At 40.5% G+C, this 72,089-nt stretch overlaps 1 protein-coding gene across 1 annotated transcript; it reads left to right on the top strand.

Moving 5' to 3' along the window:
- The first annotated feature begins 23,825 nt into the window (after positions 1–23,825).
- On the top strand, positions 23,826–49,242 carry LOC149780452 (uncharacterized). The gene is made up of 6 exons (XM_089936384.1): positions 23,826–23,939; positions 34,236–34,274; positions 35,035–35,073; positions 36,746–36,921; positions 38,323–38,394; positions 48,999–49,242. Exons 1-6 carry the CDS (start codon positions 23,891–23,893, stop codon positions 49,125–49,127), a joined length of 504 nt encoding a protein of 167 aa, XP_089792510.1. The 5' UTR covers positions 23,826–23,890; the 3' UTR covers positions 49,128–49,242.
- Positions 49,243–72,089: the final 22,847 nt, after the last annotated feature.

Genomic DNA, 72,089 nt, shown 5'->3' with positions numbered 1-72,089 from the left:
GTTTAGCATGGGATTCATATTCCACCCGTGGGAGTAGATGTGGCTTACTTGGTTTAGCATGGGATTCATATTCCACCCGTGGGAGTAGATGTGGCTTACATGGTTTAGCATGGGATTCATATTCCACCCGTGGGAGTAGATGTGGCTTACTTGGTTTAGTATGGGACTCATATTCCACCCGTGGAGTAGATGTGGCTTACTTGGTTTAGCATAGGATTCATTTTCCACCCGTGGAGTAGATGTGACTTACTTTGTTTAGCATGGGATTCATATTCCACCCGTGGGAATAGATGTGGCTTACTTGGTTTAGTATGGGATTCATATTCCACCCGTGGAGTAGATGTGGCTTACTTGGTTTAGCATGGGATTCATATTCCACCCGTGGAGTAGATGTGGCTTACTTGGTTTAGCATGGGATTCATATTCCACCCGTGGGAGTAGATGTGGCTTACTTGGTTTAGTATGGGATTCATATTCCACCCGTGGGAGTAGATGTGGCTTACTTGGTTTAGCATGGGCATCATATTCCACCCGTGGGAGTAGATGTGGCTTACTTGGTTTAGCATGGGATTCATATTACACCCGTGGGAGTAGATGTGGCTTACTTGGTTTAGCATGGGATTCATATTACAGAGGTTGCTAGTTCAATAACAGTGCCAAGGACATGCTGCATCCTTTGATATTGGAACTCAGTTCTCCTCTTTGATCCTGGAAAATCACAAGATATATCAACATGATAGCCACAAATCTACAGTATCACTTTTGTAAACTGTGTCAATTAGATGAAAGATATAAAGTGTACGGTGGGCTGAATAAACGAAAACCACAGAGGTACATTCTTTACTTTCATTAGCCACTTCTCTGACACATTTGTACTCTACATAGTTTTCCCTATTTAGAACCGAACTGAATCAACATATTTCTATAAACATTAACATGAAGTCCGTCGATGGAGCTTACCTGGGTTGTTGTTGTTGTTCTAGGGTTTAACGCCATTTTTCAGCACACGATAGCTATACATGGCGGACAGTATTAATGGTGGAGGAAAACCCGGGAAATCCCCAGAAAGAACCACCGACCCTCGAGAAGCTACTGGCAAGCTTTCACACCTACCCACATTGGCCGAATCCGAGACTCGAACCCACGCAGACAGAGGTGAGATGGCAGTGATCCGTAACTGAGAGCGCTTTAGACCACTCGGCCACTCGGGGCCCCGCGCACCTGGGTGTTTAGGAAGAAAAGCGTTTTACTACCATAACTTACAATGAAGACTGATCTCAACCAACATTAAACGTCTTATCAACCAAGGAAGCAAAGAAAGTCCACGTCCTGGTCATGTATAAACAATCGATTGTCTCCAACTTGTACGACCTTCGTAAGAGCGGAATAAACTCAGCCGTTCATTTTCATCGTGATGTTACATAATATCATAAAATGACAGTCATTCTTTCCATATTTAGCTCGTGTTATCACGTCATTTTGATAATGGAGTCGATTTATGACAGATACAGACGTCTGTAGTAGTGAATGGGGCCACCATAGCCTCAATGGGAATTAGCATTAAAAACACCCCCTGGGCCACTATAGCCTCAAGGGAAATTTAACATGGAGAAAAACCCTGGGCCACTATAGCCTCAAAGGGAATTGAACATGGGAAAAAGTCTTGGGCTACTCTAGCCTCAAGGGGAATTGAACATGGGAAAAAGTCTTGGGCCACTATAGCCTCAAGGGGAATTGAACATGGGGGAATAAAGTGTGGGTCTATTTAGGGACAAGGGGAATTGAACATGGGATTTTTTTTTTTTTAAAATTTTTTAAAAAAGGGGTAGGCAATGGAAAGTCATTCTCTTTTCGAGAAATATGGGTGGCCCTGAAAAGGCTCTTTGGGTTTCTTCTTCTTCTAACACTTCCACTTCTTCAACCATCTTCTCACTTTTGTCACTATTCCTGTTTTCTTTTTCTTCTTTTCTGGTATCCAGTCAGGATGGCCTAGAGCTCTAAACTTTTCCTGAACTTTTATCCAATTCTGATTCAGTCTCTTAAACTCTGCCTGTTTCTTTTTGTTTTCCTCATCCTTTCTTTCTTTACTCCATGTCTCCTTTATCTTCTTTACTTCTTCCACCATTACTTTTCTTATTAATTCTTCAGCTTTCTTCAGCTTTTCCAGACCTCTTTTGACAAAGGGCCAATCTAGCCATTTCACCATTCCTTCCAAAAAGCACCTTACTTATACAACATTATCCAAGGCCTCTTTTAACATTCCAATTTTGACATATGCAGGATTAATAAACCCTCTCAACTTCTTCACTTCTTCTTCTATTAACTCCTCTATCTTCTCCCTCGCTACTTTTAGTTTGTTAGCAAGGTCCAGACTGTTTTTTATCCTCCATTCTCTTTCAATTCTTTCCACTACATATTCACTGTCTATCATCCAATAGTATGCTTCCTTTAAGTTGTTGAACAGGTCAGATACAGCTACCATTTTCTTTCCGTTATTCCGTAGAATGGTGCGAACGACGAACACTGTGGGTTCTTATAGTGAAAGCGCGGACGTGAAGGAAAACATCCCCCTACTTTCTCATTTCATATAATAAAACCCAAACTATACTCTTCACATACGCTAAGAAACAATAAAGAAACCCATAATCTACTATTCACACAAACTTTACTTGATCAGTTACAAACACAAACACAAACACTCGCACTATGAAAAACGAGTTAGTGTTTATATTCACACTACTCTACCTACACACATTGGCAAATTGATGGTTATTTCTTTTCTTGAGTATTGGGTAGCCCTGAAAAGGGCTGGTTTTTTTTGGAACTTCATGGACACCTGGTTAATGGTGGCACCTTCCAGGCCTGGCACCACATACACATCTTGTTCCCCAGTTGCTTTTTACTTTTTTGGGGGAGAGAGCAGAGGCAGGATATGTGGCTTCAGAATCCCAATTTTCGGTTTCTGGGATTCTGAAATTTCTTCTTCTCTCCTTTTCCTCCTCCTCTTCTTTGTTTCTTCTCTCCTCCTCTTCTTTGTATCTTCTTTCCTCCTCTTCTTTGTATCTTCTCTCCTCCTCTTCTTTGTTTCTTCTTTCCTCCTCCTCTCTCATCCTTCCCTCTTCCACAATGGCTTCCGCGGCCAGTTCGTTCAACAGGCGCCTGGCATATTCCAAATGCACATGAAGTTCCAACAGTTTCGCCAGTCTCGTGTTCATTCTGGTGTTGATCAATCAACAAGGGTAGCTGGACTGCCGAACGAGTTTCAATTTATAGTAAAAGCGCGGACGTGATGGAAAACATCCCCCTAAAAAACATAAAATTGATCTTACCTAGATCATGACCAAAAAAACAACGCGCGGACCTAAAAGAAACACTCACTCACTTTTTTATGCTACCCATTCCTATTCTAAAATATTTTTTCATTAACTACTTTAATAGACTATCAAAAGCAAAGCAATCCAACCCCAAATCTACTCTCCCCACACCTCAAACAGCCAAAAAACAAACATCATATTAATCTACTATCCACACCAACATACTTGAGCTTTTACAAACACAAACACACAAACACATATCCTCACATTTTTTAAAAAAGAGTTAGTGTTTGTATTCACACTACTCTACCTACACACATTGGCAAATTGATGGTTATTTCTTTTCTAGAGTATTGGGTAGCCCTGAAAAGGGCTGTTTTTTTGTTTTTTTTTTTTTGTTTGCTATGGCAATCTTTTAGTTTCTAAGAATGCGATGTCCTCTGAGGATAGACTTTCTGGCGATAGGTCTGCTTCTTCGGAAAGAGAAGAAGAACTCTTTGGTGTCGATACGACAATCGACAAAGCCTCTGTCAGGTTCAGGTTGCTGCTGCTGCTGTTGTTGTTGTTGTTGCTGTTGCTGCTGTCTCTGAAGTCTGTACTTCTCTGTCCATTCTTCTTTCTCCCTGTTCACTTCTTCTCTGAAGAGGTCTTCTATCAGGTCTTCAGTGTCTTTTAGCATTCTCACATTCTCTATTTCTTCTGGCTTCGGTATCAGACTGTGTCTGACCCTATGCAAATTCACGTAGGCTTCGTTGAGCTTAGCTAGTTTGGAGCACATCTTCGTAGGAGGATGAGTCGACAATGGATGGTTAGACTGGAAACAACCCGGTTCTTAATGTCAAAGCGCGGACGTGAAGGAAAACATCCCCTACACGGTTTTCGAGCCGCAACGTTCAATGAGTGTCATGAGAGGGATAGAGAGAAGTCAAAGAGCATCAATCCAACATTCTTATAGCTAAACAAAAGACAAAGGCATTTTTTTCAAAACAACATTTTTTATTCAAAAACCACTTAACACTAACCAACAACAACTCTAACATTTTTAACAATAATCCAACATTGAAACATCAAACATTTTTTCAAATACCAAACATTTTTTTTTAATTTATAGTCTACCTTAAACAGGGCTGACAACGTTGTGAACGAAATTGTGATTTCCACTGTTGGAAATCATTAGGCCATTGATGGACACTACGTTTCCTAGCTTGAGACAAAAGATAAGCATAATGGTCACAAAACCATCGATCTACTTTCACATCGTTTCTTGAAGAAGAACGAGGATCAAAATGAGTCATTAAATGTTCTAAGGAATAGCCCAGGCTGCGATCATGCAGAAAATACACACAATATTGTCCACACACCAAGGAATCTGTGCCTTGTAATTTCACATTATTGAATCGGGTGGTTTGAGCATTTTTTCTCATAAAGTCGATGATATCATCTTCCAAAGGAGGCAATCCGTACGAATCGAAATATTCCACACATCCTTCTTGAGGAAAGTAGACGGCTACCCAGTGGGTTCCTGGGAGATGACTGTCGTCCGTGTTGATCACGTAAGCTTGATGGTCTTGAGGTTTGCGATGAGGGAGTTCATCTTTAGTACAGACGACAGGATTCCAAGAAGCCGTATACGAACTGTGGTTCAAAAGGTAATAAAGTTCCCAAGTTCCCAGGTATCCATGTTTTGTGTGTTTTTTTTTCTTCTTCTTCACAGGTAATAATAAGTCGTCAATTCGATCCTGACTTTTTGCTTGAAAATGTCTGACAAATAACCGTTTCTTCGTTTCGTCTCCTCACTCTGATTCAGGAGAGTTTCGATACGATGGATCTCTTGAGTGGTTAATGGTAGACAAGAATGTTCACGCAAGTCTTTATACCACTGGTGCCACACGTCTTCGTCCGAGATGAGACTCCAAGCTTCGTCCAGATACTCGTCCAATTTTTCTTCTTGACTTAACATCAGGCATTTATCGTGTTGAATTTGACTGGGATGATCGTTTTGACATCCATGGCAATTTTTCTTGATCAACTCCGTCATTTGTCGACCAAGTGTTTGGCAAAACAGAAGACTAAATGGGCTTCTTGTTCTGGCCATCTTGACTTCATCATGATCACTTCTTCTTTTTCCATGGTCTCCTCACATTTCATCTCCAAAGTTTCTCCACTAGGTAAAGAGGGATAACAGTCTTCCATAGCTTCTAATAGTCTAGAATGACTTCTCTCAAACTGTTGATTTCTATCGTATTATCGAATTCTGCATACAGGATGACGTTCACCGTTACATCAGGGACTCGGTCTTTAAACTGAATTTCCACACGAATCTGGCCAGATTTATAGGGTGGAAATGTCCCTCGTCGCTGCCTTGGTCTGGAGTGAAATCGAAAGCCCACAAAGCGTAGCCACCTGCATAATCCTCGTACGTAATACCGTGACTGGTGTTGGTTCCTAACTGACCAGTGGCTTCGTACAGGGACAAGTACGATCTCAAGTAATTCTTCTTGGTAAAGTCAGGTTCAAAAGGTCGGGTACACAGGTCTTGCCATCGCAACTGACTTCGATCTTGGACACGCCAAAAGTGTTGAAAGTAGAAAGGATTTTTAGCGATAGCTCCACTGAAGGCTTCATTCTCGACGATACCAACGATCAAACGTTTGGGTAACTGTCCTTGGAACAGATGATCTTCGATCATGGATCGCTGTCCCTTTGGAATGGTGAAGGTTTTCACTTCCACGCGTCATATGGGATACTTGGCGGTCGTTCTGATCAACGTCTGACTGATGTCGTTTCCCACTTTAGGTAACACTTCCACACGGCGTACGTAGAGTCTGGCTTCTTGGATTTTGGTTTTGTACTCGTCAGCATCAGCCAATAAATGGAAAGCGGTACTGCTACGATTCAGTCTCAGGCGGACATCCACCCCGTTTAGCAAATATTTCTCTTGCAACCACATGTCCAAATGCAAACGATCCATCAGTTCTAAACTTTTGTTGAGTCCTATGATTCTGTTTCTTCGTTCTACAAATCCCTCATTGTATTCTTTCTTTTTATCAGTTGTATCAGTTTCCAATAATTCAAGCTGTCCTGCTTCGTCAGCTTCCCATACCACACAGGCATTGAGATGAGTGTTCTTGGCGTCTATTCCGTACGTCAAGAGATTTTCCAGGTAGGCACGGTAAGGGTAAGTATCTATGCTGCTACTGACTAGTTTGTTATTCAAGTACAAGTCCACTCCACTGAACAAGGAATGCATGAAATTGTTGACGGGAGCTACTGCTTCAGTGTCTATATCACCTCCTGTCTTATCTAGAACTTTGACTTTCAGGTACAAGTAACTGCTATTCAGATCGATGTAATCTTCGGGTTGTCCTTTGATTTCAAACTCGATGGGAGCGGAATCGGTCAATGAGGAGACGGGGTGAAATTCCACCCACTGGGATTCTTGCATGGTCATCATGGTGGGTGGCATGGCAAACAGATCCAGTTCCGTCTTGGAACAAGCGCAAGACTCTCGGTGCATCATTTTTTTCTGTGTTTCAATAATCGAAAACGTCTAAGTCTCGAACGGTTCTTCTTTTCTTGGCCTTTCTAGCTTGAAGTCTGGTGAAAGGGTGTTTTCTTCGTCGTCTCTTTCTGCCTTGTCCTTGCTGAATACTTGTCTCGGTAGCGTGCAGGGCATTTATAGGTGTGTCTCGGCGACCCAAAAGGTCTTTACCCGTTTGCAGCAAGACATTTTTGCCTGCCCTCATGAAAGCTTCTTTGGGGTTTTGTTTGTCGATGATGACATTTTGGAGAAATTCTTTGCCTTGCGTCAGTGCCGCATCTTTCAAGGCGTGTAATCCGCGTGTCACCATCGGTTTCAACACCGGGGCCACCGAACGAAAGGCCGATTTTAACATATCTCCTAAACCGTGTCCTCGCTGTCGTGCAACCCCTCGGTACACTGGATACATGACTTACGAGTTGTGAGAGAACCGTTTTCGAAAATGGAGTTTCACCGTGACTTTTCCTTTGGTGAATGGAATATTTTGTCCCAGATCTCCTTTTATAGCAATGTTGACCGTGTCCAAATACGACTTGCTGACAGGCAAATAGTGAGGATGTACAAATTCGCGGTGGACGTGGTAAGTGTTTCCACCTTCCTGGTCACTGGTCGTGGTACTATCCACTTTGAAAGGAATGACACGCAGTAACTGCACAGAGGTGTGTCCCACCACGTTATACTCCACCACATCGGAGTACACGAACATCAAATTTAGTCCTTGGTTCAGTTCTACAGGGAATCGAAAAAACTTGTAAAATTCCGTATTGCTGTTGATCTTCGGTTTAAAATTTGGAGCCATTTTTGTGTCTCCACCTAAAATATCAAACAAGTCACGATTAAAGCTGATGGACAACGTTTGGGTGTCCTGAAATTTCATCAGTAAGCGACGAGCCACTTTATGGTACTCCAGGGTGACACTTTTTTTATTCTGTTCAGGGCTTTGCCAAAGGCTAACTCGAACCTGGAAGCAATGGCGTCCACTAAATGTTGGCCACTAAAATAAAACCCTGAAGGAATTTTTAAGGTGTAGATACTGAAGAGTGGATTGTTGTCTGGTTTTACGTCGCCTGAAAACCCGATTTCATTCATGGCTTCTTGTAATTGTTGGTTCAGGATTTCGACCTCAAAAGTGTTTTGCTTTTCAGTGATGTTTTGGATTTGTGTAGGGTGAATCATTTCTACCAAAGCCACTTCCCAATGGGCTTCGTGATCTAAGGGGATGGCCTGAGGTAATTTGGCCGTGTAACAGCACAACGTGTTGTGGGGAAACATCTCCATGGAACTGTCGCTGGATAAGGTTAAGTAAAATTGGTTTTGGTGACTCATAATTCCAGAGTTCTGTGGCTGTCCGAGGGGTTACTGGACGTCAGAGGCGTGTCTCCGCCCAAAATGGGGTTCTGGTTGTGGTTGTGGTTGGAGTGGTGACTGGCACTGGACACAAGGTTCCCGTGGTTCCCGTTCGAGGAGAATTTTAGGGAGGGATTGGGAAGCAGGTAACCGATGCAGCTGCTCAATAAAATGGTCCACAATTGTTTGTCTCCTTGTTGCAAACTTAAATTGGCGATGGCTGCCCCGATGACACAATACACCACGAAGATTTGGCAGAAAAAGTCGATTTGCGTTTTAGGCACACGTTCTCCACACCACACCCACAAGGGTTGTTTTTGTAAATCTTGCAGAGAAGAACTAGGTGAAGGAGTGGTCGACGTAGCTGCGTCTGTGTGAAAGGGCATGATTGTCACTTCTTTTTATAGTCGATGACATGCGAAGCGTCGATCCAAGAATCAAAACTGGGTGGATATCATTTCCAACGTACTTTGACTTCTTTGACACGTCGTTTGCCCACTTTACGGGTTCTGCGATCGAGAATACTTTCGATGTCGTACACGTCGTCTTCTTTTTTGGTGACACGTTGTAACTCGGGTAAGTAAAACGTTCCTTTGAGCACTTCTTCGTTCATGTCTTCCAATTTATAGACGGCAGGATGACGGCCATGCACTCGTCCAGTGACACGAAACAATTCGGTCGTCCAGTTAGGTAAGTAACCTTTGTCGAAGGTGCGTTTGGTTTTGCCAATGCGCACCCAATCTCCTACGGCCAACTCTCCACTTTTCTTGGGGACAGCCCTTTTCGGGGATGTACCAAACAGACGCTCAAACACCAGCACTTCGTTGTCGCGAGTCACTTCTTGCGGGGCACGTCCGATGCTTCGATGGTAAGATTGGTTGTACGCTTGCACCAGGTGCGGTAAGATGTCGATGTACTTCAGAGTGTGGTGATGCGTAAAATGCCTTTCTGCGTGGGGTCACCCTTGTGGTATTGTTGTGTCTTCGGAAAGTGACAAATTTCGTACACTTCTAACAGTTGATATCCCTTGTCCAGAGCTTTGAACAATTCTACGCTGACCCAGGTTAGAGTCAAGGCCCGTTCTTCCTGGGTGTGCTGACAAGGTTGGTCTTGGTTGCACGTTTCGGCACAAGTACGGCACAAAGGAAACATCAGTTTGCCTTGACAATGGTGAGGTGAGACGGGATGGTACAAGTCCTTGGGAGGCAAAACTTTGCACTTGATCAAGCCTTAGTATTGTCGAATGTTTTTCTGGTCGATGTGTTCCGTCAGCAATTGTGGGTGCCCTGCAGGAAAGCGACAATATTTGCATACGTAGGGATACAGCGAACACACGTCCAAGTATTTGATTTCTTCTCCTTTCTCTTCGTCGGCTTGGTACAGCAAACAGGTGGCATTGGTTCTTCCTCCGTACAAACTATCCCTCGGGTTCAGGGGGTCCATGAACTGGTAACTTTCCACGAGGCGTTTAAACTCGGGATCGGTTTTCATACGGTGATCGTATTCGTGTTCCCACATTTCCACCACTTGGTATCCTTCCTGTTCTAACTTTAGGCGTCGCTGACAAGTGGCCTGGTACAAGTCTTCCATGGTTCGTTGTAAAAACTGATTTTTAGTGCCACGGTCAGGGTAACAGACGGGACATCCGTGAAATAAGCAACCGTTAAACTCGTACACGATCCTGGGGTTTTCTAAGTCTCAGCCATCGACCGAATGCGTTCCGATGTTCTTTTCGCCCCCTCCGTTGCTGGCATGCTGAATTCATTTGTCTTCCTTGTCGCACAAGTAATGTAACCAGCGTAGGGCTTTGACCGAGTATTGACGTTTGACATAGTTGATCGTTTGAGGACTGATGACAGCCACGGTGTTTTCAGGCATGAATCGTTGCCGGTACACTAAGGAACACGCTTTGGCAATGGTGCAAGCTTCTTTCAAAGGATCGACCCCTCCGTGTTCCATGAACAGTTCTCGAAATTTTCCACAGCAACGCCGTAAAATGTCCACGTCGGAACGACAATACTTTGGTATTTCTTCCTGAAAGTCGAAAGGGTCCGAGGCGTGAGCCTGGTACCAAGCGTAGAAAGCTTCTCGTTGTTCGGTACGCATGTTGTCGGGGTCGTAATAGTGAGCCTCAGGTAAATGGGGTAGAACGGCGTGTTGATTGGCTTGCGTATTGAAAAAGTGTGGAAAGTACCCCTTAGCCATTTCTGTCATTCCAAACGTTTTAGGCATTCGACTCAAAGGCATGGCCAAGTAACTCATCGAATCTTTAAACTGTACTTGTCCCACTTGCATGAAAATGATTTTGGCTCCGTTCAAAGTGACTTTAGGATGTTCGGTGCCTTGTTCCGTATAGTATCTGAGAAGAAACTGTCCATCGTATCCGGAGAAATTGTGAGCCATCACCGTGGCATGACGATGACAATCTCCGTAACGTTCGATGTCCTCTTGGCTCCACGTCTTGTCGATGGGGTCTAAGACCCATCGAGCGAAATCGGCTAGCGTGTTAGGTCCCCGAAAGATTTTTTCACGTCCTCCAGGAATCTTGCTGCAGTGAGGGCAATGACTGAAGATAGGTTCTTAAATGCACTTCTCTCACGCTCGATGAGCCACGCAGAAATTAGGAATGTGAATGTCAGTCTCTTGCATGCATTGGAAATCGAAAAAGATGAAATTACTTTTCTTCTTCTGTTCATCCTCCTTCTCTGGTTGAGGTTGGTATTTTTGCACGTAGCATTCGTGTTCCAAGTCCACGATGTGGTGACAAATGTGACATTTTTTCTTTCCTCGACATACGTGTGCCTTGAGAGTATTGGCACATATGCCTTGTCCACACGTAAGGCACAATCTCATCAGTTGACAAGCGCATTTCTCCTGTGAACCTTGTGTTTTCAAATGTTGTTGGTAACAGGCTGGGCTGACAAACGTGCGCAGACAAGCAGGACAATGCACTGGTTCTTGCCCTTCGCTCAGACAGGGTGGAGAGGCCTAACATCCTGAGCATTTCGATCCACAATGCTTGTGTTGCTCTCGATTGTTATAGCCATAGTCACATTTCTCACAGTAATAACCGTATCCCAGGAATCCGGTGATACTGGTAATGGTATCGAAATGGTCATCGTGATGATAGACATGAATGTATTTTCCGTCCTTAAAGTCTTTCCCTCGAAACAACAGAGGTCCGCGCACTTCTTGAGGGTGCACTTTCAAGGTGTAGCGTGGAACTAGGGCATCTTGCAATTTTTGCATCTCAGGAATGCCACAGGATGTGTCTTTGGACAGTCCGGCTTGTTGTAACAGGAGTTCTGCTTCGTTTCGTTGTTTGGCTCGGTCGGATCGTTGAATAGTTTTCCAGATTCTTTTCCATTCTACCGTGTCGTTCTTGTTGGCATAGGTTCGTCCCACCACGATGGCTCTGGCTAAACACATCTGGTCTTGAGGGTTGTGAATTTGGACGAGGCTACGCTTAATGCTGCGAACCTCGTTCACCAATAACATCTTTTTGCGTCCAGTCCCTTGAGGAGGAGAGACGTGGGTCATGTTCAGTGTGGCTTTTCCATCGGTGATTTCAAACTGGTCATTGGATTGTTGTACGTGTTGAATTTTGTCCATGACTTTGGAAGCGGTCAATTCTGCAGGGGTGCTAAACTCGATCCAAACGGGGGATTTCAAACCATCGTGTTGTATGGAAAGTCTCAAGCGATCGTCTTCTTTGGGTTGACATTGTCGCTTGAGTGTGGTGAGCAAAGAATCCCACACCCCGGTGATGAACCCTTCTGCTTTCTCGGACTTGAAATCTTTAAACTTCACCGTGTATTTGTAAGCCGTAGTTCTAAATTTTCGACAGGGACGCTTTTCTGTCTCTCGAATGGTATAGTAATTTTCAGGGTTGACTAATGGTGATAAACTTTGTTTAGAGGGTTTGGATTCTGGTTCACTCATGTCCTCTTCAAAATCACTGGCATGAATTTGTGCCAAGACTTCAGCCCTGGTACGAGGCGATAGATCACGTTTCTGCCTCTTACTTTCTTCTTCTTCTTTCTTCTCAAATGAATTGGATCGTTTCATCTTGAGTGTAAAACGTTAAATGACTAAAATTTAAACACCATGGACTAATTTATAGTCTTGGCAGACCAGCGTATATAAAGGGCATATGTCTTGTCCTTTCACTATTCATTTCACTCTCAAACCGAGTACAACGATCGTTTCATCAGAGCGTTGCGAGGGGTCATTAGAAAATTTTCTTCAGACCAGCCGACGGACTACTCTCCTTCCTTTCGAGATAAAAGTGAAGATACTTGCTATATCTGTCAGAAGAAAGGGCATTGGTCTTCAGAGTGTCCAGACCGTCAAAAAAAAAAGGGGTTAGAAAAGAGAAAAGTCAAGATACCTGTTATTATTGTCAAGAAAAAGGACATTGGTCTCCAGATTGCCCTAAGAAACAAGAGGAGCAAGAAGAGAGGGATTCTGGAGAGGAAGAAGAAGAGGAAGAAAGTAGACAGGTGAAGAAAAAGAAACAGGAGAAGAAAAGAAGAAGGGAAGAAAATGAGCATGAAGAGGAGGAAAAGACTGTGACGGTGAAGAAATTGAAAAAAGAGAGAGTGTAAACAAAGAAACAGAAGAAGTCTATAACTTTTTAAAGTGCTATGTTGTGAATTGTGAATTGGATTGTAAATATTGATAAAAGAATAAATTAATTATATAGGTAAGTGTCTTTGGGTTTTGAATTTTAAAATAAGAACGTACACTCACACACTCATACACACGTACTATAGGGGTAAAATGGGTTGTTTTTTGGGGGGGGGGTTTGAGTTTGAATGGATGTTGGCAATTGAAAGTCTATCTCTTTTCGAGAGACGTGGGTGGCCCTGAAAAGGGCCTTTTTGGTGTAGGGGTGAGATTAAGTAATCAACTTTAACTGTCTTAAGCCTTTGCCACGGCCAAGGCCTACTTCTGGACTGCGTAATGTTGATGATGATGATGATAATGATTGGGCTGAAATCACTAAGGGTGGTACGGTAGGCTTAGTCACAGGGTTGACGTGTTTAGCTCGGGAAGGTCGTATTCTCTTCGGTCGTGATAAAGAAGTCTGATACATTTGTTTCAGACTTCTTAACTCCGCTAAAATGTCCAACAGTACCGTGACCGTTTGATTTTCACCCTCTTGTTTCTTTGCTGCTACTTCTTCTTGCTGTTGTTGCTGTTGTTTTTTTCTTACCTCTTCTTCTTGCTGCTGTAGGAGAAAAGCTTGTTCCGCTTCCTTTTGCTGTTGTATAAATTTCTCCAATTCTTCTTTCTGTCTCTGTCTAAAATTCTCCACGTGCGGTAATAAAGAAGGTGACGAAGGTTCCGGAACAAATTCTTGCGAGGTAAGAAAATCCACAAAATCCCAATTTACCTCTTCTGAAAGTAAACCCGGGTCCCCTTGGGCGGTCTCCACTGCTGGTGCACCCCAATGGATCGTTTTCTGAGTTTCCGTCATGTTGAAAAACTGTCGCATGGATTGACTACACACAGGCGCTAGAGAATCTATATAGACCACGTGACGTCACAGACTGTTCTCTTCGGATTGGATGCGGGTTGACTGAATTTTGTAACGCGTGTTTGGATTGGTCAATGAACTCAATCCGTTTAAATCCTTCCTCTACCTATAAATAAGTGCAGTTCACTGCATTGATTCACCTGTTCTCGTCGCCTCAAGATGTGGACCACAGTCGAATCATCAGCCCTTGTTTCTTCAATGATGTTCAGGACGGACATGCTAATGTATGTCCGATCCAAGTGGACAGTTGTCCACAGGTCAGACACCAGTCTGTGGATACGAAGAGTGTATGTGGAGAGACAAGGTTGCCTCAAGAGGACTCTAATTTATGGCCCTATAGTAAGATGCAGCTTGAGGAAAAGAAGATGCCGCAGATGCCCTTTATGTTAAGGGCATATTAACATAAATCCAAAGGCCCTTTTCAGGGCCACTCCAATCTCTCGAAAAGAGATAGACTTTCAATTGCCTACCCCATTTTTTTTTATTTTATTTTAAAAAAAAATAGAGACCCCTCCCTGCTTCAGTTTTCACCTGTTCCCTTTCCATAGACCCATCAGGTCGGGACCATATTAAAATAGGGTCCCGACCCTGTTCCATTTCCCCTTGACGCTCAACAGTCCCATATTCCCATGTTAAATTTACATAGTCGCTATATTGTCCCAGGGTTTTTCTCCATGTTAAATTTACATAGTCGCTATATTGTCCCAGGGGTGTTTTTAATGGTAAGTCCCATTGTCGCTATGGTATCCCTATTAACTACTACAGTGTAAAGAAGAAATTCGTCGCACTTTATCTACGTTTCTCTAGTATCGGTGAAGAATTGTGGCGACTTGGAAACTAACCTACCGCTGTAAAGATGTACATGACCGGAAAAGTCTTGGATTCGATACGTGGAAGCAAGAGAGGGCTGACTATGCGAAAGACGTTTGTGACTGATAACGTGTCTTCAATACTTGCTGATTGTCGTAGTATTTTCAAAACTTCTACAGAACTTTGGCTGTATTATCCGTTTTTAACGTTTTTTGAGGAAAGGCCAGATCATAAACGTTGGGAAACACTTTAGGCTCGCTATCCTTTAACATGATTGCTCTACCAAGTGGTTCAGTCAAAGCGAATTTATTAAACGTGTGATCGAACACAAATCACTTTTCCTCGGTCGTCCTCCACAACGCATCGTGTGGTGTTACAAAGAGCGGTATTCTGCTTACAAATTACTTAAAGAAAGTCAAGAATCAATTTAGTCTGTACCAGAGACTTCTTGCGAAGCCGGAGCGGTCGTATCCGACCCTAGTCAAGGGTATCTCATGAAAAGGACACCATATTAAGTGTAAGTATGACTTACGTTACTCGAATGCATTTCAATAAAATAAAGCGCTTCGCAATATCAGTCTCAATGCTCATGATGTGGTGTTGCTCAAAGGTCCAAGAGACAAATCTCGAATTCAGGTGTTGTTTAAACAATTAGGAACAATCTCTTCCAAGAATAAGAGAAAGACCTCAATGACCCCTCCAAGAACGAGACGTATTATAGCTTGAATGCACACATACTCACGAAAACTTTAATCCGTAGCAGTTGCTCTGTCATTTTCTCATTTTCCGAAATCCTCCTCCGTTATTGATGATAACAAGGAAACCTGATTCAAGACGAGTGTTTCCCCATTGATGACAAGTGGAAATTCAACTCTAAAGAGGCTTCTTCTCCATCGTCATCTTCTGATGCTGTAACTTGTGGATCAAAGAGTTGATGTTCATACCCTCTTCAGCAGTAAAACAAGAAAGAAAAAAAGAGAGTAGTGACAAAAGCAATAAAGACATAAAAGTGCAAAATGAGAACCAATGACTAATGCAAAAACTTTCTTTCTACTCCTTTTGTTAATCACTAGCAGTATCGAACATCAGGTGACTTACTGAGTAGGTACAGCAAGGATACACTTTCTGCCAGCATTTCCTACAATCCTCCACTTGTAGATGGCTACCAAGGAATTAAGACATTGTGTCGTGCAGCCAAAAACAAACTAAACATTCTACATCTGTAAGGTGTGCGACAGAAGCTGACAGGAGCAATCGACGTACACGTTACACAAACCCGTTCGAGAAAAATTACAACGTCAAACCAAAGAAGCAGCAATCTTTCTTCTACTCTTCCAGTCTCAGAAATCCTCATTGAACCATTGGAAAGTCATACTGGAACAGCGAATGACTCCTCATAGACAAATACAATCAAACTATGAATAACCAATATTACATAACATTACCCAGTGACGGTCCTTTGGACGTGTTTCGAACTACAAATTATGAAGTTTCAACTTACAACGATCCATACAATTAAATCACGTAGCTCATAGTGGTTTTCGTATGAAATATTCATCCCACGTAAGTCTTGAATTATACCGCAAATCAAACCGCTGTCATTGTATTAATACTCAACTAACAAGTCCAAACAATACTTGGACAAAAATTATCCTGGCCGTTAAGAGATAAAGTAAATTCCCAAATGAGCATCTATGACATCTGAATTCCTAAACGATGTTATTTTAATGGTCGACATCTCATTGAAATTATATCAGCTTTATTCGAAAATTAGTTTGACAAAACACTGGCAATAAACTCACCGACGTATGCTGATCGAGTACCATCCACCCTCTCATAATCTCAGTTTGGATTCTTCCTACGGAAAAACTCTGTCCATCACCATTTTTCCAGTCATTTTGTTATCCTAGGTGGAGACACAGCTCTCACTCACTCCAAAACTATCAACAGCTGCAACCGATTCATCGAGTAATTTTGATACCATTTTAAACTGAAAGAATGATGAAATTGGACGTTTGTGTACTATGATATCGTTGAGTAATATGTAGTGGGAAACACAGCAGCTACGTTGTTGAGTCATTCCTTTAAACTGGATTCCGCCAAAGCTTCTTACTATGAAATCGCAAACGCCCCTCACGTTCACCAATAATTTTTACATACTTATTATCTTCCTGTCCGTAAAACGTATTTTGATAGTTTGAATAAAAATAGATCGTGGACAAAATATTTTATTCTCTAAAAGAAACGTCACCGTGAAATTGCACTTTCGAAAAGGACTTTCGACTGAATTGTAACATATATATCCCATGTACCGAAAAGCAACTCAGAAATGATATCATGGTTTTGGAGATATGTTGAAAATAGTCGTTGGTACTGTAGCACTATACGATATAACATGCTGCTTTGACACAAGGAAAGAATTCCTCCAAAACGTGCTCATTGACCAAAAAGAAATCCCAAACGAGCGTTACTAAAGAGAGGGGAAAATGTGTTAATCCCGAGAGAAAAATAGCTCCTTGGAAGCATCCTTATAAATCACTTCAAACTCCTGTCGAATGCATTGATTCATCCTCAGTGTCTGGGCAAGGACAAGGTAGAAATAGACGTCACAAACCCTTCAGACCTCAGTGGCCTGGCCAGTAGACCAGTAAGAAGAAATGTCACAGATTTTTTATTTTTTTAAAAAGCAAATTTCTTTTCTTGTCCTTTTTATTCCCTCAGCTCTTACTGAGTTTGTATTCAAACGTCAAACTGAAGATTGCAATAAGTACAAGTTCTCAAAATTGAAATACCAATCCAGGGGCCGATGCGATAGGCGGATGTCAACAATGTCATGCAGTCCTTGTTTAGCAAAGTGGATTTTTGTAGTAAAACAACAAACTGGTCAACAGCAGTTAGGGCAAGTGGCCTTTCCCTGCTTACCTCTAGAATATCCCGAGTTACGGAAAAGATGCCAAGACCACATACAGAATGTATCGGTGATGTGGAAACCAGACACCTTGGGTGAACTCAAAAGCTTGACAAAAGCTAACATTACATTTATCCTTGTTTCTATAAATCTGAGTAGGTCGAGTTTTAACATTACATTTCCCGTTGTCCCTATACATTTTAACCTGGGCTTATTGCTCATTAGGTAAAGTTTTCACATTACATTTCCCCTTGTCCGTATACATTTTAACATGGGCTTATTGCTCATTAGGTAAAGTTTTCACATTACATTTCCCCTTGTCCCTGTACATTTTAACCTGGGCTTATTGCTCATTAGGTAAAGTTTTCACATTACATTTCCCCTTGTCCCTGTACATTTTAACATGGGCTTATTGCTCATTAGGTAAAGTTTTCACATTACATTTCCCCTTGTCCGTATACATTTTAACATGGGCTTATTGCTCATTAGGTAAAGTTTTCACATTACATTTCCCCTTGTCCGTATACATTTTAACATGGGCTTATTGCTCATTAGGTAAAGTTTTCACATTACATTTCCCCTTGTCCGTATACATTTTAACATGGGCTTATTGCTCATTAGGTAAAGTTTTCACATTACATTTCCCCTTGTCCGTATACATTTTAACATGGGCTTATTGCTCATTAGGTAAAGTTTTCACATTACATTTCCCTTTGTCCGTATGCATTTTAACATGGGCTTATTGCTCATTAGGTAAAGTTTTCACATTACATTTCCCCTTGTCCGTATACATTTTAACATGGGCTTATTGCTCATTAGGTAAAGTTTTCACATTACATTTCCCCTTGTCCGTATACATTTTAACATGGGCTTATTGCTCATTAGGTAAAGTTTTCACATTACATTTCCCCTTGTCCGTATACATTTTAACATGGGCTTATTGCTCATTAGGTAAAGTTTTCACATTACATTTCCCCTTGTCCGTATACATTTTAACATGGGCTTATTGCTCATTAGGTAAAGTTTTCACATTACATTTCCCCTTGTCCGTATACATTTTAACATGGGCTTATTGCTCATTAGGTAAAGTTTTCACATTACATTTCCCCTTGTCCGTATACATTTTAACATGGGCTTATTGCTCATTAGGTAAAGTTTTCACATTACATTTCCCCTTGTCCGTATAACGTTCCACAATGTTTATCTTTAGGACTGATGTTAAATTCTCCTAAGCCGTAACGTTAATTTTCCCTATGCCCATATAATCCAATCTGTCCATACGATATCGCCCTATACTGCTAGCTTTTATTGGGTTATTTTCCGACATGTAAAACTGTAAATCTCAGAAAGTCTGTATTTATGTAAGAAATATCAATACCTCCTAACATAGTTAAAAATGACCCACTATACAATAAAGGGCCAAAACATGACCCACTATACAATAAAGGGCCAGAACATGACCCACTAATACAATAAAGGGCCAGAACATGACCCACTATACAATAAAGGGCCTGAACATGACCCACTAATACAATAAAGGGCCAAAAAATGACCCACTAATACAATAAAGGGCCAGAACATGACCCACTATACAATAAAGGGCCTGAACATGACCCACTAATACAATAAAGGGCCAAAACATGACCCACTATACAATAAAGGGCCTGAACATGACCCACTAATACAATAAAGGGCAAAAAAATGACCCACTAATACAATAAAGGGCCGAAACATGACCCACTATACAATAAAGGGCCAAAACATGACCCACTAATACAATAAAGGGCCTAAACATGACCCACTAATACAATAAAGGGCCTAAACATGACCCACTAATACAATAAAGGGCCAAAACATGACCCACTAATACAATAAAGGGCCAAAACATGACCCACTAATACAATAAAGGGCCAAAACATGACCCACTAATACAATAAAGGGCCTAAACATGACCCACTATACAATAAAGGGCCTAAACATGACCCACTAATACAATAAAGGGCCAAAACATGACCCACTAATACAATAAAGGGCCAAAACATGACCCACTAATACAATAAAGGGCCAAAACATGACCCACTAATACAATAAAGGGCCAAAACATGACCCACTAATACAATAAAGGGCCTAAACATGACCCACTAATACAATAAAGGGCCAAAACATGACCCACTAATACAATAAAGGGCCACAACATGACCCACTAATACAATAAAGGGCCAAAACATGACCCACTAATACAATAAAGGGCCTAAACATGACCCACTAATACAATAAAGGGCCAAAACATGACCCACTAATACAATAAAGGGCCAAAACATGACCCACTAATACAATAAAGGGCCAAAACATGACCCACTAATACAATAAAGGGCCAAAACATGACGTACAAACTTTGTTCAATGCTGAGATAAATGTTATTTTCTAGATACGGGTAAATCAAAGTTAACGCATATTGTTTAGGCGAACCTATTATTGAGGTTTGGCTTACCATCTCCCGTGGCCTGCAATAGTCACCGCGTCAGATTATTGCTTTTACCTAAACAGCTTCTTTAGATTGAACATTCTCTTAGCTCTTTCCTCTTTCCCTGCCCAGTTTTCCCCTAAAGTTCAAGTAGTTTCAAAATGTATTCGGACGAAACAATATTCCCATTTTCCTCAGGTGCGTGCCCAGGGCCGGATTATCCATAGTGCAAAGTAGACAACGTGCCCAGGGCCCCCGAGGCTCAAGGGGCCCCGTATATTATCGTCTGATTTCACAGGCAGTGTTGTTAATAATACTGTAACCATATCTATAGACAATGCATGATAGCTAAGGGCCCCTATGGTAGCTGTGTCCAGGGCCCCCAAAGGCCTTAATCCGGCCGTGTGTGTGCCTTTGTTCCGTACTTAGGCCAGCCTAAATCACCCTCAATTAGTGTTTGCCAGCCTGTATTTTCCGTTATTTGTCATAGTTCTACCTAATTCTTTGCACTCAACTTTCACCAGACGATAATTCAGGTAAATCCTTGGACTTGCAGCTTATCAAATGCACATGATTTATATGCTCGTTGTTATTTAACTACAGTTCGGCCAATAAAACACACCGCTCCGGTGGCCTAGTGGTTAGAGCGGGAGGTCGCGGGTTCGAACCCAGGAAGAGTTATACCAAAGACTTATTTTTAAAAAATGGTACGAACAGCTGCCTCGCTTGGCACTCAGCATTAAGAGGTTAGTGTTAGGCCTGGTGTCAAGATAATGTTACTAGTTGGAACATCATGCTACATGTTTGCGGCATGATGTCCAGTGCTAGACATCACTATAAACTGTTACACTGCACACATTGTAGTGATATGACCGAAAAAGTGTTAAAGCTACATACAAAATCCAAAACACGCACACACAAACACACACAAGCCAAGAAAACCCGCTCTGCGAGGAGCATTTAATGTTTTCCTGAAGAAATGTTTCAGATTTTGCTAAAATTAATTTGTAGATTCGGAAGATTTTGAATTGTATATGATCTCTTATGTTGCATTTTTATATCATACGTAATTATGTCATTATCATCAACATTTCCATCCTGGCCAAATATTGTATTAAGTGCTTGCTGTTGGCGTTTTGTTTGTACTTAAAAACCCCAGTGCCATTCTGAAATATTTTGTTACGTCCTGTTTTAGACGTCCGGGAAGACTGAAGTGACTGTTTTTCAATGCCCGTTATCATGATCTTACCATAACAAAAGGATATCTACTGTACACCATATTTTCCATTTGTATGAAATGGTCAACTGCGTTACGTATATAAACATGTTCTCCGTCCAGTTCTTCTTCGATCATTCTTTCCTGTCGTGCAGCAGTTTAAGATTTCGCAGTGCCGTCGTCTCGAATGGTGGATTTTTTTTGGACCAAATTACGGTCTAATTCGGACTAAATGACAGGATGATTCGGACCAACTGAAAATATTATTAGAAAAACAATGGAACACTGAGATACCTGATTTTTTTCTTAGCAGTTATTTCTGTTTGCGCAAACATAGTACGATAATTAAAATGCTGATTTTAAGTTGTTGAATTTACATAGTTTAGTTCTTCGTAAACTTCTAGCCAAAATCAAAGCAAAATAGATAGGACATATAACAGCTATATTTTAAAAACCAAAATAACTTTTCTCTCCTTACAAAAATGAAAACAACGTTATTTTTGGAATTAATATCAGTAGTGAAAGGGGATCCTATAGCGATAATGGGACTTACCATTAAAAACACCCCTGGGAACATATAGCGACTATGTAAATTTAACATGGAGATATACCCTGGGAACATATAGCGACAAGGGAAATTGAACATGGGAATATGGGACTGTTGAGCGTCAAGGGGAAATGGAACAGGGTCGCGACCCTATTTTAATAAGGTCCCGACCTGATGGGTCTCTATTTTTTTGTTTTTGTAAAATATTAAAAAAAATGGGGTGGGCAATTGAAAGTCGATCTCTTTTCGAGAGATTGGAGTGGCCCTGAAAATGGCCTTTGGTTTTCTTCTTCTAGATTGACTGCACACAAGCGCTAGCGAACCTATATAGACCACGTGACGTCACAGACTGCTCTCTTCGGATTGGATGCGGGCTGACTGAATTTTGTAACGCGTGTTCTGATTGGTGAATGAACTCAATCCGTTTCAATCCTTCCTCTACCTATAAATAAGCGCAGTTCACTGTATTGATTCACCTGTTCTCGTCGCTTCAAGATGTGGACCACAGTCGAATCATCCACCCTTGTGTCTTCCATGATGTTTAGGACGGACATGCTCATGTATGTCAGGTCCAAGTGGACCGTTGTCGACAAGTCAGACACCAGTCTGTGGATACGAAGAGTGTACGTAGAAAGACAAGGTTGCCTCAAGAGGACACTGATTTATGGCCCTCGAGTAAGACGCAGCTTGAGGACAAGAAGATGCCACAGATGCCCTTTATGTTAATGGATACATTAACATAAACCCAAAGGCCCTTTTCAGGGCCACCCATATTTCTCGAAAAGAGAATGACTTTCCATTGCCTACCTCTTTTTTAAAAAATTTAAAAAAAAAAAAAATCCCATGTTCAATTCCCCTTGTCCCTAAATAGACCCACACTTTATTCCCCCATGTTCAATTCCCCTTGAGGCTATAGTGGCCCAAGACTTTTTCCCATGTTCAATTCCCCTTGAGGCTAGAGTAGCCCAAGACTTTTTCCCATGTTCAATTCCCCTTGAGGCTATAGTGGCCCAGGGTTTTTCTCCATGTTAAATTTCCCTTGAGGCTATAGTGGCCCAGGGGGTGTTTTTAATGCTAATTCCCATTGAGGCTATGGTGGCCCCATTCACTATTGTCTGTTCTAACGTGCTTGATTGATCCACATATGTTTTCATGAAACATCATCACCTAAGCACTTTTTAGTGCCAAGGCAATGTGAACAAAGTACTTTGCTCAGACACACAGCGGAAGCCCAGCCTGGGCTGGAATCGAACAGGCAACCCGACTGACCTTAGCCTAGAACGCTAACCGCTCAGCCATCAATGCTCAACTGTAAATATTTCCTCCACATGGTATCGTTTCATACATATACACGGTATTTCTTTTACGTTAAGATTGGTAACCTAAAATTCTTTCTTTAATGTTTTGTACAAAACATATTAATGTTTGATTCCTGTATATAAAAAATAATTTTAATCCGATACATAATTGGAATATATCGAAAACCTCTTTATGAGGAAAATGCATAACATGTGCGATAAAAGGAGTATACTATCAAATGGTAATTTAACTCGTGTACAGATTACCCTACTCAGGTGATGATAAAACTTGTGAACGGACTACTCTGTTATTTCTTTAGATATTTAATCACGTAATAGTACACAACTTTCGGTTCGTGAGGATGTGAAAACTCTCAGTTTATGAATGTCAATTATTTCATTCGCCATTAAGCAAGCATATGTGTTATAACAAATGATTGAATAAAAGGTCAACGAGACTAAACAGTCTTGCTGACTAAATAACACTTTTGTCTTTTTTGCCTATACAAACAGTCTTGCTGACTAAATAAAACTTTGGTCTTTTTTACCTATACAAACAGTCTTGCTGACTAAATAACACTTTGGTCTTGTTTACCTATACAGTCTTGCTGACTAAATAACATTTTGTCTTTTTTACCTATACAAACAGTCCTGCTGACTAAATAACATTTTCGTCTTTTTTACCTATACAGTCTTGCTGACTAAATAACATTTTGTCTTTTTTACCTATCAAACAGTCTTGCTGACCAAATAACATTTGTGTATTTTATACCTATACAAACAGTTTTGCAATTTTTTGCATACAGATTCGACAAGTGTGAAGTAAGGGAAGACCACATATGGTCAGTGATAAGATTGTATGAGGTTATCTCAGTTTGTTCCAGGCACAGACACGTATTCCTAATGGTCACCAAAATGAACATCTACTTTATAAAGATCTGTCTTTTTGCAGGTATGTCTTCAATAGTATATGGATAAATTTTCTGTCTTGTACTTCTCATTGTTAGAGTATGCTCACCAATTATGTATGTATGTATGTAATGTAATGTATGTATGTATATATGTATGTATTTATGTATGTGTCGATTAACGGCACATAACCGCAATAGCGGCTATATGGTGACAACTTAAGGTAAAGTTCGAGAAACGTACAATTTAACTGCACACAATTTTTTGAAGATAAACCCTTCCAAACAAATGTCAATAATAAGTACAATACAATAAAACATGGCGGTAACAATATTAGCTATTATGGTTATTTATTTTATCTTGATTACATTCTTAATCTTAAACTAAATGTGAAAATTGTATTACATTTTGTTAGTATTTAAACCCTTTATGGACCCTTTATGGATCTTAACTATGTTCAGAATAGTGTCGTCCTCCAAAAGCTGGTAACTTCTTCCAACGTTTACATTCTCACTCTAATTCTTGTCAGCACATGTTACGAAATACTTAAGTTAAAAATGTTTTGATTTTCATAACTTTTGCGAAGTTACGTATTGTATGTCCAACTGCGATAAATAGGTGTGTTTAGGTTACATTATCTACTTCAATGCCCCCTGCGGGTCCGGGGTTGTAGAATTGGCCCGACGTGCCTCGCTACGTGTCGTAAAAGGCGACTAAGTAGAGGCAACCTGTTTGCCGTGGGTTGCGTCCCGTGTCGGGGGAGGAAAGGATCCTGGTAGTTGAGCAGTGGCTTTCCCTGCAATACACTACTTTGGCCTCTACTTCTCTTAGACGGGTGGTCGGGATGGGCCCGGTTCCGACAAATCGGCTGGTCACGCCGAGCCCTAGGAGGTCTTTATTAACTTTCTCACCTTCTTTCTCTCTCTCCTTGTATCTCTCTTGATACCACCGTTGCCCCTATATTCTTTTCCTTTATATTTCCCTTTTCCAAGTCTTAGAAGGCTTCCTAGAAGGCGGTGGCTTAACGGGTCAATCGGGGGGTAATTTTACCGACCTTAGAAATTGGCGACTTCAGGGTCATTCAAAGGTAATTTTATCAACTGAGTATGGCATCTGTGTATCCCTGACACTTGAAAAGTGTCCCCTTGTTGGGCTCCTTGGTGGGTGGGGAGCACGGGTGCTGAATTTTTAATCTAGCCATCATGGATAATTCCAAAAAAAATCAAAATAAAAGATCGAAACCCTTATCAGAGTCTGACGATGAACCATTTAGTGTGGAGTCATTTCCACGCTTCATGGTCATACAGTCAAAAGATGCCACGAAACCGCTTGCTGCACTATCTCCATTTGTCATCGAAAAGACTATCACAGGATCGATTGGCACACCTAAAAGTGTTAAAAAGTTGAAATCGGGTTGTCTTCTTATTGAGTGTGAGCGACGAGGTCAATCAGACAATATCAGGAAAATGAAAACGTTCTTTGATATCCCAGTAACCTCATTCGCTCACACTACACTGAATACGTCCAAAGGCGTGATTCGCTGCCGTGACTTGGCTGGAGTCACCGACGCTGACATCATCGAAGGAATGAAAGATGAAGGTGTCACTGCAGTCCGACGAATACGTATTAAACGTAATAACAATCTGCAGGACACCAACACCATTGTACTCACCTTCAACAGGCCAACTGTACCCAAAGTGGTAAAAGTTGGCTTTTTGCAAGTAAAGGTAGAGATTTACATTCCCAACCCCCTTCGGTGTTATAAGTGTCAAAAATACGGCCATCACGAAGACCGCTGCTCCAAGAGCCAAATATGTGGCCGATGCGGAGACAATGCTCATCAGGAATCTGATTGTAGAGCAACTCCGCATTGTGTCAACTGCGGAAAAGAGCACCACGCAAATTCCAAGGATTGCGATACCTGGAAACAGGAGAAGGAAATTCAGAGGGTAAAATACACAAATAATATTCCCTATCCAGAAGCCAGAAAAATTGTACAGGCAAAAACAGCCCATCCTGGCCCATCCTTCTCCACTGTAGTGAAGAGCAATCCTAAAACAACGAAGGACGCTCAAACACAAACAGAAGCACCCGATTCAACACCAAATTCAAACACCGCCCATTACCAAGCACAGAAAAACACGGCATCTACTCAGACTACATTTAATAATACCCAACAACCTAAATCACCAAAGAATAAAAAATCTCACGGAAACAGGCAACAAAAGGGGTCAGATGACCCCATCAAACTTTATAACAGGTTTGGAGACATCGAGAGCATGGATGCAGAAGAATCTGCTCCATGCGCACAAGGGAACTCCAGACCTACAAACAAAAAATTCACCCCCGTACTTCCTCCAGAGAAATAACAAAACAAATTCCGTCTGCGAAAGGTCTAACCTAGCTCCACAATCTTTAATTTAAATTTATGATGAAAAACACTATCATACAATGGAATTGTCGAGGACTTAAAGCAAATTACAATGATATTCTCCCGCTTTTAAACGAACATGATCCTGCGGTACTATGCCTTCAAGAAACCTTCTTGAAAGATACAGACAATATCACATTTAAAAACTACTCCCTGTTTAACACCTGCTCTCCAAATGTTGACAGGGCATCAGGAGGAGTTTCTGTTATTGTGAACAACAGAGCTCCTCATAGTTTCATTCCTTTAAACACCAATTTACAAGCCATTGCTGTAAGCGTCACTCTACATCGAGTGATTACATTTTGCTCTATTTATTTACCACCAAACACTAACCTAGTACCAAACGAACTCGATAATTTTGTTCAACAGCTTCCCGCACCCTTTGTTTTACTCGGGGATTTTAATGCCCATAACATTTTATGGGGATCGAATCATGTAAGTGACAGAGGTCACAAAGTTGAAGACTTTATTTCTAGACACGATCTGTGTCTATATAATACCAAAACACCTACATATTTACACCCAGGCACGGGTACATACACATGCATCGATTTGACAATTTGTTCTCCTTCGCTGCTTTTGGACTATGAATGGAAGGTCGCTGATGACCTTCACAGCAGCGATCACTTCCCAATATTTCTTGTAAATCATAACTCTACAATTGATGAAGTAATTCCACAATGGAATTTAAAGAAGGCCGACTGGGCCAAATTCGAAACACTCTGTAAAACCAGGCTGAATGAGGATACAGTTTTCAATGTTAACGACCCCATTCAGCATTTTACATCTATTTTAACCGACATTGCAGAAGAATCTATCCCCAAGTCCTCAGCAAACTGTAAAAGAACCCTAAAACCTTGGCTCACTAAGGAATGTAAGGAAGCCATACGGCAACGCCGAGAAGCCTTGAAAAAATTTAACAATCATCCCACGCCCGAGAATTTAAGTAAATATCGTATTCTCCGGGCCAAAGCTCGCCGCACAATCAAAGAAAGTAAACGAGCATCATGGATGAAATATGTTTCCTCTTTAAACTCTCGTTCCTCAATTAAGAAAGTTTGGGACACGATCCGAAAAATAAACGGAAAGAGAAAACACAATTCTTTCCGACATCTAAAAGTGAACAATAACAATCTTAGCTCAAAACGTGACATAGCAAATGTTCTTGCTGATACATTCTCTAAAAATTCGTCATCATCTAATTATTCCGAAGCCTTCCAAAAATTGAAAACTCAAAAAGAAAAGTCACGTTTAAAATTCACATCCAACAACTCGGAAAGCTACAACCAGCTGTTTTCACTATCAGAACTTATGGAGGCTTTAGACAAGGCCCATGATACTTCCGCTGGGCCTGACAAAATACATTACCAGTTTTTAAAACATCTTCCAGAATCATCTTTAACATCTCTTTTAAAACTCTTCAATGATTTATGGATTACTGGTAACCTACCTAAAATATGGAAAGAAGCAACAGTAATACCAGTTTCCAAACCCGGTAAAGATAGTGAAGATCCTACCAACTATCGACCTATTGCACTCACAAGCTGCATGTGCAAAACAATGGAACGAATGATCAATTCTCGGCTTGTATGGTACCTGGAAACTAACAATTTAATATCTCCTTTCCAAAGTGGCTTTCGTTATGGACGGAGCACCAACGATCATCTGGTTAGACTAGAAACATTCATTCGCGATGCATTTATCAAGAAAGAACATTTAGTAGCGGTTTTCTTTGATTTAGAAAAGGCCTATGACACAACATGGAAGTACGGGATACTAAAAGACCTGCACGATCTAGGTCTTAAAGGCCGTCTGCCCTCTTTCATATCCAACTTCCTCTCCGACAGAGAATTCAAGGTACGAGTGGGCTGTACTCTCTCAGATTTGCACGAGCAAGAGATGGGTGTGCCCCAGGGCAGTATTTTATCTGTGACACTTTTCAATATCAAAATTAATAACATCACCAAGTGTTTGACTCCTGGTGTGGATTGCTCACTATATGTTGATGATTTTCTCATATGTTATCGGTCAAAGCACATGCATACAATTGAAAGACAACTACAGCAAAATATCAACAAGATTCAAAATTGGGCTAGTACGAACGGTTTCAAATTCTCGAAATCAAAAACGGTATGTATGCATTTCTGTCAATTACGACGACACCACGATGAACCTAAACTCACGCTGGATGGAACACCTATTCCAGTTGTTGAGGAAACAAAATTTTTGGGTATTATCTTTGACAGAAAACTGACCTTTATTCCACACCTAAAAAACTTGAAAGCCAAATGCTTAAAAGCACTTGACCTACTTAAAGTAGTAGCACACACTGACTGGGGTGCTGATAGAAAAGTCATCCTGAATTTATATAGAACGTTTATTCGCTCCAAACTAGACTATGGTTGCGTTGTGTATGGTTCTGCCAGAAAATCGTATCTTAAAATGCTTGATCCAATTCATCATCAGGGAATAAGACTGGCTCTGGGAGCATTTAAAACATCCCCGTGTGAAAGCCTTCTAGCTGAGGCGAATGAACCACCGTTATCGCATCGTAGAGAAATGCTTTCAGCACAGTATGCTCTCAAATTAAAATCAAACCCTCTGAATCCTGCTTTTTCGGCTGTTTTTCAACCCAAATACAAAACTTTATACGAAAATAAACCAAACGCCATACATTCCTTTGGCATTAGAATATCATCCAGCCTTGACACTACAAATATAGATCTTTCAAAAATTCAGAAAACATCCATCTCCGAAACATCACCCTGGCTAATTAAACAACCAAAAGTACGTTTTACGCTACACGATGGAAAAAAATCCGAAACAAACCCTTCTATCTTCCACAACTCTTACCATGAACTCCTCACCGAATTTAAAAACTACACCAGAATTTACACTGATGGATCAAAGGATGAGGAAAAGGCTGCTGCAGCCTTTGTTTGTGGAAATCACACAACGCAAGTTCGCTTACCAAATGGAGCATCAATTTTTACAGCCGAAATCAGAGCAATAGACCTTGCTCTGCAACATATAGAAAAGAACCGTATTTTAAACAGTATCATCTTCTCCGACTCGCTATCAGTACTCCAGTCACTACACAATAGAAAACTGGAGAACCCATTATTGAAAAACGTACTCGTAAAAAATACCGAGCTGAGTGTCTCCCACAATATAATATACTGTTGGTTACCTAGCCACATTGGTATTAAAGGTAACGAAAAAGCAGATCGCGCTGCTAAAATGGCCCTTTCTCAAGAACCATCTGATTTTAAAATACCATATACTGATTTTAAACCTTGTATCAGAAAGTTCTTACGTCAGAAGTGGCAGGCATCATGGAATGATGCTGTAAATAACAAACTTCATGCAATCAAACCAACTCTAGGAGAATGGACTCCTTCCTACAGAACCATTCGTAGGGAGGAGGTAGTCATTGCAAGAATCCGAATTGGTCATACTTATATCACCCACACCCACATACTAAAAGGTGAAGACCCACCAGAGTGCGTTTCTTGCAATGAACCATTCACTGTCAAGCACTTTATGATAGAGTGCTTTGACCTACAACCTACGCGCGATCGTTATTACGTTGTGCATGACATGAAAGAACTTTTTGATAATATAAACATCACTCGTATTATCGAGTTCTTGAAAGCCGTAAATATTTACTCTAAACTCTGACTTTTATGCTATCACCTTGTGCAGTTTTATGCAATATACATACCGTCCCATTTTAATACCTATTAATCTTTTTTACATCTCCCGTTGATCGGGAAGCTTTATTTTGCACCGTTACCATCTTACCGTTTTTAATTTCAACCATTTGTTCTTTTATATCGCTGGTCGATATAGAACCTTTTATAAGTTTTAAAAGATTATACAAGTAACACTTTGTTTGGCGCTAAATAGCCTAAAAGTGCTGATGCGCCGTTAAAAAACAAACAATCAGTCAATCAATCAATCTACTTCAATAGGTAAATGAATGACAATTGCTAATGGTCAGCGTTCACTGACCATTAGTCTGCTCCACGTGTTTGAATGACCTTGGTTTGCATATACTTTTGTGCTTTTACCTTGAAATATATCAGTATCCCTTTTCAGCGTCTTGTTAATGCTTTTGATTTAGCCGTTATTTATCAAGTTATGCCAACAACTACTATTATCTACACATATATTCTCACCTGTGTCAGTGTGGTTTCGAGTCTCGAGCTCGGTCAATGTGGGTGTGTGATAAAGCTTGCCAGTAGCAAGCTGTGGGTCAGTTTTAGGGGTTTTCCAGGGTTCTCCCTCCACAAGTTATGCTGGTCGTCATATATGTCATATTATGTGGTGAAAGATGGCGTGCACATCATCATGTCGCAGACATGTAACATCGTGTTCCAGCCAAAACAACAACAACAACAAAACAGACTTATAATCATGCCCCCTTATTTCTGTTACGAGTTACATTATTCCTGGCATCAACCAAACATTTTACATCTCTAGCGGTAATTATCTTTCATGTCGTTCTTGCGTGTCAGTTATGAATCCTTGTACTGATGGGAGGCATATAATAAAATACTGGACCTGACACCATGCACCAAGGCAGGCAGAGAACAAAATGATAGGCCTGACACCCTGCACCATGATAAGCATCGAACTATTTACTGGGTCAGACACGATGGACCATGACAGGCACAGAACTAAATACTGGACCTGACAACATGCACCATGGCAGGCATATAACTAAATACTTGACCTGACAACATGCACTTTGACAGGCATAGCACTAAATACTGGACCTGACAACATGCGCCATGGCAGGCATAGAACTAAATACTGGACCTGACAACATGCGCCATGGCAGGCATAGAACTAAATACTGGACCTGAAAACATGCACCATGGCAGGCATATAACTAAATACTTGACCTGACAACATGCACCATGACAGGCATAGAATTAAATACTGGACCTGACAACATGCGCCATGGCACTCATAGAACTAAATACTGGACCTGACAACATGCACCATCGCAGGCATAGAATTAAATAATGGACCTGACAACATGCGCCATGGAAGGCATATAACTAAATAACGGACCTGACACGATGCACCATGGCAGGCATATATATCGGGTTCAGGATTTATCATAACGCACACAAGCCCTTCATCACTAGACGTTGTACCGTCTGAAACGGAATGGAAATATATAGTGAAATCTAAATATTTCATAATCAACATTAAAAACAAAAATATTTAGGTTATCCTTTTGAAATTGAGGAAACGTACTACAATCATCCAATCCTAGTCTGAGAATAAAACGTTTGAATCAAAGATTGTAAACGAGGCTACGGTGATGGAGAAAAAAAGTATTTCATTATTTGTCTTGTAACAGTTTAGTTTGCATATTGGTGATAGACTACACTGTCAAGTGTCTGACCAGTGGCCAGTGGCCGTATCCCCCTGTATCTTCCATTATTATTAGTGAAGACTACGTCAACAGCGACTTACTTGATTCAGATCTATCCATGGCGTGTGTTTCTTATTTATTGCATCATATCTATTTAAAAGAATTGAAAGTTCAATCACGAGACCACCATATTGCATATTTAACAGTTCTGACAATTCTAACATTTCCAGAATCTTGGAAACGTACAAATGTCGTCCCAACATATAACATGTTTCTAGAACAAATGATTCAAATTATCGTCCAGTGTTACTTGTTTGGCATTATGTCTAAGGTATTTCGAAAATTTTCTTTAAATATTATATAATTAATTTTATTGTTCGGCATAATTTAACTGTACCAAATCAACCATGCTTCTATACCCATTGACTCTGAAACAGTCATTCTTGGTAATTTACTGAAGTGGTTTTAAAAAGGTATCTGTCTTTTAGATAACATTGAGTTGTTATGAGTTTTCAAAAGTTTCGGATTTTATGGTGTTGACGAAATATGGTCATTAATTGGGCTTTTCTCTGACATTAAGTCACTATATACAATCGTTGAAAATTCAGATCAATGAGGTGAAACTCATGATCAAGATGTGCATCATACGGACTTGTCTCCAGACAGAAGCTATAGATTTTAACCAGAAGGGTTACGCTGATTGTATCTGGGATAAATGTACGTTGCAATACAATAAAAAAAAAAAAATATTCTACACGCTATGAGAAAAGTAACATATACTATACTAAGTGTGCTCCCCGTATGTTGCTATACTAGCAAACTGTGTGGGAAGGTCGGAATTTATGACGTGCAAACAAAAGAGTAATTCAATTGTTAAATATATAATATGGTCTTGCTGCAGTATATTTACATGTTGCAATTCGACATCGAGACCTAAGCCAATAAATCGATACTATTTGACCTTGTACTCACATTCATTTCTACCAATGGGCGATCGCACATGTAGGCAAGGGGGGGGGGATTTTCCCCCACCTCGATTTCACCTCTAAACATGTTTTTTCCTACATACGTAAAACTTAATAGATGACCCCTACTTCTTTATTCCCCACTCCACCCCCGCAAAAAAATAAAAAAAATATTTTAAAAAAAATTTTGCGACCGTGTACAATTCAGATTTGAAACACTCTGCCAATAGAAAAGTAACGTATTTATCTACCTATTTAAAAATTTAAAGCTTACTTGAATGGGGGAAAATTTAATTGTTTTCAATTGACAATTTGGTGCTTAAACTCTAGCATATACGATTGAGAATGAAATGTAGCAATTTCAAGAATGATTTATTATCAAACCAAAATCTTAACACAGTTAACAACACTTGTGTCAGATGGATCAGATCCACGCCTATCTTTTTGTACACCTTTATATATATATATATATATATATATATATATATATATATATATATATATATATATATATGAAATTAGATATGATAGAGTTAATGATGTCGACGAGCTCACTGAGTCACAAATGAAACTTTCAAACAAGCAAACCAGTGAAGGTGATATTCGGATATGAACGTTAGACGCAGTAATTGAAAACACCATTCTGGTTATATAACAGTTATTGAGAAGAAATATTGGTAACTTTTCGCAAATAGAAAGTTTCGGACTATGACCAGTGCTCTAAAGGGTCAATAACAATAGCATAGAAAAGCATACTGAGGCCAAGTGCTTTCAATCAGATACGTAACATTGTACAAGTACGTCAAAGCACTAAATTCAACAAAAAAGTCAACTGAAGTTCAGGTAGGAAACTAAGGGCATCAGAGCAAATAAGCCAAGACGACGAAGAAGTCTTATTTCTGCTGGTTAAATGGACTGTTTACACACCAAATGCTTGGAAATTTTCCCCACCGCTCTAGTGGCATGAGTGGTTAGAGCATCCGCCTCGAATGCGAAAGGTCGCTAGGCGTTCATCAATAAGAGGTTAGTGACAGTACTGGTTGGCTTGGCGTCAGAATAATGTGACTGGGTGGTACATTATGCTACGTGTACGATATGATATCCCAGTCCTAGATGTTACTATAAACTGACGCACTGTATATACATCGTAGCGATATGATCAACATTAAAGCTACGTTAAAAATCAAAATCACACACACACACACACACAAACTTTTCCCCGTTTAACTATTCGGATACAATGTTAAGAAATAGAAGTAGCTGGGGTCACTCCTACAAAGGGATGCGAGTGACAAGGCATAAACATGCGTCTTCTTCAGCTTTTGAAAATGCGTTAATCAATCGATACAATTTTTAAAGTGCTAAAAATAAATTTAAACAACCAATAACGGCTTCATATAGCCATGTTGTATTGATACAAAGAATCTTGTTTTAGGATTTCATCCAATGAACAATTCCAAGATAATGCGTTCGTTATAGTTATACGTGATACATATAATAAATACTTGTTCAAGGAATTGTTATACATACTCATAAAGCCATTTTTTTCAGGACTGTTACGGGATGGCAATACAATCCCGACCGACCAGGGTAAGTCATTTAATCAGTTGAATCTCTAATTAGTTGTGTCCGTGCAATGTATAAATGTCAAGAACAATTTACGTCATTTATTGTTGTATCCATTAATAAGATCCTCACACACACAAACACACACACACACAAACACACACATAAACACACACAAACACACACAACACACACACACACAAACACACACAACACACACACAAACACACAAATAAACACACACACATAAACACACACACACAAACAAACATAAACACACACACACAAACACACACAAACACACACATAAACACACACACAAACACACACACATACACACACAAACACATGCACATACACACACACACTTTTCCCCGTTTAACTATTCTGATATAATGTTAAGAAATGGATAGAAGTAGCTGGGGTCACTCCAACAAAGGGACGCGAGTGACAGGGCATAAACATGCGTCATCTTCAGCTTTTGAAAATGCCTTAATCTATCTATACAAGTTTTAAAGTGCTAAAAATTAAATTTAAACAACCAATAACGGCTTCATATAGCTATGTTGTATTGATACAGATGTACAAAGAATATTGTTTTAGGATTTCATCCAATAAACAATTCTAAGATAATGCGATCGTGTTATATATATATATATATATATATATATATATATATATATATATATATATATATATATATATATACTTGTTCAAGGAACTGTAATACATACTCAACGTCACTTTCCAAACCTGATTATCCAACTTAAAACATTTTTTTCAGGACCGCTAATGGATGGCAATACAATCCCGACTGACCAGGGTAAGTCATTTAATCAGTTGAACCTCTAATTAGTTGTGTCCGTGCAATGTATACATGTCTAGAACAATTTACGTCATCTATTGTTGTATCCATTAATAAGATCCTCACATATTACTTAAGGTAAACTTCACTTTAAGATTCTGTCATGACCCTTCATTGTGTTATATCATTTATTACTTAAGGTAAACCTCACTTTAAGATTCTGTCATGACCCTTCATTGTGTTATATCATTTATTACTTAAGGTAAACCTCACTTTAAGATTCTGTCATGACCCTTCATTGTGTTATATCATTTATTACTTAAGGTAAACCTCACTTTAAGATTCTGTCATGATCCTTCATTGTGTTGTATCATCTGTATGGAGTCCTGTTTTAAGGAAGAATTCATCTAATTTCAATGCAATACACGCTGCTTATCAAGGGTTAAAATAGTAGGTTTTTTTCTTATGATAAAAGTATTAATGTATATCTTAACAGTCCGAACAAAGTTTTATTTAAACCTCCTATGCAATAAATATATATGTTTAAAAAAAATCACTTGTTTTTTAAAATTCTGGTTGAGTAGCATATTGTTTTAATATAAGAATTTTCAACGCAATTCCTTATTTAAAACATGTTTCAATACATAGAAGTATACCAGAAACGTTGGAAAAGAGAATTTTTACTTTAGTAACTCTTGATCTACACTTTTATATTTCTTAATATCTTATCGCCGATATATTTGTATATATCCACATATTTTGAGAGAAGAAATTGACAAACATTGAAGTAGAACAGATGAGAAACGTCGACACTGCGGTAAAATCACCGTAGGCCTTTAGAATTTATACTTTTACATCAATTAATTATTACAAGAATGATTATGTTGTAGATTGTGTCTAAATAGTCTAAATATGCTTCAGAATTATTTACTATGTAAAGTTTTCAAATTAGTTAAAAATAAATTCGATGGCAAAGTTTATTCCGGATGACTGTTCCAAATTTTCATTTATTCATGCAACTTTAGATACATTAACTGAATGATAAAATATAAAAAACGGAAAGAACTTGTAATTTCGCTGAACAAAATAGTATGATCCATAAATTTTAAAAAATGTACATGTTGGATTGGGTTTGGTAAGGTTTCTGAGAAATTGTCATAAATTTGTAGTTAGAAAAATATTAATAATAAACTGGTCCCCTGAAATAGTATGATTACTATCAATATGCGAATTTAGGCTGAGGGTACAGGCATTCCAGGCAAACGAATTGCATAAAAATTTAAATGGGATTGACAATTGAAAATTATAAAACCTAAAACATATTTTAGATATAGTAAATTCGTTCAAAAATTTGCTGCAAAAAGCAAATGTGCGACAATTTCAGACTGATTTGAACATTTCTGATCAAAGTCATTTAAGAAATGTGACAGCGCTGACAGTATTGGTTGAATTACCGTCAAACTATACATATACTTGTATATAAATACCTTTATTATTATTATTGTTATTGTTATTATTATTATTGTTATTGTTATTATTATTATTATTATTGTTATTGTTATTATTGTTATTATTATTATTATTATTATTATTGTTATTGTTATTATTGTTATTATTATTATTATTATTGTTATTATTGTTATTATTATTATTATTATTGTTATTATTGTTATTATTATTATTATTATAGTCTTTATACCCACACGAGATAGCACAATACAATTCAGTCCAACCTCTACAGTCGAAGCCTCCACTACCAGTACATCAACAGTTATTAGCACCGTGCACTCCGGTCCAATCCGCTGTAAATCATGCCACTTTGCGCAGAATATTGGAAATTGTTTGCTCAACAAACAGTGCGATTCGGTATTGCACCCATCTTCCTACCTAAGTATATACATACATACATACATACACACCTTCCAAGCCACATACCTACTTCGATATATGATACCTACCACACGTAGGAATAATAATCGATCACTGCTTCTGAACAATATACCATTTAAAAAGTTTTAAATGCCTGAAAAATCTCTTTCTGTTCCATCAAGACGCACTCTAACGCATGGTCTGTAGCAATGGTAAATTAAGCATAAGATGGGCTTGTATCAGTTACAAATAACTTCCAAAGTTTTAACAACTTCCTGTTTATTCATTATTTCGCTGGAACTAATTTTCCTCTTCGTTCGACGTAGTCACCGAGCGTTTACTGTTCGGGACACGTGTTTTTTTTTTATATTAAACCTAACTTTTACGTGTGCATGTCTTTAAAATACTGAAACATAACTATGAATGAAAGTCGAAGCTCATACAAATAATCAAATTAACAATTTCTAACACGATTTTAACTTTTTGCAGATCTTCATTTTTGTGAATACAACATTTGGCAATATGTGGGGAGTCATCTCTCTCATCAATATACCTTTCCTTATAGTCAATACTAGAAATGTGTCTGTATTTGTATGTGGTATATATGATATAAAGCATGTACGCTGTCTCTTTAGCACATCACTCGTTGTATGAATTGTTCATGACAAGGATGCTAGGCAACCATCGATTCCTTTTATTCAAAATGTATACATCACGTGATACATCACAATCACGGCAAACATCTATTCATATCGTACATCTAATCTGAAAATGTGAAGAAGTCCATGTGTCTGCTTGGACTTACAAAGAACAGGAAACCAGTGTGCATTTAAGTCCCTGTAGTCCTTTCGCATCATTGTGATCTTGCTCTTCGGTGAATATGAAGCGAAAGTACAAACTTTTTTTTGGGGGGGGGGAACAGTTCGGTGCTATACGGCACAGCAACACAAGTAGGTTATTTTGTGCTGAAGGAAGTGGAGTAACAAGCCTTTCACAATGACACACAACGGTAGATAACCCGTATTGGTCCGATGGTATAATTCTAATCCTCGTACTTTGGGTCGTGTCCCCAGCAGGCTAACCACTGAGCCATCATGGTTACAAAAGTGCTGGTAGGAATACAATGTGAATATGTAACTGATGTCCAGTTGAATGAAGAGTTATATCAACATTTGATGCAATACTATAAATGTAATAATTGATGATAAATTAATCAAACTTTCACTCGTTTGCAATACTATTTTTCTTGATTAACACACATTGCAATACTTTTTGTCTTTATTAACACACATTGCAATACTATTTGTCTTTATTAACAGACATAGAAACAATATTTGTCTTTATTAACAGACATTGCAATACTATTTGTCTTTATTAACACACATTGTTTAATGGCAGGGATGTCTGTATGGAATTGTACAGGGGAATGGTCACAGCAGTACTCTCTGGCTGGATTGTTTCGACTATAACGTAAGTTCGTCACATTTTCAATTAATGAAACACACACTATTTCGTTAAGAACGCCACAGTAGGCAAGGCGACATTCCCACGTTTTCCTGTTGTTTCATTTTAGTCCGTTCGAGTGTCACCTTTTTGTTTGTTGTTCTCTTCCAAATAGAGTAATCACATGTTTATAAACGTGGACCTAGAACAAGACCAACTTTATAAAACGAGACAACAATTTAATGGGTTTGTATATTAAATTGGTACATATAAAAATATGAAACTAATATTCCTGTTTAATGAAATAACATAAATCGAACATTGTATAACTTACTGTATAACACCGAAAACTCAGTACCATGCTATGGTAAAGTTATGTTGCCGTATAAGGTGTATTGTGCAGGGTCCTTCTACTACTTGTTTCTGGCAAATCCGTGTAGTCCTATGCAAAGCATAGTTTTCCATTGTATTGTATAGATTATTTTTATTTTATTTTTCGTTAATATCTAGTATCATGAGCAATTATTTTTGAACCTATATGCAATTAAAATAAATTTTAATGATGAGGTATCAGAATGGTAAAGAATAAATAAAAGGTCAACAAGACGTGGTGCTACTCAAAGTAATTCCGCTGTATATCATCCATTTGGAACTGCACCGGGGACATGGTGGCCCTATGTCTGCTAATTACAAGAATATGTATGATGTTGCAGTTGCCATTTTTTGCCCAACAGGAATTTTGTTTCCGTTTCTACTGTAACCATGACCATGCCAGTGGCTGATTCAGAAGTATCGTTGTGGTGGGGGATGGTTTGGTTTGATTGGTTTTGTGAGGATTCAGTTAATGATAGGATATACATGGCGGTCAGCATATATTATGGAGGAAGCACGCGGGAAGACGCAGAGATTGGGTATGATGGAGCATCAACAAGTAGAAGAGAGGTGTGTTTGATCCACCACCACCACCCATTGGCACCGAGGGAGAGAAGTCTTCGGAAGAGTTAGTCTTTTACACATTTCTAAGGCAAAACTGTAACTATCTATCCGTAAAGTAAACTTACTCCCTGAATGCATACGAAGCAATACATGTTACATATATCTACATGTTGGCTTCAGTAGAACCAGACGTGATTTAACTTTTAGTGATAAAGTACATCAGCTATGACTTTCTCAAATACGTACCAAAAAAACTGGGCCCATAAGATTAAAATCCAGTAAATACATCTAAAAATATTTCAAAACTAAGTTAAAGAAGAGATCCACCTCCCTTTCTCGCAACTCCAAACGTATCGCACATTTGATTTCTCGATAATGAGGCAGCTATAAGACAATAACTGTTTTTAAGATAACGAAGAATCAATTAAACCTTACAAACGCTGATGCAAGATATGTCCCACATTTTCAGAAACTCTGGCTGAAATCGCCTAACAGCTACCCGCCAAATATGAAAACAGTGAACGTTTGACTGAGACTGTCATAATTTGATAAACCGTGGAACTACTTGTATGAACCCAAGAGAACATGAACAGAGACCACATATCACTCCTTCAGGAAGATCGTATAGAGAGTTTTATATGCATAATTTGTAATTGCAAATGACCTACTGCCACATAAATCCTACATCGTGGCAGGCAGCAGCAGGGAGGATGAACGGATCAAACATTCGAGACCTTAATTCGTCAAAATAAAGGTTTAAAAAAATCAACCATACAAGGTCGAGCGAGGTTAAATGACGCTAAGATAAAACTAATCATGTCATCCTGATGTCATTAAAATTACTAAATCAGCAACACAATAAAGTGATTTGACACAAATTGAGTCAAGATGACATGGCTATGTTTGTCTTAACTTCATTTCACCTCCTTGACCTTTTATGGTTGCTTTTCGTGTAACCTTTAATTTGGTGAAATAAGGTCAACAAGTGTTTGGTTTATTCACCCTTCCAGCTACCAGGGTCATCTGTCAACAGATACAGAGACGATAAAAGTAAGGTGGCAGCGGTCCTACGATCGTGTAAATTAATTGTAAAAATCCATGTGGGGTTTTCTGAGCATGTGTAAAGAAGTTTTTAAACCGGTTGTAACGTGACGTTCAGGTATTGTTATGAATCTGGTGAACTTGAAGGTGGTAAAATAAAAAGAGCAACTGATCCTATTTGGAGTGTAACACACATAACATTTCCAGTGTGGTAAACTCTACAGATAGGCCTGCAATCTACAGACTAGATGTGGACACTCCTCATCGTAGTTTTGTCCTTGAACAATTACAAGTAATTCCTAAAGATACACAATTACCACCAGCATGGATTCGCTAGGAAATCAAGGCACTAGCACCCCTACGACAGTTACATTAAAGACATGTCAGTATGACATTATCGCCTGTATGGCCCAAACTACTATTTATTCTGACCACGGTAAATGTTTGTAGGTCATGACGAGAATATTGCCATAATATTAATGTGTTACAAGAAGTGTAGTGATTGTTTTGTCGTTGACCATTCGACACGATCAACGACAATTAAAAAATATTGGCATCTGAGATTGCTAGGCCCTACAATGAATGAATTTGTATTGCTTGTCCGGAGTCCAGCATGATGACTGTGATATTAAAGCCTTTTCAACAACTTTAATGGGCACATGAACAATATCATTAAGAAAGAGTTTTTGTTTCTTTCGCGAATCCATGAATCTCAACTTCAATATGTGTTTGCGGGTATCCTTTGGTATATAACAAAATGGGACTGGCAGATCTGTTTCTCTGTGAAGCGAGAATAATCTAGACTGAAGTGAATCACAAGTTATTTTCCTGGATGCAACTGTCAGATAATTTGGGTGCCACAAATCTCAGAAATCATCAATCACAGATTCTGGAATCACACCGCGCATCATCTTCCAATGAATATTCTTGTAGTTAAGTCTCGTCATTGTTTTTTTTTTTTTTTTTTTTTTGCTTTTTCATCGGTGGCCCTGTTGTCCTCTGAAATTTCCTCGTAATAATCGACGTATTGTTTTATCCATCCGTGTGGCGATTCTCCCGTGAACGGGGGAGGTTGACAATCATCGCCACACACGATAATCGCCTTTGATTTTGTCGATAATCTTCTTAATATATTTCTCGCCCATTCTCTCTGGAGTCCACTATCAACGCGCAATTGAAAGAAACTGTGATATATATATATATATATATATATATATATATATATATATATATATATATATATATATATATACATACATATATATATACCTCTCTTTTATGTTCCTGGCAAGTCAGTGAGTTTGGGTTAAAACTACCATCTCGGTAGGATTATTCGATTAAAAATTCTTATAGCGCGTGTAATTTTACAAAAACTACCCGGATCATTACGATAAACCGTTTTAAGTTGCGATACAGGATCAAGAACTGATGGTGATGATGATTGTTGCGACAATTGTCCATAATACTGAGGAATATGCTTAGGTTCTGAATACCTATAGATGTGCTCATCCATTATCATCCAATGTTCTCAGGCTGCTTTCTTATCTAAACTGTTGATTGAATCAACAAACACATGGCCAAAACCATGTTATTACTAGTACTGAAGCTATCATTCAGCAAGCGTTCGGAAGGGAAATTTAGGACCAAAACCTTGCAGAAAATGCGATGTTGGCATTATATATAATTCTGAGCTTTGTGTTCCATGCGGTGATAAAAAAAAATAGAGAGCTTTCAAATGGTACTATGATTAAAAAAGAGGCCATAATAAGAGGTGCTAACGATTATCTCGATAGAAGGAAAAAAACGGCAAGAAAATCAATGATTAGAAACCAATCGTAATCGTTTTCTTCTTCTTCTTCTTCTTCTTCTTAGTAATATAAATATTGATTGGAGAAAGAGAATATATATATATATATATATATATATATATATATATATATATATATATATATATATATATATATATATATATATATATATATATATATATTGATCAAGTACATGAGTTCAGAAGACATCCCATTTTGATATTATGAGGTAAATCGCCTTGGTGTTGTTATGCAATGTCGAATATCGATTTATCAAATTACTTCAGCAAGCAATGATAAAGTCCCTCGCTCGGATCAGTGATGATAAAAAATATAGCTGAATATGCTCCACTTGCAAAGGCAATAGAAAATATTAGCCCGGCGTTGTCTCAAGAATATGAAGCAATAAAGGTTGCACGTGAGCGTTTCAAACAGCTAAAAAAAATTGTTGAGGAATCATTGGAACCCAAGAGCTCCAAGAATTAGAATGCAAACATAGGATCACTTGCAATCTGTGCAACCAATATATGCAAGCACTTTTTTAAAAACGTATCTGGGGGATGGGTTTACTTGTTAACGGGTATAGATAATATTATGTCTGTAAATCTTGTGTTTGATGCTGCGGATGGTAGTTATAGGGCGGTGTTTCACGAAATACTAATGATTCGCTAATTGACAGAGGGAGGCAAACATCCGCTGACTGATCAAGTCTGACATTTACTGGATAATTAAGGTAAATAATTAATTGTAAGCTTGTATGTCAAAGACAGACCATGATTGTAAGGAACGGTTTGCTTGCATTCGGTCTTCCGTGAATAAACAAATAAATCATGAGCACTCTGAATATGAAAAATATAAATATATTATTTCTTGTTGCATAGATTGCTTGTGCAGTTACTGTCTTTTTTACGTCAAGATTTCCACAGCATGTGATCAATTAGAAACAATGTATTTGTACCTTAATACATATAAACAAGTAACTTCATCTACTTATTTAATTTGTCTTCGGGCTCTGTAGCAATCACATTTTGATCTTTGGGTTACCACTTTCAATCACAAGTCTTGTTGCATAAAAAATTTAGCCAGTTGATAATCATACAACGGAACGATCTTGGTGTTCAGTTACTATTAACTTTTGTGCAAACAATACTTCACTTGACGTATGGGGAAAAGTGTGATCTAAACACCTTTGGAATATACCCATTCTGACAGATATCACTGGTCAACAGTGAAATCATTACTGACTTGAAAAGGCCCTAATCTGTAGTATTTTGGTGTGCCGAACACGAATATAACCGTGAAAAATTTGTATTGGCTCTCGTTTTGAAGATATTCATATACCTCATTTTCTATGTTTCACTGTGTAAATTTCTCCAGTAGGACTGCAGCAACATCCGGAATAATGATGTAACATTGCATAATACCATCATGCTCACATCATCCACAGTTGATTGCATCATTTTCTGATGCAATGCAATACTAATGCCATGCGGCTGCTGAAGTAAGTTGACGTCAGCAGTGTACTATACATGTGTAGGCCTATTATACTAATGCCAGGCGGCTGCTGAAGCTGACGTAAGCAGTGTACTATATAAAGCCCAATCAGATAGGTTCAGCATTTAAAATATTTTAGACGTTGTGCGAGACAGTTCAAGCTACTGTTACATAAAACTTATTATTTTATCCATTTACGTACAATAAAGAACAGTAATGCCTCGAAAGTGTGTTAATACCGCGGACAATTTTTGCTATATTTGTGGGGAAGTGACATTTGCCAACCAGAAGAAAAGTATCAATTCTCAAGTGAAGAAGGCATATCATCTTTACTTCGGATGCAAGGTTGGTGACCAAGACAAGCCTTGGGCTCCGCATATATGCTGTGCTACATGTACAACACAGCTTTCACAGTGGTTGAATTGCAAAAGGTCATCAATGCCGTTTGCAGTCCCAATGGTGTGGAGAGAGCCAAGCAACCACCTAAATGACTTACTTCTGCTTGGTTCCTCCTCTTTCCGGCGGAATAACGAAGCGAAAGAAGTCGAGAATAGTCTACCCAAACATTCCGTCTGCATTGAGACCAGTTCCACATGGTGAGGGACTTCCTATTCCAGAACCTCCAGCAGAATATTCTCTTGATTCATCTGACGAAGACAAAGGTGAGTCGACCTGTTCTTCTCCTGGTCCATCAGCATGCAGTGATCCAGATTTTCACTGTGGTGCATCATCAACCCCACACAGAATAACACAGGAAGAACTAAATGACCTGATTCGTGATTTGGACTTATCAAAGAACAAGGCAGAATTGCTAGGATCAAGACTCCAACAATGGAATCTTCTAGAAGAAGATGTCACAATTACTGCATATCGAAAGCGCCACCAGCAATTGGAGCCTTTCTTCAGAAAGGAAAGTAATCTGATATTCTGTTCCGATATTGAGGGCCTCATGAATGCTTTAAAAATCACTCATGACCCACAAGAATGGAGACTATTTGTGGACTCTTCGAAACTGAGTCTCAAGGCTGTGCTTTTGCACAATGGAAACATTCTTCCATCTATTCCAGTAGCGTATGCTGTCCACATGAAAGAGACATACGATAACTTAAGGCAGCTACTGAATTCCATTGAGTATAACAAGTACAGCTGCCACCTCTGTGGTGATTTGAAGGTAGTTGCCCTTTTAATGGGACTGCAGCAAGGATATACAAAATACATGTGTTTCTTATGCGAGTGGGATAGCCGAGCAAGGGAAATGCACTACATGAGGAAGGAATGGACTCACAGGCAGAATGTAGCCATTGGAGAGAAGAATATCCAACACCCAGCTCTGGTTGAGGCTCAGAAAATCTTGCTACCACCCCTTCACATCAAACTAGGTTTGATGAAGAACTTCGTGAAAGCCATTGACCGGACTTTGCCAGCATTCCGATACCTGCATGAAAAATTCCCTCGACTCAGCGAAGCAAAGATTAAAGAGGGAGTTTTTGTGGGTCCTCAGATTCGAGAGCTTTTCAAAGATGACCGGTTCAACAACTTGCTGGAAGGTGACGCGAAACAAGCATGGAATGCTTTTCACCTAGTTTCTACAAACTTCCTCGGAAGTGTTAGGGCAGAAAACTATAAGGAACTAGTAGAAGACATGTTGATGAAGTATAAGAAACTTGGCTGCAATATGTCTCTAAAGATTCACTTCCTTCATTCCCATTTGGATTTCTTTCCTAGCAACTGTGGTATTGTTAGTGATGAACACGGCGAACGTTTTCATCAAGATATCGCAACAATGGAACAAAGATACCAGGGAAAATGGTCCACTACAATGCTGGCTGACTACTGCTGGACACTCCTCAGAGATGCTCCCGAACAGCTGTACAAGAGACAGGCGAAGAAATCTAAGATGTAGTCAATGACTTGATTTTTTATAGGTAGGCTATTACAGTTGACCTTTTACTATTGGAATGCATTTCGTTATGTAAACATTAATTTCTTGCAGATTACAAAAAAACTAGAGCCAATTTTGCAATTTGACTGTCATATTCGTGTTCAGCACATAAAAATTGATAAGAATTGACTAATTTTATTTCAGTAACATGACTTTTGTAAAAATTTGTTGTCCAGTGTATTCAATAGTTAGAAGATGTTTGTTCTACTGCTGAGTTGAAATAATATATTGATCACTTTCTCAATCCTTCTTCATTAGTACCAAACTAGCCGTTTACTTCATCCTGGGATGGGGGCCTCGAGTGGCCGAGTGGTCTAAAACGCTCTCAGTTACGGATCACTGAAATCTCACCTCTGTCTGCTTGTTCGAGTCTCGGATTCGGCCAATGTGGGTATGTGAAAAAGCTTGAAGTAGCTTCTCGAGGGTAGGTGGGTCTTTCCGGGGATTTTCCGGGTTCTTCTTCCACCATTAATACTGGTCGCCATGTATCGTGTGTTGAAAAATGGCGTTAAACCCTACAACAGCATCATCCTGGGATAATTAATTTGAAGTTTCTTAAAGTTGTACTGGTTGCTATATCGACTGTTCTTTCCATAGTGATGTACACACAGAAGTAAGTATCTCCATTTAATAACTTTTTTTTAATACATTGATTCGAAATGAGTGGTGTACTCAAGTGGCGGCGAATCTTTTACAGTTCTTAGGCTATATTTCCACCTTCTATCACTTGAAAATTTTTTGCGAATGGAATGTTCAATCTGAAATCCTGAGGAAAGCATATTGAGACAGTGGATAACGGTCTTTTCGTAGTATCTGATTATCAAGTAGTAATCTAAATTTCTTTCCACACACTGCAAACTTTGCAGCTTCAGTACATGGACTTAGCACTTCACCTGTTCCTGATCGTAATTTTCTCAATTTATCATTCATCCCTTTGCTTAATCGTGTGTATTCTAATCGAAACAAGTAACCAGAGATATGTTTATGCCGCGAGAAAGTTGTAACTATTCAACTATAAAAGATTATCACTTATGTATGATATGGCGATGTGTTTTCACAAGCGTTATACAATAACACTATTTACTGCAACAGGTTTATTATCTCCTTTCACCTTCATATCATTCGATAAAGAAATTATCATGTACACTCATTATGTTTTAGCCAGCTTTGTTATTGCTATCTGTAAGGTTACTTAGTTTCAATGCTGTTCAGTGTACATGTTTTACAGTGATTTGTTGGATTAAAGTAATTAACTACTTGTGGTATCTGTACTTGCTTGCAATGAGTTCGGTATTGACTCGCCTTGTATTATCCTGGAAACAAAACGGTCAAAGATCTTCCTTTTTTTTCAAAAACATGTAAACAATGCGAACACTTATAACAGCTGTAATGGATATGTATTTGTACTTGTAGTTGATGGAAATAATTACGTTTAGGTTGCCGTGGTTTTATAAGCTTTGACACCATCAGAATGTTCAGGGTAATCATGCTTAGGGTAAGAAGCATTTAACAGGTACTGAGCCAAAGAGTAATGTTCTCTCGATCTTTTATTCAGGTAGCCCTTTCTATGTTGTTATTAACTACAAGAACCTAACATAAATGTCATTGTTAACGTTGTATCCACCGTCGTCGCTGGAAACCGATACTGTGTTTTACCGTTCACACGAGAGAAGCCGGCTATTTTAGATGCGCATTTCCCGATTGCAGCTATATTCTGACTCAGTCTGACAAATACTAGACGGTCTTGAAAACATTTCACCTTGATTTAGGATCTTCATCTGCAAGTCGTTTTCTCCAGAAAGTACAAGAGCCAGAGAATTGGCAACTCCATCCTCACTCCTCACAATTAGCATGTACGTAGCTAGTAAACCATACCAAGATGTGATTGCTATACAGAAGCTAAAGAGTATCTCGAAATCCAGGGCCCGCCGTTTAGTACAAAACTGTATTGATTATCGGATCTTAAATGTAACATATGAGGCCACTTCATCACCCTGCACAATATATTTTCTTAGCAATAATACAAAAATCACATTTTATGCAAGGCTTACATATTATCAGTTATAATTAGAACTTCAAATAGATACACATTTCTTATTTCATCACCATTTTCTTACAACTGTTGTTTTGGTTTGTTTTGTTTATAATTTATAAGGGTTTAATATTCCTATAAATCCAAGGCTGAAGCTAAATACATAACTATTTCTAAAATATGTGCATTCAGTAAATGATATCTTTCATATTATTCGCATCTCAGTCAAAGTTTGTTATTAAAGTATTAACTATTTGTAAGTATGCACATTTATAAACCCACACCTTCAAGAATTTTGATTTTTTTATATAGTTTGGTTGTTAAATACAAGGGAAAAAAAGGAATTGGCTTTGTCATACAAAATAACCACAGACATTGTTTACAAGATTTAAACAGAATTTGATGAACACATTCGACATATATCAAGTGATGCCCATTAATCGTCAAATATTCAGCCCTAAAGATACCTTTCTAAAAATTTTAAAAATTGATAAGGGTTTCTGGGCCAAATTACAGCACATTTGACAGAAAGCATTGTAGCGTTATGGTCTTTTAGTTTTGTATCTATCATTGAACAGTTATGATTCGTGTAACTAAAATGGAAGGTTAAAAAAAAAACTTTATATCACAGATCCGCTCAATCGTATTTAACTAATTAAATAGAAAGCATCAGTATTTCACAAATGATGATGTGCCATCGAATGTGAAAGAGGGTCCAAAACAATAGAAAACTCCTGAAACAATTCTTTTTGTGACATACAAACAATAGTCTCTGAAGACATTTCTATCTTTGGCATCACAATGACCACTGCACTTTCATTTTGCTATTATGCAGAAGTCGGCTGGTGAGTGATCTCAGGCACACTTGAGCCTGTAGTTAGTTATCATATACTTATAGTTGTGTCACAATGGTTTTGTAAATTGACATTCCTCATTTCCCACTGCTAATTCAAAACAAATTACATTTCTCATCAAAGATTTCCTTGTTAAAAAATATACCAAAAAAATTTCTGCATGTCGCAAATGACATTTATTTGACAACTGCTTTTTGTACACCTGACGTGCAGGCCATATTTTTAAGATAGATACTGATAATGATCCGTTTTACCTGTTCGTAGTCATTTTCAAATGCACAGATGTTCTTGCAATGATCTGCGTTAAATACAAAAATGCACCTGATGATGGTTACGGCTGCAGGAAAATGATGGCAGATGTGTAATCCCACTCATTTCTATGGTTTATTGAGTATCTAACCGTGTGCATGAACCGTGTTTTCTTCATTTTCAGACGACAGTATCACAGTAACCAGTCGCTTATTTCCTTGTACCCCCCAAAACAAATTCAAGTAAAAAGTTTCTTTTCGTTTTTCTTTTTTCAGAAATGCTCCGATTTACGTGAGACACTTAAAACTTCGGGAACTGTCATTTACATGGGAAAGACTTTCACCACGTTCAACTGCTGTAACTCAGATGTATGTAACGCCTCACCAACAGAAATTGTAGGCTGATCTCTTCAAAATTAATATTATGCTCAATCTTGATGGAAATTTACATGTATTATGGTGCAGATACCATGGCCTGGAAATAAAGTTTATAGTAGTCACTAAAATAATCAAACTTTTATATTACCTTGTTTCTGATAATTCAGATGGTGTCAGTATATTCTTTTCAAAGGTAGGAACATTGGTAAAGTTGTACAATCACATTTTCGTTTTTAAAATTTAACATATGGAAGCACCTTTGTTAGGATTTTATGAATATATATTATATTTTAATCCTTGATACAGTTGAATATTTCTTGTAAAACAAATTATTCTTTCCAACAGAGCTATAAGAAAGATATTCAAAACCTGAAAAACTGAGGAAGAAAGTTAAGATGTTCAGTGAATCGGGGGTCAGGTACTTAGCGGGGGTTATTTCACAGCTTGGCTACAAAAATATGGCTCGATTCGGCAATAATCACCACTCAAATCAATTAAACAACGGTTCGGTTGAATCCTAAACGTTAATCCAATGTACTATGTTGGTATAACCTAGAGTCACAACACAGCACAAAAAGCAAGTAAAGGTATCACTCCACTATTAAAAACAAAGTTGTATGTGTCGTTTAAAAATCGGTGTCGAAAATTAAATTATATATTATTAAATAAGTTATATAGGGTCTTTAATATATCTTTGTCCGCGTTGGTTTGTTTCGTGTTCGGCCAACGTGGTCATGGGACAAAGCTTGCCAGTAGCTTCCCATGGGTCGGTTTGTTTATCTAGGGTTCTTCCTCCACCAGTTATACCATCCGCCTATCATTTGAAAATTGTGTTAAAAGCAAAACAACAATAACAACAATAAAAAGCATTCGCACATAAGGTCCAAAAAGATAAACCCTTCCAAATAAATGTAAACATGAAATTAAACAAGAACAAATATTAAAGATAAAGGTGCGAACATTTTAGTAAATGTTTATAAAATAAAAGACAACGGAAACAAATTTAAATCCTTCAAGCAGATATTCCGCATTCCTAAAAAGATTTCCAAGGTTTTCTCAGGTGGTATACGTCAACAATCAGTTCATCGATTTCATGTCAAATACTTATGTCTTTAGGAGTGATACTGGATACACTCGACAAGAATATTTTTCACTTTCATTGGACATTGGAATTGTAACCAGCTCCAACTTCAGTCAGTTGGCATTGTACGCACTCTGGTCTAGGTTCACCCTACACGATCTGTGCAATACCACCTCATGTCTGCGAAAAAACAATTCAATTCGAGGGATGCAATTCTCCAATAGTGCTTTTGATGCTCTGAAGTTTGTTGTGGAATTTGCATTGCAAATATTGTATCTAATATGCAGAACGTGCTAACTTTTATATTTCAGTGCAGTATATGGAATCTTCTTCTATGTAGAATGGGTGTCTGCTTCATCTGTCCTTGCATTACCCTGTATCATTGTGACTAGGGCAGCCAGCAGTATAGAATGCTTTTTCTAAATTATATGACTAAATCGTGTTTCTGTCATACATTGGATATAAACGTGTTGTCAGATTTAAGGTATTGTAAGACTTTCAGTGTAGAAAAGAACCCCGAAAAGCTGAGGAAACTTATTGTTTGAGAGGTTTCCATGTAGTTTAAAACTTTGCATATGTTGTAATTTCTGCAATCAAAACTAATGTTTTATTTGGTAACCGGATAAACATAGTTCCTCTGGGGGTTGCAGTCGCAGCTTCAACCTTGTGTACATCTTTCGATCTGTCTTTATACGGGGATGAATACCTACCTAGACCCGATTTCCATGAAATTACTCCATAAGAGCAGCTAAATTGTGGAAGACTCTTTGAATTGGCAAAGACGAAATATTATTTGGGGGGGGGGGGATTGTTGATAACCTTGGTTGTGATTTTAAAACATAGATTTCCAGCATTTCTGATTTTTGTTTCCCTCTCTTTTTAAGAGAGGACAAGAATAATGCTAATATTGTCAAAGCATAATTGAGTAATGATGAATACCCTATAATAAAATTGTAGGTCATACACCCACATTTCGCTCATGAAAAATACAACTTTTTTTAAATGCTCTGACGTTGTCATTTTGCTAACAATAACTGAAGCAGTTTTAAAATGTTAGCGGATTATTTCTTCAAGTGAGTTGTGGCCAATGGCAAAAGAAATTAATCCAACTTCAGTCTTAATACTACTTAGCCATTCCGCTAACATTACTTCGGATATTGCACATTTGCCATGTGTGTACCAAACAAACGTTGTGATACCTGTTGGTATGATCAACTATTTGGACACTACTTTTATAGAAGCATCATTACTTAGGCAAACATTTTATAGAGGTTTCATGTAAATCATTGCGCCGCCAGGTACTATCCGAACAGAGGCAAGATTGATGTTCATAAGCGAAAAGTATCGATACGGTATTTTGGAAATATTAAACTAGCTCATTAGCTATAACAAATCCCCGTACTTTAAATGCATATTTCAACCCCCTTTATTCCCACTGACATTCACCCCCACCTCCAGACAGTGACCCAGGAGTCATTATCTGTATGTGATTTGTCTTCATGCTGTGAATGATTATACTATGTTTGGTCAGAAATATTTAAAAATTTCTTCGTAATGATTTTTTTCACCTTGACAGTTGACAGACAGACTGATTGTATCATATTATCCACAATATGAACGGAATGTATCACAATACCCACACTTTTGACGGAATGTATCACAATACCCACTATTGACGGAATGTAATAAAATATCCCCACTATTGACGGAATTTATCACAATATCAACACTTTTGACGGAGTGTATCACAATATCCACACTTTTGACGGAATGTATCACAATATCCACACTTTTGACGGAATGTATCACAATAGCCACTATTGACGGAATGTAATAAAATATCCCCACTATTGACGGAATGTATTACAATAGCCCCACTATTTACGGAACATTACCTGCTAATGACGGAATATCACAATATTCCCACTACTGACGCAGTGTATCACAGTGTCCTCACTATTGACGCTAACGTGTGGAAATCTGGAGCAACGCAGCCTTATCATTATCACACGTTTGTCCCAGTAATTCCTGCATCTCACGCCGCCCAAATATAAAGATTTACCTAATTGTCCACCCTCCCTTAGACTTAGGATCCCTTTTTATGGGGTGGGAGGTGCAGATCAAAATTTAAAGACTGCTATACACATCACAGGATCACCATAAACTAGATCTGAGAGTTTCGGATATCTATTGAAAACGGTGTATGAGGAGTTTAGCGATAACGGGCATTAACTGAAACCACTACGCATTTTATTTACAATGGTGGGGGTAGCAGTCGTACTCCCTTGGGGGTAGCTAGTCCACCTTTGGTCTCCACTTGGCCCTCAACTCTCACCTGTGGCTCCAAGAAGCTATAACATGCGCAGCGGAAACAATACGGGCAACGGCTTCGACTGGCCGGCCAAACCAAGTTGAGGGTAACCGATGAGTTTCAGACCCCCGGTGAGTCAGGGATTGTCACCCACTGCATGTGAAGACTGGAACCGGCAGACTGCGCGGAGGAAACACCAGCTGGTAAACGGGCAGAAAAGCGGACCCAGTAAAGCGATTTGGAGCGCTAAGAGCACGGCAAAACACGTAGGACGCCTTGGTCATCCACTGCATCCAGTCTCCATTCCAGCCGTCTTGACTACGTCTTGCAAGTGGACAAAGTGGAGCCTGAACGAGAGAGTGATGCTGATGCAGGACAACTCTTCCTCACTTTAATCCAACTCACGCGCAAGTCATTTATCCCATCACCCGTGCCCAAGCCCTGTGGCGATGGGCCAGCTGCGACGAGGCAGGTGTGGATGCACTGGTAGCCGTAATGGCGGACCTGCACGTAGGTGGGTCAGGCCATATGGTCGTCTTCTAATGATCTGAAGCAGAAATGGATGTCGGCAGCCGTCAGAGCGACTAAGCAGACCTCTTCAGGATAGCGCTGTTTGCCTCCATAGCCTGAAAAAGGGGCTAGAAAAGATGCCCTAAAAAAGCCTGCTTCATCTACCCCGACCACCTTCCCGCGGCTGGAGGCAATCCCATTCTTGCAGTCGAAATACAAAGAAAACCCAAAAGGATCCATTCACTCTTGGTGCGAGGAACATACGCACTCTGTTTGATCGTGCAGAGGCTGACTGGCCAGAGAGAAGAACTACCATGATTGCAAGAGAACTTGCAAGCCACAAGATAGAGATAGCAGCCCTAAGTGAAACTCGCTTGGCCTACGAGGGCCAACTGACTGAAGTTGGAACTGGTTGCACCTTTTTCTGGAGTGGACGTGGCACCGATGAACGTCGGGAGTCTGGAGTTGGATTCGCTGTCAAGTCGAGTTTGGTGAATATGCTCTCCATCTTACCAAAGGGAATTTTTAATGACCGGCTCATAATGCTGAAGCTACCCTTACTTGGAAAAAAGCAAGCCACACTCATTAGTGCTTAAGCACCAACCATGATCTACTCGGAGGAAGCCAAAGACAAGTTCTACCAGGATCTGGAAACTCTGATTGCTTCGGTACCATGGTCAGCCTAGCTGATCATTCTTGGTGATTTTAACGCCAGAGTTGGCGCGGACCATATCTCGTGGAAGGGAGTTATTGGTAGACATGGAACTGGCAACTTCAACAGTAATGTACATCTACTCTTGATAATGTTCGCAACATTTGATCTCCTGGTCACAAACACCATCTTCCGTCTACCTAACCGCAATAAAACAACCTTGATGTACCCACGGTCTAAGCATTGGCATCAGATCGACTACATCTTAGTTCGTAGGAATGACAGGCAGGATGTCCGTGTAACCAAGGCCATGTGTGGCGCTGACTGCTGGACAGACCACATGCTACTGATTTCCAAGATTAATCTTAAAATTCAACCTCCCAGACGCCCACAGGGAATTAAAGTCCCAAAACGACTCAACGTCAGTAGTGAAGGGGGGCACCCTACGGACAATGGGAATTAGCATTAAAAACACCCCTGGGGCACTCTACGGACAATGGAAATTTAACATGGCGAAAAATCGTGGGTCACTCTACGGACAAGGGGAATTTAACATGGCAATAAATCGTGGGTCACTCTACGGACAAGGGGAATTTAACATGGCAATAAATCGTGGGTCACTCTACGGACAAGGGGAATTTAACATGGGATTTTTTTTTTTTAAATTTGTTTAAAAAAGGGGTAGGCAATGGAAAGGCTATCTCTTTTCGAGAAATATGGCTGGCCCTGAAAAGGGCCTTTGGTTTATGTTAATATGCCCTTAGCATAAAGGGCATTTGCGATATCTTCTTTTCCTCAAACTTCGTCTTACAGCAGGGCCATACATCAGAGTCCTCTTGAGGCAACCTTGTCTCTCTATATAGACTCTTCTTATCCACAGGCTGCTGTTGGTCCTGTGGACAACGGTCCACTTGGATCGGACATACATGAGCATGTCCGTCCTGAACATCATTGTTGACACAAGGGTTGAAGATTCAACGTCGGTCCACATGTTGAGGCTCCGAGAATAGGTGAATCAATGCAGTGAACTGCGCTTATTTATAGGGACAGAAAGGATTGAAACGGATTGAGTTCATTCACCAATCCGAACACGCGTTACAGAATTCAGTCAGCCCACATCCAATCCGAAGAGAGCAGTCTGTGACGTCACGTAGTCAATATAGATTCGCTAGCGCTTGTGTGCAGTCAATCTATGCGACAGTGATTCAACATGACGGAAACTCAGAAAACGATCCAGTGGGGTGCACCAGCAGGGGAGACCGCCCAAGGGAACCCGGACTTACTTTCAGAAGAGGTGAATTGGGATTTTGTGGATTTTCTCTCCTCGCAAGAATTTGTTCCGGAACCTTCGTTACCTTCTTCATTACCGCAAGTGGAGAATTTTAGACAGAGACAGAAAGAAGAATTGGAGAAATTTATACAACGACAAAAGGAAGCGGAACAGGCTTTTCTCCTACAGCAACAGCAACAAGAAGAAGAGGTAAGAAAAAAACAACAGCAAGAAGAAGTAGCAGCAAAGAAACAAGAGGGTGAAAATCAAACGGTTACGGTACTGTTGGACATTTTAGCGGAGTTAAGAAGTCTGAAACAAATGTATCAGACTTCTTTATCACGACCGAAGAGAATACGACCTTCCCGAGCCAAACACGTCAACCCTGTGACTAAGCCTACCGTACCACCCTTAGTGATTTCAACCCAATCATCATCAACATTACGCAGTCCAGAAGTAGGCCTTGGCCGTGGCAAAGGCTTAAGGCAGTTAAAATTGATTGCTTAAACTCACCCCTACACCATGAAGAAAAAGGCCCTTTTCAGGGCCACCCACATTTCTCGAAAAGAAATACAATTTCACTTTGCCAATAACTCAAAAAAACTCACCCATGTTACCCTTATAGTACGTGTCTGTGTATGAGTGCGTGAGTGTAGCTTCTTATTTTAAAATCAAAACTCAAAGACTCTTACCTTATATCATTCATTTATTCTTTTCTCCATTTTTTACAATCCAATTCACAATTCACAACACAACACTTTAATAAAAAGTTCATTGATTTCTCCTTGTTTAGTCTCTCTGTTTTTTGAATTTCTTCACCGTCACACTCTTTTCCTCTTCTTCTTCTTCCTCCTCGCTTTCTTCCCTTCTTCTTTTTTTCTCCTGTTTCTTTTTCTTCACCTGTCTTCTTTCTTCCTCAGAAGAATCCCTCTCTTCCTCTGAAGAATCCCTCTCTTCTTCTGAAGAATTCCTCTTTTCTTCTGACTCCTCTTGTTTCTTTTTTGGGCAATCTGGAGACCAATGTCCTTTTTCTTTACAATAATAACAGGTATCTTGACTTTTGTCTTTTTTATCCCCTGTTTTTTTTCTTTTTTGACGGTCTGGACACTCTGAAGACCAATGCCCTTTCTTCTGACAGATATAGCAAGTATCTTGACTTTTATCTCTAAAGGAAGGAGAGTAGTCCGTAGGCTGGTCTGAAGAGAATTTTCTAATGACCCCTCGCAAAGCTCTGACGAAACGTTCCATCTGGTTAGTCTCTTCCATCGTTGTGCTCGGCTTGAGAGTGAAATGAATAGTGAAAGGACAAGACACACACCCTTTTATATACGCTGGTCTGCTATGACTATAAAGTAGTTTATGGTGTTTGAACTTGAGTCATTTGACTTTTTGCTTTCAAGATGAAACGATCCCATCATTTTGCAGAGAAAGAAGAAAGTAAGAGGCAGAAACGTGACATATCGCCTCGTACCAGGGCTGAAATCTTGGCACAAATTCATGCCAGTGATTTTGAAGAGGACATGAGTGAACCAGAATCCGAACCCTCTAAACCAAGTTCATCACCCTTAGTCAACCCTGAAAATTACTATTCCATTCGAGAGACGGAAAAGCGCTCCTCTAGAAAATTTAGAACCACGGCTTACAAATACACGGTGAAGTTTAAAGATTTCAAGGCTGAAGTGCCGTTAGAGAAAGCAGAAGTGTTCATCACTGAGGTGTGGGATTCTTTGCTCACTGCACTCAAGCGACAATGTCAACCCAAAGAAGACGATCGCTTGAGACTTTCCATACAACACGACGGTTTGAAATCCCCTGTTTGGATCGAGTTTAGCACCCCTGCAGAATTAACTGCTTCCAAAGTCATGGACAAGATTCAACACGTACAACAATCTAATGATCAGTTTGACATCACCGATGGTAAAGCCACACTGGACATGACCCACGTCTCTCCTCCTCAAGGGACTGGACGCAAAAAAGATGTTATTGGTGGACGACCTTCGCAACACCAAAACGAGTCTCGTCCGAATTAACAACCCTCATGACCAGATGTGTTTAGCCCGTGCCATCGTGGTGGGACGAACCTATGCCAACAAGAACGACACGGTAGAATGGAAAAGAACCTGGGACACTATTCAACGTTCCGACCGAGCCAAACAACGAAACGAAGCAGAACTCCTGTTACAACAAGCCGGACTGTCCAAAGACACACCCTGTGGCATTCCTGAGAAGCAAAAATTGCAAGATGCCCTAGCTCCGCGATACACCTTGAAAGTGCACCCTCAAGAAGTGCGCGGACCTCTGTTGTTTCGAGGCCAAGACTTTAAGGACGGAAAATACATTCACCTTTATCATCACGATGAACATTTCGATACCATTACCAGTATCACCGGATTCCTGAAGTACAGTTATTACTGTGAGAAATGTGACCATGGTTATAACAATCGAGAGCAACACAAGCATTGTGGATCGAAATGCACAGGATGTTTGGCCTCTTCACCCTGTCTGAGCGAAGAACCAGTGCCTTGTTCAACTTGTCTGCGCACGTTTGTCAGCCCTACCTGTTACCAACAACATCTGAAAACGCAAGGTTCACAGAAGAAATGCGCTTGTCAACTGCTGAGATTGTGCTCTACGTGTGAACAAGTCATACGTACCAATAATACCAAGGCACACGTATGTTCAGGAAAGAAAAAATGTCACATTTGTCACCACATCGTGGACTTGGAACACCAATGTTACGTGCAAAAATACCAACCCCCACCAGAGAAAGAGGACGGTCACAAGAAGAAAGGCAATTTCATCTTTTCCGATTTCGAATGCATGCAAGAAACCGGCATTCACATTCCTAATTTCTGCGTGGCTCATCGAGCGTGCGAGAAGTGCATTCAAGAACCTATCTTCAGTCATTGCCCTCACTGCAGCAAGATACCCGGAGGGCGTGAAAAAATCTTTTGGGGACCGAACACGTTAGCCGATTTTGCCCAATGGGTCTTAGACCCCGTCGACAAGACGTGGAGCCAAGAGGACATCGAACGTTACGGAGATTGTCATCGTCATGCCACGGTGATGGCTCACAATTTCTCCGGATACGATGGACAGTTTCTTTTGAGGTACTATACGGAACAATCGTTCAAAGGAAAATGGCCAAAGTATCTGGGAGGACCGACCCCCGAAGAATTAGCCAGAGCCGGATTTTTCTACTTGGGCGAAGGAGATAAAGTCAAGTGCTTCAGTTGCGGTGTGTCACTTCACCACTGGGAACCGCAAGGACATCTTGGTTAACCAAAACATGTTGTACAGACACTTGTTTATATTCCACTTTGATCGCTTTGCTGTGTTTTATATTCCTGTACATCACTATTTGGGTTGTATGTATTTTTGTCTTTCGTGTTCATATTTGAAACATTCAATAAACGTGTTCTGAAAAAGTATATAAACTCTTGTCTTGTTTGTTTTTCGTGTCACAAGTGACATTTCTCACACCATGGCTACCTCTGCTGTCTCTGCTCCCTCTTCCTCTACTGTCAAAGTCATCGACGAACACTTAGATCGTGCCAGTTGGGAGGCTTTGTATCTTCGCCATCCCTTTAACATGCTCATTGCTGGACCTAGCAGTTCAGGCAAAACCGAATTCGTCAAACGTTTGATCGAACATAAACATCATTTGATCGATCGGCCCCCTCAACGGATCGTGTGGTGTTACAAAGAGTGGCAATCGGCGTACAGCCTCTTGCGAGAAAGTCAAGGCGATTCCATCGTGTTTGTGGAAGGTATTCCTAAAGAAGACGACGGCATCGTCTCTGACTCCCGTCTAACCCATTTGGTCATTTTCGACGACATGTTAGGAGAAGACGAAGAAGAAATTAAACTGTGGTTCACGCGCAAAGGGCATCACTGTAATGCCAGTGTCGTTTCCATCACCCAAAATTTGTTTCAACAAAGTAAAGCCCATCGCACCATCAGTCTCAATGCGCATTACGTGGTCTTGTTTAAAAGCCCTCGAGATAAATCGCAAGTGCAAGTCTTAGCCAAACAGTTAGGAACGCCTTGGCTGACTCAGGCGTACGACGATGCCACTCAAACGCCACACGCCTATTTACTCGTCGATTTGAAACCTACGACCCCCGAGGATTTGCGATTTCGTACCCACTTGTTTCACCACTGGTGCCAAGACGGAGGGCCTGTCCTGTACACGTCTCCGTCCTCGACTTCATTTCACTCCCCATGAAAAAAAATCTATAAAAACCTCAGACCCTTTCTCGTCTGTCTCACACAGTGTGAACATGACGTCCCTTCAGTCGCATCTTCCCGTCAAATTGATTCGTGCCTTGTATGGCATCAGTCGAGAAAAAGATCCACAAACACGAGCCCGTGTCTTAGAAGCTAGTCTCAAAGAAGTCTTACGATGGTTCACGGTGACGGCACGTCAATTACTCCAAGGAATCATTCAGATTCCTCATCAAACCAAACGCTTTTTCGATCGGAACAAAGTCGCTTTGGTCCAACTGGCCGATCCCCGCATCGACACTCAAACCAAAAAACAAATCATTTTGAAACCTGGAGGGAGCGGTACTCTAGGAGGGGTCGTCATTCGCTCACTCTTAAGATGGGATCCTAATGCCCCCAAAGTTATCCCCAAGACAAAAGTTCAACGAAGCCCCAAGAAGAAAAAGAAAAAGACCAAGTCCCCAAGAAGAATAACTTCTCCAGTGGCAGGACCCTCCTCTTACCAGACACCACCACCATCACCCCGGAAAAAGAAAAGAAGCCCCCATAAAAAGAAACAGAGAAAAAGTCCCCAGAAAAAGAAAAGTCCACAGAAGAAAACTAGTCGCAAGAGAGGCACTTCGGCCAGGACGCAACCTTACACTCGCAAGCCACGACCTGCCACAGCGTCTCCGGCAGCCTCACGTTTGTCCACTTCTCCGTTGATGTCACCAGGAACTGAAGAGTACTTGGAGACGTTGATTACACCAAGAACTTCTCCGTTGATGACCCCCAAAAGAACTTCCCCAGTGGCAGGACCTTCCAATTTAGCGGCAGTGGCTGCTGCTCACAAAGTACCTTCTCCCAAAATCAAAGTTCAAGAAAGATCGGGCATGTTACAAAGTTTACTGGATTTGTCCAAGCAAGAACTGGCCCGATTTAGTCCGTTACGTACCCCTGCACGACGTGTCATGCCTGTCCTCAAACTGATAAAACGTAAAGACAATCAGTGGCGACGCGTTCCAGTATAAAAAAGGCCTGTGACCAAGTAGGGTATCAGTGTTTTTTAGGTGCTCCTAAAGACTCAAAGATGTCACCCTCCAGAAAACCCCAAGGAAAGAAAAGAAAAGGACTACCACCACGTTTAGCCAAACATGGGGACCTGTTATCTGTCCTGTCCAAAGCTTCTCCACCCCTACGAAAAAAACTCATTCAAACGGCCTCCAAAGAGGTCATCGATACCGTGTGCGAATGTTGTTTGAACGTTTTGAAAGGCACGATCCCTTTGTCCAAACACCAGAAACAATGCTTAGGCAAACATCGTCACGTTCTTCGGAAAATGGTTCAAAAGAAAATTCCCATTCGTCAAAAAAAGATGTTGGTCCAACGTGGAGGCATTTTACCTCTCTTGTTAGGCCCCATACTGAAAGGAGTCTTGGGAACCATGTTGGGAGGACTGGTGGGAGCAAGATAAAAAGGCCTTCGGAAGTCCCAAGATCTCAGAATTCACCTCTGACAACCCCATGGAAGGACGAAAACTAGCTTTAGTGCCTTACAAACGATGGATGGAATACCATCGGTGGCAAGAACAACGCACCCCGCATTTACCTCCCAATCCCAATTTGAGCGAGATGTCCCAGTTACAACACGAATTGCAATCCTTGCTGGATCGCCAAGATTTGTCCGAAACAGAAAAATCGCAAAAGTACGGTCAACTCTTGCAAACACTGCAACTCTTTCACCAGAAAGCTTTAGACGAAACAGCTCTACCCACTTTGAAAGATTTTAAGACCTTGATGAAAAGTCCAGCACCATCACCAGTACCAGTACCAGTACCACCAGTACCCGTGACCAAGACAGAAAAAGGAAAAGAAGAAGAAGAAGAAGGGTTTCAAACTCCACCAGAAAAAGTACGCAAGTTAACAACACCACCTACCTCCAGAATTGGATGGATTAAAAAGATGATGGCCACCCCTTCTTCCTCACAAGAGAAAAAGAAAGTGAAGACAGAAGTGAAGACAGAAGTGAAACAAGAACCGATATCCCCCGCTCAGACATCCTCCTCTTCGACACCTATTGCTGGCCGCACACGCAAAGCCTTGCAATCCAAGAAAATACCCCAAGAGAAAAAGAGTAGCCTCTTCCAAGAGTGGGTGCCTTATTAACACACCAATCAACACAAAAAATGGAAAAAGTCTTAGCCAGCATTTACTACGATCCCTCCCATCCTGCAGGTTACGCAGGAGTTCAAAAATTGTATCGTGCTGCCAAAACACGACTGAAAAGTCTCCGTTTACCTCAAGTGCAACGATGGTTACAAGAACAAGCTACCTACACTTTACACAAACCCATTCGACGCAAGTTTGCCAGAAGTCGCACCCGAGTGGAAGGCATCGATCATCAATGGCAAGCCGATTTAGCCGATGTCTCTCATTTGGCCAGCTACAATCGTGGCTACAAATATTTGTTTTGTGTCATCGACGTCTTTTCCAAATTTGCCTGGGTCGTGCCCTTGACTTCCAAATCGAGCAGCGAGTTAGTGCGAGCCCTGCAACGGGTGTTGAAACAAAGTGGTCGTCGCCCTCATCGATGGCAAACGGACAAAGGCACCGAATTTCTGAACCAAGCTTTCCAAAAAGAATTAAAGAAACGTGACATTCATTTTTTTACCACCGAGAATCCCGAAACCAAAGCCAGCATCGTGGAACGTTTTCAACGCACTTTGAAAGAACGCATGTGGAAATATTTTGCGCATCACCACACTCTGAAGTACATCGACATCTTACCGCACCTGGTGCAAGCGTACAACCAATCTTACCATCGAAGCATCGGACGTGCCCCGCAAGACGTGACTCCCGAGAACGAAGTGTTGGTGTTTGAGCGCCTGTTCGGTACGTCCCCGACGAGGGCTGTCCCCAAGAAAAGTGGAGAGTTGGCCGTAGGAGATTGGGTGCGCATTGGCAAAACCAAACGCACTTTTGACAAAGGTTACTTACCTAACTGGACGACCGAATTGTTTCGCGTCACTGGACGAGTACATGGCCGTCATCCTGCCTCTATAAATTGGAAGACATGAACGGAGAAGTACTCAAAGGAACGTTTTATTTGCCCGAGTTACAACGTGTCACCAAAAAAGAAGACGACGTGTACGACATCGAAAGCATTCTCGAACGCAGAACCGTAAAGTGGGCAAACGACGTGTCAAAGAAGTCAAAGTACGTTGGAAACGATATCCACCCAGTTTCGATTCTTGGATCGACGCTTCGCAAGTCATCGACTATAAAAAGAAGAAGTGACCATCATGCCCTTTCACACATCAGACGCAGCTACGTCGACCAGTCCTTCTTCCCCTAGTTCTTCTGTGCAAGATTTACAAAAACAACCCTTGTGGGTGTGGTGTGGAGAACGTGTGCCTAAAACGCAAATCGTCTTTTTCTGCCAAATCTTCGTGGTGTATTGTGTCATCGGGGCAGCCATCGCCAATTTGAGTTTGCAACAAGGAGACAAACAATTGTGGACCATTTTATTGAGCAGTTGCATCGGTTACCTGCTTCCCAACCCCTCCCTGAAATTCTCCTCGAACGGGAACGTTGTGTCCAGTGCCAGTGCCAGTCACCACTCCAACATCCACAACCAAAACCCCATTTTGGGCGGAGACACGCCTCTGACATCCAGTAACCCCTCGGACAGCCACAGAACTCTGGAATCATGAGTCACCAAAACCAATTTTACTTAACCTTACCCAGTGACAGTTCCATGGAGGTGTTTCCCAACAACACGTTGTGCTGTTACACGGCCAAATTACCTCAGGCCATCCCCTTAGATCACGAAGCCCATTGGGAAGTGGCTTTGGTAGAAATGATTCACCCGACCCAAGTCCTCAATGTCATTGACGATCAAAGTAAATTTACGGTGGAAGTTTATGACGAACCATTGCAATAGTGGATGAATGACAATAACAAATATCCCCATAAAACAAAAAACAAAGTCAATCCAAATTGGACCGACTATGAGTTGTTCATTCCCTCAGGCTATTATTTTAGTGGTCAACATTTGGTCAGCGCCATAGCCTCCAAGTTTAATGGTGTGTTTGGGGAAGCTTTTAAGACTTTCAAGTCCAAAGCTGTCACCCTGGAATACCACAAAACAGCTCGTCGCTTCCTGATGAAATTTCCTGAGGAAAAAATCATGGGTTTCTAATTTAATGATGAATTGTTTGACATGTTGGGTGGTGACGTAAAGATGAGGAAGAAAGTAGAACAAACACTAAAACAAAAAACCGTCATTTACAGCAACGAGTCTTTTGGCCAGTATTTTCGTGCCCCGGTAGAACTGAACCAAGGACTGAATTTGATCTTTGTGTATTCCGATGTGGTGGAATACAACGTGGTGGGACACACCTCCGTGCCGTTACTGCGTGTCATTCCTTTCAAAGTGGACTCTGCCACAATCGCTGACGAGGAAGGTGGAAACACTTACCACGTCCACCGCGAATTTGTCCATCCTCACTATTTGCCGGTCAGCAAGTCGTATTTGGACACGGTCAACATTACTATAAAAGGAGATTTGGGACAAAATATTCCATTCACCAAAGGAAAAGTCACGGTGAAACTCCATTTTCGAAAACGGTTCTCTCACGACTCGTAAGTAAGTAAGTCATGTATCCAGTGTACCGAGGGGTTGCTCGACAGCGAGGACACGGTTTAGGAGACATGTTAAAATCGGCCTTTCGTTCGGTGGCTCCAGTCTTGAAACCGATGGTGACACGAGGATTGCACGCCTTGAAAGATGCGGCACTGACACAAGGCAAAGAATTTCTCCAAAATGTCATCATCGACAAACAAAACCCTAAAGAAGCCTTCATGAGGGCAGGCAAAAATGTCTTGCTGCAAACGGGCAAAGATATTTTAGGCCGACGAGACACACCTATAAATGCCCTGCACGCTACCGAGTCAAGCATTCAGCAAGGACAAGGCAGAAAGAGACGACGAAGAAGAAAACACCCTTTCACCAGACTTCAAGCGAGAAAGGCCAAAAAAAGAAGAACCGTTCGAGACTTAGACGTTTTCGATTATTGAGACACAGCAACAACAAAAAATGATGCACCGAGAGTCTTGCGCCTGTTCCAAGACGGAACTGGATCTGTTTGCCATGCCCCCCACCATGATGACGATGCAAGAATCCCAATGGGTGGAATTTCATCCCGTCTCCTCATTGACAGCCTCAGCTCCCATCGAGTTTGAAATCAAAGGACAGCCCGAAGATTACATCGATCTGAATAGCAGTTACTTGTACTTGAAAGTCCAAGTTCTAGATAAGGATGATGGTGGAGTAGAAGACACTGAGATTATAGCTCCCGTCAACAATTTCATGCATTCCTTGTTCAGCTCAGTGGACTTGTACTTGAACAACAAACTGGTCAGCAGCAGCATGGATACTTACCCTTACCGTGCCTACCTGGAAAATCTCTTGACGTACGGACCAGATGCCAAGACAAGTCATCTCAATGCCTGTGTGCTGTGTGTAGATGACGAAGCGGGCAAGTTTAAGATAGCTGACGCAGGTGACAATGACGGCTTTGTGGCAAGACGAGACAGAATCACAGTCAAAAAGAGTTTAGAACTGATGGATCGTTTGCATTTGGACATGTGGTTGCAAGAGAAATATTTGCTGAACGGGGTCAATGTGCGCCTGAGACTGAATCGCAGCAGTGCCACTTTCCATTTGTTGGCTGATGAAACTGCTACTAAGGGTGGCAATCCTAAAAGCCAAATCGAACAGGCCAGACTCTACGTACGACGCGTGGAAGTGTTACCTAAAGTGGGAAACGACATCAGTCAGACGTTGAGCAGAACGACCGCCAAGTATCCCATACGACGTGTGGAAGTGAAAACGTTCACCATTTCTGCTGGACTGCAATCCATAACCGAAGATCATCTGTTCCAAGGACAGTTACCCAAACGTTTAATCCTTGGTATGGTCTCGAATGCAGCCTTCAACGGAGCCTTCGCTGAAAATCCTTTCAACTTTCAACACTTCAACGTGTCCAAGATCGAAGTCAGTCGCGATGGCAAGACCTTGTGTACCCGACCTTTCGAACCTAACTTTGAGCCCACAAAGATGAATTACTTGAGATCGTACTTGTCCCTGTACGAAGCCACCGGCCAGTTAGGAACCAACACCAGTCACGGCATTGATTACAACGAATATGCAGGAGGCTATACTTTGTGGGCGTTTGATTTCACTCCAGACCAAGGCAGCGACGAGGGACATTTCCACCCTATAAAATCTGGCCAGATTCGTGTGGAACTTCAGTTTAGAGAAACACTGAAACAGACAGTGAACGTCATCCTGTATGCCGAATTCGATAATACCATAGAAATCAACAGTTTGAGAGAAGTCATTCTAGATTATTAGAAAGCATGGAAGACTGTTATCCCTCTTTACCTAGTGGAGAAACTTTGGAGATGGAATGTAAGGAGACCGTGGAAGGAGAAGAATCTCAAGACAAAGACGAAGAAGTGATCATGATGAAGTCGAGATGGCCAGAACAAGAAGCCCATTTAGTCTCCTGTTTTGCCAAACACTTGGTCGACAAAATAACGGAATTGATCAAGAAAAATTGTTATGGATGTCAAAACGATCATCCCAGTCAAATTCAACACGATAAATGCCTGATGTTGAGTCAAGAAGAAAAATTGGACGAGTATCTGGACGAAGCTTGGAGTCTCATCTCGAACAAAGACGTGTTGCACCAGTGGTATAAAGACTTGCGTGAACATTCTTGTCCACCATTAACCACTCAAGAGATCCATCGTATCGAAGCTCTCCTGAATCAGAGTGAGGAAACAGAACGAATAACCGTTTATTCGTCAGACATTTTCAAGCAAAAAGTCAGGATCGAATTGACGACTTATTATTACCTGTGAAGAAGAAAAAAACACAAATCAATGGATACCTGGGAACTTTATTACCTTTTGAACCACAGTTCGTATACGTCTTCTTGGAATCCTGTCGTCTGTGCTAAAGATGAACTCCCTCATCGCAAACCTAAAGACCATCAAGCTTACGTGATCAACACGGACGACAGTCATCTCCCAGGAACCCACTGGGTAGCCGTCTACTTTCCTCAAGAAGGATGTGTGGAATATTTCGATTCGTACGGATTGCCCCCTTTGGAAAACGATATCATTGACTTTATGAGAAGAAATGCTCAAACCACCCGATTCAATAATGTGAAATTACAAGGCACAGATTCCTTGGTGTGTGGACAGTACTGTGTGTATTTTCTGCATCATCGCAGCCTGGGCTATTCCTTAGAACATTTAGTGACTCATTTCGATCCTCGTTCTTCTGCTAGAAACGATGTGAAAGTAGATCGATGGTTTTGTGACCATTATGCTTATCTTTTGTCTCAAGCTAGGAAACGTAGTGTCCATCAATGGCCTAATGATTTCCAACAGTGGAAATCACAATTTCATTCACAACGTTGTCAGCCCTGTTCAAAGTAGTTAGTAATTGAAGAAAAAAATGTTTGTCATTTGAAAAAATTGTTTGATGTTATCATGTTGGATTATTGTTAGAGTTGTTGTTAGTTAGTGTTAAGTGATTTTTGAATAAAAAATGTTGTGTTTTGAAAAAAATGCCTTTGTGGTTTGTTTAGCTATAAGAATGTTGGATTGATGCTCTTTCATTTCTTACTATCCCTCTCATGAACGTTGCGGCTCGAAAACCGTGTGGGGGATGTTTTCCTTCACGTCCGCGCTTTAACTTTAAGAACCGGGTTGTTCCCAGTCTAGCCATCCATTGTCGACTCATCCTCCTAAGAAGATGTGCTCCAAACTAGCTAAGCTCAACGAAGCCTACGTGAATCTGCATAGGGTCAGACACAGTCTGATACCGAAGCCAGAAGAAATAGAGAATGTGAGAATGTTAAAAATCACTGAAGACCTGATAGAAGAGCTCTTCAGAGAAGAAATGAACAGGGAGAAAGAAGAATGGACAGAGAAGTACAGACTTCAGAGACAGCAGCAACAGCAGCAACAACAGCAACAGCAGCAGCAGCAACCTGAAGCTGACAGAGGCTTTGTCGATTGTCGTATCGACACCAAAGAATTCTTCTTCTCTTTCCGAAGAAGCAGACCTATCGCCAGAAAGTCTATCCTCAGAGGACATCGCATTCTTAGAAACTAAAAAAGAATGCCATAGCAAAACAAAAAAACAGCCCTTTTCAGGGCTACCCAATACTCTAGAAAAGAAATAACGATCGATTTGCCAATGTGTGTAGGTAGAGTAGTGTGAAAATAAACACTAACTCTTTCTTAAAAAATGTGAGGGTATGAGTTTGTGTGTTAGTGTTTGTAAGTGATAAAATAGGTTGGTGTGGATAGTAGATTAAAATGATGTTTGGTTTTTTGGGCTGTTTGAGGTGTATATTTGGGGTTAGATTGGATTGCCTTGCGTATGTGGATAGTCTATTGAAGTGATTAATAAAAAATTTTAAAATAGTGATGGGTAGCATAAAAAAGTGAGTGAGTGTTTCTTTTAGGTCAGCGCGTTGTTGTTTTTTGGTCATGATCTAGGTAAGATGAATTTTATGTTATTAGGGGATGTTTTCCTTCACGTCCGCGCTTTCACTATAAATTGAAACTCGATCGGCAGTCCAGCTACCCTTGTTGATTGATCAACACCAAAAATGAACACGAGACTGGAGAAACTGTTGGAGCTTCATGTGCATCTGGAATATGCCAGGCGCATATTAAATGAACTGGCCGCGGAAGCCATTGTCGAGGAGGGAAGGATAAGAGAGGAGGAAAGAAGAAACAAAGAAGAGGAGGAGAGAAGATATAAAGAAGAAGAAGAAAGAAGATACAAAGAGGAGGAGAGAAGATACAAAGAAGAGGAGGAGGAAAAGGAGAGAAGAAAAAATTTCAGAATCCCAGAGAGCGAAAATTGGGATTCTGAAGCGACATATCCTGCCTCTGCTCTCTCTCCCCAAAAGGTAAAAAGTAACTGGGGGATAAGATGTGTATGTGGCGCCAGGCCTGGAAGGTGCCACCATTAACCAGGTGTCCATGAAGTTCCAAACAAAACAGCCCTTTTCAGGGCTACCCAATACTCTAGAAAAGAAATAACTATTAATTTGCCAATGTGTGTAGGTAGAGTAGTGTGAATATAAACACTAACTCTTTTTAATGTGTGAGGGTATGTTTTGGTGTGTTAGTGTTTATAAGAGCTCAGGTATGTTTGTGTGAATAGTAGATTATGGGTTTCTTAGCAAATGTGGAGAGTATAGTTAGGGTTATATTATATGAAATGAGAAAGTAGGGGGATGTTTTCCTTCACGTCCGCGCGATGTTTGGTCATCATCTAGGTAAGATCCATTTTATGTTTAAGGGGATGTTTTCCTTCACGTACGCGCTTTTCGTATAAGAACCCACAGTATTCGTCGTTCAAACCATTCTGCAAAGAATAAAAAGAAGATGGCGTCAAACCAAATGGACAAAATACAAACCTTGCAAGACGTTTTAGACAACTTAGGAATAATGGAACAGATGCTATTAAGACTCGTTGAAGACCATTATTCCTATAGTCCCCATCGTGTAAAGATGGAAATTAATAACTTAAGGAAAGCAAAGGACAAGATTAGTGGTGTCATGAAAGAGATCAAGGAGGAGAAGGAGGATGAAGAGGAAAGAATACGAATACGCAATTGGAACGAAAAAATTGAAAAAGAAGAAGAAAATGAAAAGAAGAAGAAAGAAGAGGAGGAAGAGAAGAAGAAGAAAGAAGAGGAGGAGAAGAAAAAAAAGAAAGAGAAGAAGAGTGTAGGAGATAAAATAAGAACTTGGTGGAGGAAAAGAAGAAATTAGAAGAAGAAGAAGAAAACCCAAAGGCCCTTTTCAGGGCCAGCCATATTTCTCGAAAAGAGATAGCCTTTCCATTGCCTACCCCTTTTTTAAACAAATTTAAAAAAAAAAAATCCCATGTTAAATTCCCCTTGTCCGTAGAGTGACCCACGATTTATTGCCATGTTAAATTCCCCTTGTCCGTAGAGTGACCCACGATTTGTTGCCATGTTAAATTCCCCTTGTCCGTAGAGTGACCCACGATTTTTCGCCATGTTAAATTTCCATTGTCCGTAGAGTGCCCCAGGGGTGTTTTTAATGCTAATTCCCATTGTCCGTAGGGTGCCCCCCTTCACTACTAACGTCTCCTGGCTGAAAATTTACAACAATGAGCAAGCTCTGTCTGAAGCTCTGACATGCCAGCTAGAAACCACAGTCTCTAATACCAACGACGTAGAGAAATGCTGGATGACCTTCAAACATCTGGTGTACTCCATTGCATCTGAAGCCCTTGGCGTCACTGCGTGAAAGCACCAAGACTGGTTTGACAAGAACTGTGAAGAAATACAGTCCCTGCTAGAGGAGAAGAATCGTCTCCATCGTGTAAACGACATCGACCCCATGTCCGCTGCAAATAAAAATGCCTTCAGCAGAGTCCGCTAAGCTGTGCAGAAGAAACTACGCGAGATGCAGGACACATGGCAGAGCCAAAATGCTGATGATATCCAGTCCTTTGCCGACAGACACGATATGAAGAATTTATATAGTGCTCTTCGTGATGTTTATGGCCCATTAACAGCAGGCACAGCCCCACTCTTGAGCTCCGATGGCAGCACTCTCATAACCGAGAAGGAGAAGATACTGGATCGCTGGGCGGAACACTTTGACGGTATCCTTAACATACCCTCTTCCATCAACGATGAAGCGATCAACCGTCTACCACAGGTAGAGATCAACGATAGGTTGGCTGACCCTCCAGCAGTGCTGGAAACTCATAAGGTCATTGAGCTCCTGTCTAGTGCAAAAGCTCCAGAAGCAGACTCCATCCCAGCTAAGATCTACTAGTCTGGTGGGACTAAGTTAGTGGGAAGAATAACAGAGATGTTCGGTGGCATGTGGAAGATGAAAAGCATACTCCAGGAATTCAAAGATGCGTCCATCATCCACCTTTACAAACGCAAATGCAATCGCCAATCTTGCGACAACCATAGAGGAATCAAGGTCCTCGCCAGGCTACTGCTGAACAGACTCACAGAACACCTTGATCATGGCCTACTGCCAGAAAGCCAGTGTGGCTTCAGAAAGGAGAGAGGCACCGTCGACATGATCTTTGCTGCCAGGCAGTTGCAAGAAAAATGTCTTGAACAAAATATCCAGCTATACACCACCTTCGTGGACCTGACTAAGGCATTCGACACTGTCAGCTTAGAAGGCCTTTGGAGGATCATGGCCAAATTTGGATGTCCAGAAGTCTTCATTGAAATAGTGAGACAGTTTCGTGATGGCATGCTTGCCGAAGTCCAGGACCAGGGTAACTATTCCATACCCTTTGCAGTTACGAATGGTGTGAAACAAGGATGCGTCTTAGCCCCCACTCTCTTCAGCCTCATGTTCTCCGCAATGTTGAAGGATGCTTTCAAGAATAGCGATGTTAGAGTAGGTCTCAGATACCGTCTGGATGGAAAGTTGTTCAACCTGAGGAAGCTCCAAGCTAAAACCAAAGTCCAAGTTGAGATAATTGGTGACCTGCTGTTTGTAGATGACTGTGCCCTCGACTCCAGCACGGAGGCATTCATACAACAGAGCAATGACATATTTTCCACAGCGTGCTCCAACTTCGGACTCATCATCTCTACCAGCAAGACCGAGGTTCTGCATCAGCCAGCTCCTGGAAAAGATTACCTGGAGCTATCCATCACTGTCAATGGCCATAAGCTCAAACATGTAGACAGGTTCACATACCTTGGCGGCACCCTCTCACAAGCAGTCCACATAGACGATGAGGTTAACACTAGGATTGCCAAAGCCAGCATAGCATTTGGTAGACTTCGCTCAAATGTCTGGGATAGGAGAGGCATCTAGCTTGCCACCAAACTCAAAATCTACGCAGCGGTTGTTCTCCCCACCATGCTCTTTGCTTGAAAGACATGGACTGTGTATAGCCGCCATGTTAAAAAACTGAACCACTTCCATATGAGCTCCCTGAGGAAACTACTGAAAATCAGATGGCAGGACAAGGTACAAACACAGAAGTACTCACTAAGGCCGACAAGCATCTATACCATGCTGTGCAAGGCACAAGTCCGATGGGCTGGCCATGTTGTCCGCATGCCGGTAGAACGCCTACCTAAGAAGGTTTTTTATGGAGAGCTACAACAAGGCAAAAGATCTCACGGCGGTCAAAAAAGAGGTACAAGGACACCCTCAAGGAATCGCTGAAGAACCTAGGTATTGATCCTGATAGCTGGGAGAGTGTCGCTGCTAACCTATCTGCTTGGTGCAGTCAAGTCAACGCTAGTGCGGAAGCCTTTGAGCAGAAAAGACTGATGAACGCAGTTGAAACACGTACTCTGCGCAAATCCAGGAACAGTAGTTACGCAACTCCCGGCCAGCAATCTGCACATCCATGCCCCTACTGCAACAGACCCTTCCGGGCCCGGATCGGACTGATCAGATATCTCCGGACCCACCCCCAGTGAAACGATGACATTAAATGGTCCTCATCAACACCGATGGAAGAACATCATCATGCATACAAAAATTTCCCGCCTACCCACCCAGCTCCAATTCCGGGAGATAAATCCAAACTTCCCAAACCGTTATGTACAGATCGCAGCAATTATTTAAAGTCCAAAGTCTTTATTATAAACGGCTAAGGAGGCGTTAGGCAACATTATGAACGCACGGAAATCACATAATGACAACCATTTGTTCAAAAAAAAGGGGACAGCGTGTTGATTCAAAAGTGTATGTAATATTGCTTCTTTCATAAGAAAATACAAATCTGAAATAAAATGTTTAACCAAACGTGATGTTTTCCATGACGAACTTTCTTCACATTTCCGCGCTTTTCGGAGACAAATCAGGAATTGTGAAATGCTGTTTGTGCGT

The sequence above is a fragment of the Sinohyriopsis cumingii genome, chromosome 16 (assembly GCF_028554795.1).
Source record: "Sinohyriopsis cumingii isolate HCF-2022 chromosome 16, ASM2855479v2, whole genome shotgun sequence".
NCBI classification, from domain to species: domain Eukaryota; kingdom Metazoa; phylum Mollusca; class Bivalvia; order Unionida; family Unionidae; genus Sinohyriopsis; species Sinohyriopsis cumingii.
This window is presented reverse-complemented; position numbering and strand designations above follow the sequence as displayed.

Bases quoted from the DNA above. Each gene is read 5' to 3' on its own strand.
- LOC149780452 (XM_089936384.1), top strand. From the start codon at position 23,891: ATGGTCACCAAAATGAACATCTACTTTATAAAGATCTGTCTTTTTGCA. The intron at 35,074-36,745 runs GTAAGTCATTTA...TTATTATTATAG, and splicing joins TACAATCCCGACTGACCAGG to TCTTTATACCCACACGAGAT. The intron at 38,395-48,998 runs GTAAGTTCGTCA...TTCTTTTTTCAG, and splicing joins TGGATTGTTTCGACTATAAC to AAATGCTCCGATTTACGTGA.